The 72,089-nt window shown below is 43.0% G+C and overlaps 1 protein-coding gene across 7 annotated transcripts; it reads right to left on the reverse strand.

The window, feature by feature from the left end:
* Window positions 1-17,991: 17,991 nt before the first annotated feature.
* Window positions 17,992-45,227, reverse strand: si:dkey-43k4.5 (potassium voltage-gated channel subfamily S member 2). Of its 7 annotated transcripts, none has more exons than XM_043710848.1 (5): window positions 45,124-45,227; window positions 41,831-42,459; window positions 23,445-24,429; window positions 19,550-19,687; window positions 17,992-19,396 (listed from the first exon to the last, which is right to left on the reverse strand). In XM_043710848.1, exons 3-5 carry the CDS (start codon window positions 24,408-24,410, stop codon window positions 19,226-19,228), a joined length of 1,275 nt encoding a protein of 424 aa, XP_043566783.1. In that variant the 5' UTR covers window positions 24,411-24,429; window positions 41,831-42,459; window positions 45,124-45,227; the 3' UTR covers window positions 17,992-19,225. The 7 variants fall into 7 exon arrangements, with proteins under 7 accessions (XP_043566783.1, XP_043566780.1, XP_043566777.1 ...); XM_043710845.1 differs by lacking the exon at window positions 45,124-45,227 and adding exons at window positions 43,669-43,714; window positions 43,840-44,273 and having other exon boundaries at window positions 17,992-19,687; XM_043710842.1 differs by having other exon boundaries at window positions 17,992-19,687.
* Window positions 45,228-72,089: the final 26,862 nt, after the last annotated feature.

Raw genomic sequence — 72,089 nt, forward strand, 5'->3', positions numbered from 1 at the left:
CCAAGGAACAGGAGAATCGACGTTTCGGGAATGAGCCCTTCTTCAGGATATGGCTTACGGCCAGTTTTTGTTAGAAAACATTCTTTTGACACACTATGGAACATTTTGATACATCAAAAGGCATTATGCAAATGCACGTTGTTGTATGGATTTGACAGCAGCTGTCGTCCACCCATAATGTCTGAGAGAACGAGGAAACCCACAGTCTCACGGTACTGTGGCTTTAAAAAGTGTACTTTGTCCTGGTTATTTTTATGAAGAGAGGTTAAGAAAGAAGTGCTGAATGATCTACTCAGAGCCAATAAACAGCTTGTGGGACCTTGTTTTTTTTTTAAAGTTGGAACAATAGAAGCAGCCTATGAGACGATCTCTTTTACTGAACTTGCCTTTGCCAAGGGTGTGTTTATGGGATGTTACGATATTGGAACAGTTACTGTTTAATCATTAAATAATCTATTATTCTGTTAAGATTTCCAATGGAGTTATTATTCCAATTTGTTCTTTCATGTGTTGTATTTTAGCTGCAGTGTGCGAATGAAGGTGTGTTTTGCTTCAAGCCTGGTAGCTTGACCAATTGAATTATATCTTGAATGCAATGTCTGGCATTTGCCATTAAAATAAGAAAACATTAGGGTCTTGGCTGTCTTTGCAATATATATTTGAGGTGGTTTGGTTTGGTACATAACAACAGTACAGTCCACAGAGTCTGAAATTCACAGAGTCTGAAATCTACAGAGTCTGAAAGAACAATGAAACCCAAGCCTCCAGTGTTAATTTATATTTAGCATCTTCCTGCCTCCCAGCTACTGCCAACACTGCTGCTCCACTGATTGCAGAATATTGGAATAGTCAGATCCTGAAGTACTACTGGCTATATCTGGAATGTCTTTGACTTTTGCCATTCGCACTCAATGTAAATACATCATCCTTATGACACTTGCAGCCAATGTGTCACACCAGCACTTGTTTCAAGCAACTAATGAGGTGACTGAAAGCTCCACATAGGGAGATAAAGGAATTTAATATGAAAGATTTGACCATTGGTAAGGAATGACAAACAATTAGGGAGCCGTTTTAATAATATTTAAAAGGTATCTGGATGGGTACATGAATAGGAAGGATTTTGAGGGATATGGGCCAAATATTGGCAAATTGATTGTTTTGATTTATTGTCATGTGTACCTAGGTACAGTGAAAAGCTTTGTTTGCGGCCAGTTCAGGCAAATCATAGTGAGCAAGGACATACAGCTCATAGAGTGAAAAAAATACTTGGACAGAGTAAGGCACGCAGGACATATGCTAGACAAGATCAACATTAACAAGATCAGCATTATTTGAAGTTAGAGACAGGGAAGAAGCTGTTCCTGAATCTGCTGGTGCATTTGTTCAAGCTTCTGTATCTTCTGCCTGATGGAAGAGATTGTGGGAGAGCATTACTGGGGTGGGATGGGTCTTTGATGATGTTGGCAGCCTTTCCGCATCAATGAGAGGTGTAAATGGTTGGGAGGTTGGCATCTGTGATGGTCTGGGCTGTGCACACACCTTCTGTAGTTTCTTATGGTCCTGGGCAGAGCAGCTGGGACTAGATCAGTTTAGGATATCTGGTTAGGGTGGATGAATTGGATCGAAGGGTCTGTCTCTGTGCTGTATAACTCTCTAACTCTAATTCCTAATTCTCAATGGCTATTCATTCCCTTGGAAGTTAACATCATTAGAAAAGTGATACAGCCAAGATTTATTAGAGGAATTAAGGATAATGTTTGATTAAATAAAGAGGATCACAATCTCACCTAAAAGAATAGTCTGAGGATTGGGAAGGTTTAGAAACGAAGGCTGACCAGACAATTCCTAAATGCAGCAAAACTTGGACAACATTCACGTTTGGGCTGACAAGTGACAAATGACATTTCCTCCACTGAAGTGGCAGGCGTTGACCATCTCCAATAAGAGATAATCTGACTATTGTCTCTTGATATTCAATGGCATCACCATTGTTCAATCCATTGCTATCAACATTCTAGACAATGCCACTGATCAGAAACTGAGCTAGACTAGCCATGTAAATACCTGGCTATAACATCAGGTAAGAGGCTGGGAATCATGCAGTGAGCAACTCACCTCCGGACTCCAGAAAAGCTTGTCCAGAATCTACAAGGCAGAAGTCAGGAATGTGATGGAATACTTTCCACTTGAATGGATGAGTGCAGCTCCAACAACACTCAAGAAGCTTGACACCAGGCAGGACAAAGTAATCTGCTTGACTGACACCACAAACCACAGACATCCCTACTGTTGGGTTTTGGTGGTACAGAGAGTGAACATGCATCACCTACAAGATGAACTGCAGAACTTCACTAAGCCTCCTTAGATGGCACCTTCCAAACCCAGGGCCACCTTCATTTAGAAAGACAAGGGCAGCAGATACACAGGAACACTACCTCCTGCAAATTCCCTTCCAAGCCACTCTCCATCCTGACTTAGAAATATATCACCATTCCTTCAGAGTCGCTAGGTCCAAATCCTGGAATTCCCTCCCTCAGGGCATTGTGGGTCTACCTACAGCAGGTGGACTGCAGCGAGTCAAGAAGCAATTCATCCCCACCTTGTCAAGGGGCAACTAGGGATGGGCAATAATGCTATCCCAGCCATGACACCCTGCATGAGTGAAAACAAACCATAATAAAAATAAAGAAGAAGTATAAAGAATGTGAAAGTAAGCTAATAAGAAATATCTGAGGGGATACCATCTTACAGGAAATGCTACTAGATGAGAAATCCAGAAAATAGGAATTGAATTAATTAACAATTCTGCAATTGAGAACTAGATTCAGTATTAGTGACCATGAAACTATCATCAACTGCCATTTAAACCCATCATGGTCACTAAGTCACTTTAGGAATGGAGACCTGTTGGCACATATGACTCCAGACCAATAGCAATGTGGTTAATTCTTAGCTGCCCTCTAACATGGCTTCATAACGCCACATGTTCAAGAGCAATGGACGCAGGCGACATCTAAAAAATGCCAAAATGTCAGACCTTTTGCAAGTAAACAAAAAGGTAGACAGAAGGAAACATTGTTGTAGCTCCTTTCAAGGCAGAGGGAAGTGGAGTTATAATGAGGAATAAGAAAATATCAGAGTCGTTCAAACAGAAAGTACCTTTCATCATAGTGCAAGATGCAAAGAACGTACTGAAAATTATGGGGAACCTGGGATCTAATGAGAGTGAAGAACTGAAAGTGATTATTATTTAATAAGGGAAAAACACTGGAAAGACTGATGGTCTAGCATGACCAAATCTAATATGACTCTGTATTCTGAGGAAGGGTCATATCGGACTTGAGACATGATCTCTGTGTTTCTTGCTCACAGATGCTGCCAGACCTGCTGAGATTCTCCAGCAACCTTTGCTTTTGTTTCCAATATCCAGAATCCATAGTATTTTGTTTTGAAGCTTTGCCTTTTTGTCATTTCCATGCTTTCGGACCTTTCTGTGAGGCATCAATCTCCAAAGTAGTTGTCGCCCGAAGGTTGTGAAATTGTAAGTTTGATGTTTCCAAATAGCAATGGTTTCAGTGTTTTGAAGAGATAACTCATGTCATTTCTGTGTCATTGGAAAGGGAAGTCTTTTCTTTCAAAATATTTTCCTTAGTCATGAAGACTTTTGAGTGAATTTGGGAACATATAATAACAAGACGTAACTAGATATCTTCAAAGACCATCCTTGTTTTGAGGATTGCCATGGGTTTTATGCTGTCTATTTTCCCTGGATTGCATGTATCCCAGTCTTAGAATAAATAGGATTGAAATATTTGATATGTGACATCTTGGTGTGACATGTCTGACTGATCATTGAACACTAATCCTGCATTGTGCATCACTTACATCATTCATGCTGTTTGTGGCTAAGTTCTTGTTGTCCTCCCTTCTACTGCAATGTCATTAGTGATACAGATACCTCTTGGTGCAGTGGATATAACGCTGTCCATTTGAGCTTGAAAGAAATCCTGGCTAACATGTAGCCTGAAGGGATGTTGTTGAAAACATTACTCCAAATGAGGTATGGATAGCAGTGAACTCTTGGGATTCCTTTACAAGATGTACCGATCAATAACTATGTTTTATACCAAACTTTGAGAAGAACTTCACATCTGAAAATCTGTTCTAAAGTGATTATTTTGTAAGGGCACTGTTTCAAAGCTGTGTTTTGGCATCATAGATCAAGACTCTAGAAGTCATTCTTCTTTCTGATGCCTATTATTGAGCTACACCAGTCCGTGTGGTCCTATAATCTTTTAATGATTTCATCTCACTCCATGACAAAATTAAGATGAAGAACCATCCTAGACTCAAAATGCTGGCTCCCTTTCTCTCTCCAAAAGGCAAACCAATTGTTTTTGTTTCACAAGTTCTGTCCATAGTAGAATCAAGCACTGAGTAGGCAACATTAGCTTTAGCCATTGGAATTGTGTAGTTTTCAAATCTATTAATTGAGCAAATGATTTATAGTAGAGACTGACCCTAAACCACTGGAGATGATTTGGCCATTTCTTTGCTGACTGAAGAAGTTTACACACATTGGGCCAGTTTCAAATCTACAAAATAGATGGCATCACACTCTGGTTCATTTCTCATGGTAATGAACCATTTAAATAAGGAAATGAAAAAAGTCTTAAAACAAAACTTGACAGTTAGCTGTCATTTGTTATCTAATTGATGCATTCTCAATGGCAATGCTTGTGTTAATCAGAGTCTAATTTCCAATTAATCAGCAGTCTCTACTCATACAGTATTAATGTTGGTGTTATCTTTTATTAGTATTCTTGCAAATTGTCCTGATTAATGCAAAACAAAACTCTTTGAAATATGTATCTTTTCAGCAACACTCAAGCTCTGTTCTACCAAACAGCTACTTGGTCATAAGATATTCCACTCTCTTTGCAATAAATAGCAACATTCCATTTGCCTTCCAAATCACTTGCTGACATGGAATTAACTATGCGATTCATGTATCAGGACACCCAAATCCTTCTGTACCACTGAGTCTTGTAAGTGCTTTCCACTTAAAGAGTGCACTGCTTTAATACTCACCCTGCCAAATTCACATTTTCTTTTTCCCATCTGGAAGCGTTTAGAGGGATATGGGCCAAATGCTGGCAGATGGGACTAGATCAGTTTAGAATATCTGGCCGGAATGGATGAGTTGGAGCAAAAGGTCTATTTCCATGTTGTATAACTCTATGACAGATTGGTGCAACTTGAGGGCTGAAGGACCTGTACTGTGCTGTCACGTTCTATGTTCTATGACTCTATGATCTTAAAATTATCTATTTATGCCTACTTTTTGTTTCATGTTAGATAGCACATCCTCAATTCATGATATTTTACCGTTCACTTTGAGTTCTGATTTTGTGCAGTAATATTTGATGTGACACATGTCAAATGCCTTCTGGAAATTAAATATAAGTTCTCCTTTATATACATTACTTGTTATGTCCTTAAAAGAAAATCTACAGTAAGTTACTCAAACATGATTTCCCTTTCACAAAACCATAGAGAGTTTCCCTGGTTTCTTTGAGATTTTATGAGTGACCCCAATATCCTCATTAATAATAGATTCTAATGTTTGGCCGATGACAAATGCAAAGTTAGCTGGCCTGTAATTTCCTGCTTTTTGTCTCCCTCTTTCTTGAATACAGGAACCACATTCACTGCTTTTCAATCTGATTGGACTTTTCCAGAATCAAGGGAGTTTTGGAAAATCAAGACCAATGCATCAACTATTTCAGCAGCCACTTCTTCTAAGACTTGGGTAAAGTGGATCAGGACCCTTTCCCTGCTGACTGTAATTGCTTTAACTTCCTCCCTCTCTTTGCCCTCCCAATTCATGAATTATTTCTGGGATGCAAAATACATCCTTTAATGTGAGGATAGATTCAAAATAACTGTTTAATTCATCTGCCATTTTCTTATTTTTCATGATTAATTCCCCAGATAAACTCTCTAAAGGGCCAGTGTTCACTTTACCTTTTAGCAGAAACACTTACTGCTTTTATATCCTCAGCCAGCTTTCTCTCGTTTCTCCCTCATAAATATTTTTGTCATCCTTTTCTGTTCTTTATGTTCTGTCCAATTCTCTGTCTTCTCATTAATCTTTGCAAAATTGTGTTTGTTTCTTCTCAATTTGTTTAAGTTTTTTTGTTCACCATGGATGGTGTATCCTTCCCCTGGAACCTTTCTTGCTCACTGGAGTGTACCTTTTCTGAGTACACTGAAATATCTCTTCAAATGTCTGTCACTTCATCTCTGCTGACCTATCTCTTAACAAAATTTCCCAGTACACTTTCGACAGCTCTGTCCTCAATGGGCCTATAATTGGCGTTCGTTTAGGTTTAAAAGACTAGTCTTAGACCCACTCTGCTGTCCCTCAAACTGAATGAGACATTCCAAGATCAGAAGCAAGAATATATTAGCAGGTGTAAGGATTCTGATATCCTTGAAGACTAGTCGCTGAAGGTTAGCAGGCAGAGCAATTAACAAGGCAAATATTATGTTATTGCAAGTGTTTTGGTCTCATCGTACCTGAAATACTGCATATAGTTTTGGTCTCCTTATTTAAGGAAGGATATATTTAATTGCCTTAAAAATTTCACGAAATTGATTTCTGAAATGAAAGAGCTGTCCCTCACGATAAGATTGAGGAGAACCTTCTCTTGAGCTCTGGAGAAGAATGAAGAATCATCCCATAAAATGTTATGGAGTCATAGAGGCCTACAGCACAGAATAAGGCCCTTTGGCCCATTGAATAAGCACCTAACTATTCTAGCCCCTTTTTTAAGTACTAGGCTCACAGCCTTATATTCCTTGGCATCTCAAGGGCACATCAAAATACTTATTTAATATTATAAGGGTTTCTGCCTCCACCATCCTTACAGGCAGGTAGTTTACAGATACCCACCAACCTCTGCGTAAGATGTTCTTCTTTAGTTTCAATTCATTTTATTACTCCATATACCCAGGTACAGGCAAAAAAGTTTAGCTGCTAGCCACTAAAAGACAACCCTTTTTCATCAAATTAGATCACAATCCTTGGTACTGCAGACCAGGAAAGTATTGAACTGAGAGACTATTGAGGGAAAAATATAAAACACAAAAGAAATAACTTGCATTTAAGTGGAATCTTTCACAACATCAAGGATGCTCCAAAAGTGTTCTCCTATTAAATGATTCTGGAGCAGAGGAAATACAACAGAAGGTTTGTGGACAGCAAGCTCCTATAAAAACCAATGTCCTGTCAAGAGGGTTTGTTGGTTGATGGATGAATATCAGCCAAAGGAGATTGAGAGGATAGACACTGTTTCCCATAGTTGAAAAGCTGACACCTAAAGAGTATAGTCTCAGGGTTTGGTATCAACCACTTTGGATTGAAAATGTTACTGATTCTTTGGAATTCTCTACCTCAGGCAATGGCAACTGTTGAGTAAATTCAAGACCAGGATTGATAGTTTTTGGACACTAAGGGAATCGAGGGACATGTTGGGAGAGTAGAGCTGATGTGGAAAAAAGCCATGATACCATTGGATGTCAAAAGTCCAAATGGCTATTTCCAGCTCCTGTTTCTTCAGATCAACACTGGTTTAGTTAAGAGTTCTGAATTTGTTTTTCTAACCAAGAAGGCGATGTTCAGGATAAGTGAGAGATTTATTCTTTTCATTTCTCACCATGTAGTGTCAGCCATGGCTCAGATTGTACCATTCTTTCCCCTGAGACAGAAGGTCATAGCTTCAAGTCCCACTCTAGCAACTTGAATGTTTCCAAATTGTCAATTTGGTTTAAGAGCAAGTTATCAACCTTGGCTTTGTAACTGCTGAGTCAAAAGGTTGCGGGTTCAATCCACACTCCAGGGATTAGAGTAAATTATCCAGGCTATAGTCACAGTGCAGTGCTGAGAAAATGGATTGATCTGATAGTATATACAAGAGGAAGGTCTGAAGAAGCTCTACACAGTCTACCCCCCTCCGCCCAGCCCAGAATAACGCATGGGGCAATCTCCCTGCCACACTGATGAGTTAAACTTGGATGCACTAACCTTTAAAAGGTTTGTGTATGTATCATAGGTTTCCATTTGTGGGGAATTCTGTTTTTAATCCATGAACCTGTCAAAAATATTGTAAGTCCGAATTGTAAAATAGCTGTGATATAAAGGAGTGTTAACATCTTGCATTTATATAGCACCTTCAATGTAATAAAACAACCCAAAGGTCACACAGGAGCATAAAAGAAACAAAATTTGACCCCATTTGCCATGTTAAGAAGTATTAGAAGGAGCTTGCTTAGTGATGTTGTGATCAGCCCTGACAGTCGGCCAGAGATACAGTGATTGTTTATTTTGTTTTCAGCAGTGCATTTGTGCATAATGGAGCAATAGCTACTTTAGCTCCTACAACAAAAGAACTAGATGTGAGGTGATTAAAAAAGTAAAGTTGTTATATTCCCTCACTCTCATTAGAAACAGGGATGATTGGTGGTTGTTTACCTGAGGATCAGTTTTGCTGCAGATGACGGGAGAGGTTAAGAAGGTGTAACCTTTAACGTAACAGTAACCAGTGTGGGAATTGAACCCATGCTGTTAGCATTACTCTACATTGCAAACCAGCCACCTCAGCTAACTAACACCCCCTGTCGATATTCATCTTTCCCCCTCATCTGCAGTGTGCTGACTCTTAAAGTTGTGTCTCTCTCTAATGAGAAAGAGCAACCCCCTGACCCCAGTAAAATAGTCCTGAAGGATTCAGTAGATATTTATTCCAGTTTCTGACATTACAATCCGAGGCTCTGCTTGATTGGAAAGTACAGTATGCTTCCCTTAGCATGTCATTCTACAAGTGGCCCTGGTAAGATGGAAACTGAGACCTCGATACCATCAGGACCCTTGCATATAGTGATGATATCGTAAGCATATTTCTTAAAGGTGTATGCCCTACCTTCTGTGAGGCATAACACAATAAATGACATCACTTTTAAGTACAAAGAACAAAGAATAAAGAACAATACAGCACAGGAGCAGGCCCTTCGGCCCTCCAAGCCTGCACTGACAAATTTTGCCCTTCCATACTAAAACTGTCTTCACTTACAGAATCTGTATCTCTATATTCCCTTCCTATCCATGTATCCATCTTGGTGTTTCTTGTATGCTGGCATTGTGTCTGCCTCCACCACCTCCTTTGGCAGCGTGTTCCAGGCACTCACCGCCCTTTGAGTGAAAAACTCGTCTTGCACCCCCCACCAATTCACCTTGAACCTGTGTCCCCTAGTAACTGACTCCTCCATCCTGGGAAAAAGCCTCATACTTTCCACTCCATCCATGCCATTCACAGTCTTACAAACTTCTATCAGGTCGCCCCTCAACGTTCTGCATTCTAGTGAAAACAAACTCAGTCTATCCAACCTTTCTTCATAGCTAAAATCCCCACACCAGGCAACATCCTAGTAAACCTTTTCTGTACCCTCTCCAAAGCATCCACATCCACACAAAGCAGCAGTGCTTTAAAGGAAGAAAGAGTGGCAGAAAGATTTAGACAATAATTTCATGAGTTTACAATCTCTGGAGCTGAAGGCACTGACTATGGAATAATTGAGAATAGGGAATGAGCTGGAGGTCAGAATGAGATAAGTGCAAAGTTTTCACAAGGGTCGTAGTGATGGAGGAGATTATAGAGATTGGAAAGGGGTGAGACCATGGAGGGATTTGAAAGCAAGGGGCGAATTTTAAAATGGAGGTGTTGTCGGACAATGATCCCGTGTAGGTCAGCATACAGCGGGGTGGAGAGAGATTGGGACTTTGTGTCAGTTGGGATATATGCAACATTCCTTCTAGACTGCAGAGCTGCATGGCTCTGCAGCAACTCTGTGGGTCTGTGCAATGCTGATACATTGACTTCTGCTTGCAAAAGCACCTACTGGGAAGTAGCTTGGAAGCCAGTACAGTGGAAAGGGATAATCAGAGTGAATGTTGGCAGCAGAGCTTTGGAAGAGCTTACATTTACAGACAGGGAATGAGAGGAGGTCACTGTGAGGTAAGTCACAGGAAAAGGGGATTGCCACTTCCTCAAAAATCTCAATCACTTCACCATAACGTGATACATAGATTGAACCCACCCAACAAGATTTCATTTAAAAATACAGAAGATGCTGGAAATCAGAAACAAAAACAGAAATTGCTGGCAAAACTCAGCAGGTCTGGCAGTGTCTGTGGACAGAAAACACAATTAGTGTTTCAATTCCAGTGACCCTTCTTTACTGAATGTTAACTCTGCTTTCTCTCCACAGATGCTACCAGACCTGCTGAGTTTGCCCAGCAATTTCTGTTTTTGTATCAAGGTTTCATGTTCATTTTTCATGTTAATGAAAGAGTTCAAGCAATTCATTGGCTGGTATTCTTTTGTGAATAGGATTTAAAAATAAAACCCTCTGGAACAAATTGGATTAACAGCAAGGGATCCAGGATTCAGTCACACAACAACATGAAAATCAATTACTGTCAGACCATAGATGTGGGAATGAAAATAGGCCATTGAGACTGCTCTGCCATTTGATGTGATCATGGCTGATTTGATAACCCTCGACTGCACTTTCCTGCATTTTCCACATAACACTTGAATCCCTTACTGATTAAAAATCTGAAATCACAGGCTTTCACTTTAGACTTCACCTGATGAAGGGGCGGTGCTCTGAAAGCTTGTGATTGCAAATAAACCCATTGGACTATGATCTGGTGTTGTGTGACTTCTGACTTTGTCCACCCCAGTCCAACACCGGCACCTCCACATCATTAAAAATCTGTACATTTCTACCTTGAATGTTCTGAATGACCCAGCCTCGATGACCCATGCCATGAGTCACACATTTAAGATAGAGATTTCTTCTACCAGAGGATGGTGGATCTGTGGTATTCTTTCCACACAGGGCCATCGAGGCTGGGTCATTCAGAATATTCAAGGTAGAAATGTACAGATTTTTAATGATGTGGAGGTGCCAGTGTTGGACTGGGGTGGACAAAGTCAGAAGTCATACAACACAAGGTTATAATCCAAAGGGTTTATTTGAAATCACAAGTTTTCAGAGCACTGCCCCTTCATCAGGTGAAGTCTAAGGTGAAAGCTTGAGTTTGACAAAGAGTCATATTAGACTTGAAATGTTAACCCTGACTTTCTCTCCACAGATGCGATCAGACCTGCTGAGTTTCTTTTGCATTTTCTGTGTTTGTCTCAGATTCCCAGTGTCTGCTGCATTTTGCCTTTATTCCAGTAGTTGTGACTCCAACATGTTGGAGATTGTGTATCTGCTGGGTCTGCAACAGCTGGTGAGAGGCTGGGAGTTTTGCAGTGAGAAACTAACCTCTGTTCACCATTTACAACACACAAATCAGGAAAGTGATAGTAAAGTTTCCCTTAACAAATGACTGCAGTTCCAACAGCACCATCCATGACATAGCAGCCCATTTGTTTGGCACTCCATCCACTACCTTCAACGTCCATTCCTCCAAGCCCTGACACACAGTCACAGCAGTGCGTAAAATTTACAATTCATCCTGACTCCTTAGACAGCACCTTCTAAACCCACAATCATCTAGAAGGGTAAAGGCAGCAGATACATGGAAACACCACCACCTGCAGGATCCCCTCCAAGCCATTCACCACTGTGATTCAGAAATACATTGCCGTTCCTTCAGTGACGCTCGGTCAAAATCCTGGAAGTCCCTCTCTAATGGCACTGTGGGTCTGTCTACAGCACACAGACTGCAGCAGTTCAAGAGGGCAACTCAGCATCACCTTCTCAAGGGGAAATTGAGGCTGTCAGCCAATCCAGCAACTCCAACATCTCAAAAACAAAAGGATCACAGACTGAAGTGCTGTCCACCCTGGTGGAATAGCTTATGGACATCCCTGTTACTCTGACCTTGATTCTTTGTTCTTCCAATGAAATATTTGAGTGCATTTTTGTTCAGTGACAGACAGCAATAAATCCAGATATAGCACTGACGGCATTGTTTATTGGATACAATACTGATATACAATCCTGCATAGCATGCATAGATAATGTTAAATGCATGTAAATTCACTTGCAAGTACTAGGACAACTTTATTCTGAATATTATTGGTATTATTTATTCTGAATATTCATGTATCTCTATGGTGCTCCAATCGAGACGGAAACTATTAAATATCTATGAGTGTTATTCCCAGTGTATCTGTAAGGTGCATTAACTGCACATTTTTTTAAACATTTTTGGTTTGTTCTTCACAGCTTAATTTATTTCAACAGCTCTTGGCTTCAATTCAATCTTTAATTAATCTGAACATTTCCAACCCTTGGGAAGGTTTGATCACTCTTCTGTCTTTCATCCGCAGTTTCTCAAGGGTCAGGGGACCATACCGCTGAAGTTAAACCCCACTCTCCTGTTCAGAAGATTCCATGAGTGAACACTTGCTTTCTCAAAGTTAATCACCAGTTTCTAGGGATGGGCAATAAATACTGGCCTTGTCAGCAACGCACAAATCCCACAGAATGCACAGAAATGTGCCATTTTAAACTTGATCTCTCTGACCCCTGTCCCTTGTTCACCTTCATCAGATGAGAGCTGATAAAAAAAAGGGATTTATGCTACAGTTGTATAAATCTCTGGTTAGATCCATCTGGACTAATGTGTGCAGGCTAGACATTGCATCTCTGGAAAGATATATCAGTTTAAGAGGGCGTACAGCACAGACACATTAAAATGACACCAGAGTTAAATTCTGAGGTTGCATAGACGAGGCTTGTATTCCCTTGAGTTTGGAAGATTAGGGCAGATCTGAGTGAGATATTTAAGTAGATTAAATGATTTGACAGGATGGATAGAGCGAAACTATTTCTTATGTTTCGCACTCCAGAACACAGAGCTCAAACTGTGAACTTAGAGCCAAGCCATTCAATGGTGATATCGGCGAGCGTTTCTCTACATAGTGGAAGCCAATTGAAATTTCCAAACTGACATTGACAGATTTCAGGCAAGTGTATGAATGGATGTGGGAGCAACACATGTAAATGAATGAACATGCAGATCAACTGTGATCCAAGACAAGAGTGGAACATCTCAAAGGGCTGAATGGCCTCTTCCTGTCCTGTGTGACTCACTAGGTAACGAGTGAAGGGGAAAGCTCCATAGATTTCAAGGACAAAGGGTGAGAATCATGAAGATCCAATTGTGTCCTGTACAAGATTGTCTCCCCTTCAGGTCAGCAGTATTACACAAGCCATACTGTTCCACAAAGAGTACTCAATGTTTGGAGTTTAATTGCTTGACATCAGGTGTGGCTCTGTTGTTTCATGCATCTGTTCCTGAAAGCTGTTGGTTTAGTTCTGCTCCATCTACAATGAATGTAACAAATATATCTTGACATTTCAGTGCATTGCTGAGAGAGCTCTACACTGTCAGAGGGGCTGCCTTTTGTGTGGGACTTTAAACCATGACCAAGTCTGGCCTCCCATAACACTACTCAAATAAGAGCAAGTGAAGTCTGATTGGTTTCTGGATTAGTGGTGCTGGAAGAGCACAGCATTTCAGGCAGTATCCGAAGAGCAGTAAAATCGACGTTTCGGGCAAAAGCCCTTCTTGATGAAGGGCTTTTGCCCGAAACATTACTTTTACTGCTCCTCGGATGCTGCCTAAACTGCTATGCTCTTCCAACACCACTAATCCAGAAACTGGCTTCCAGCATCTGCAGTCATTGTTTTTACCTAGAAATCTGATTGGTGCCTGGGCCAATGGGGAAGTGATGACCTAGTGGTATTATCGCTGGACTGTTAAACCTGAGATCCAGGGAATGTTCTGGGGACCTGTGTTCAAATCCCACCACAGTAGATGGTGGAATTTGAATTCAATAAAAATCTGGACATAAGAGTTTAATGGTGACCATGTATTCATTGTTAATTGTTGGGAGGGGGTAGCGGGAGCAATCTGATTCACTAATGTCCTTTGGGGAAGGAAACTGACATCCTTACCTGGTCGGGCCTACATGTGACTCCAGACCCACAGCAATGTGGTTGACTCTTAACTGCCCTCTGGGCAATTAGGGATGGACAATAAATGCTGAGCTAGAAAGAGGCACCCTCATCCCATGAATAATTTTTTTTTTAAATCCTTCAAGCAATATCACTGAAACAGATGATATATAATCATTCCCACATTGCTGTTTGTGGGAGTTGATGTGAGCAAATTGATTGTCACATAGCCTACATTACAACAGTGACTACACATCAAAAATTGCTTTGGGGTAGTCTGTGAAAGGCTGCCAAATAAATCTAAATCTTCATTGGATTCTTTAAAACATTTTGTGTTTTCTTTCCAATAAAGTGTAAAATGATAGCATATGCAAGAAATGTTGGCCCAGCTACCAACATTCACAGCCCCATGACAGAATAAAGAAAGATGACACATTCCCAAAGGAAATGAACCAGTCTAGGCAGCAAGGGTTCTGAGGGGGGCGGAGAGGAAGGGGTCAGGCATAACATAGTTTCATACTCAGATAAACACTCCCTTATAGTCACCCACAATAGTAGGAGCTGGATGTCTTCAGTCGCTAGGTGAGTTTTAACAGCTCTTTTATCAGACAACTTTCTAGTTTTCTTGCTACATCTTACGGTAAGAGGAAATCTTCACCTCAGCTCCAATGTCACCAGGACGTGGATCTGGAGGAGAGACAAAGGAGGGACACATTCTCATGTCTCTAGGTGACATCAACTAATTGGAGTCACACAGAGACAGTTTTGTTCTATTTGTCCAGGCACTATCAGAGCCCAATGGAGAATGCCCCAGACTCATTTTCCTAACCCAACAGCTATCAATAATCTGATGAAGACACAATTGTTCCCTGTAGCATTGTCCATTTTGGCTCCATTTACAACGTGTGTGCCTGTGCATGTGTGTCTGTGTATGTCTGTGTACGTCTGTGTACGTGTCTGTGTGTCTGTATATTTGTATTTCTGTGTATGTGTATCAGTGTGTCAGTGTGTATGTGTCTGTGTCTGTATTTCTGTGTGTGTGTCTATTTGTGTGTGTGTGTGTATCTGTGTGTGTGTGTGTATATCAGTGTGTGTGTGTCCATGTATGTGTGTGACTGTGTATGTGTCTGTGTCTGTGTGTGTCTGTGTACATCTGTCTGTATGTGTGTGTGTGTGTCTGTCTGTCTGTGTATGTGACTATGCATCCGTGTGTGTGTGTCTGTCTGTGTCTGTGACTGGTCAGGGTTGGGGACAGAAGACAGTTGAAAGGAGATTTGATCGAAGCATTCAAAATAATGAGGGGTCTAGACTGAGTAGGTTAGGAGAAACTGTTACCAATGGTGGAAAGATTGTGAAGCAAAGGACATCAGCTGAAGATGAGGGACAAATGATAGTGACACAAAGAAACTTTTTTAATGCATTGACTGGCCACAGTCTAGAATGGGGTGCCTAAGAAAATACTAGAGCCAGATTCAATTGCAATTTCAGTAGGAATTAGACAAACACCAGAAGAGAAAAACTAACATTGTAAGGAAACATTTAGGGGACTGGGACCACTTAAATATTCTTACAGAGAACTAGCAGAGACTTGAAGGGTAGAATGGGCTTTCTTCTGTGCTGTAACCATTCTATGATGTTCTCTATATGTACATAAATATGCATATGGATGTGTTGTTGGAATTAAATAGCCTGTAACTGAGATTCTAATCACCTATATTAATAGTTAAATATAATAGTATTGTTATATTGTAGAATATTGTTTCAAGAAGGAGGTAGATATAGCTCCTGTGGTTAAAGGGATCAAGAGATACAGTGAGGGGGAGGGAGGGTGAAGTTAGGGTAGTGAGCTCAGTGATCAGCAATGATCATATTGAATGGTCCAACAGGCTGGAAAGGTCAAATTCTATCTTCTATGTTACCATGTTATTTAATTTTGGAATAGCACAATCTGAAGGGAGGTCTTGAGGCACAGTGGGTAAGCGTTCCTGTCTTTAAATCAGAGACTCTGGGTTCAAGACCTTCTCCAGGACGTGATGGTCACAGAGGCTGCTGAAGATCATCCTAAAAATCTTCCCAACACACACACATCGAAGACAGGCAGTAGGAACTGTAAGGACTCTTGATCAGCTGTATCATGGAGAGAAAATTGGTGACTCTACCATCACTATCTAGATTATAACGTGCATGTAAAAATGTACATTCCCCAGAAACTCAGCTTAACTTAGGGGATAGGGCGGCTCTATTGGCTGGCAGGCTGGCAGGAATATGGAATGCTGGGGCTGGATTCAGGATCTGCTGCTTGCCTCCACGGTGGAGAGCATGATGGGTTGAATAGGATCTTGACTCAGGCAGAGAACTGGACAGAACAACAGTCCAATAATTTCTGCTGCACTCAGTCAGTTCAGCAATGACTGAGTGATCTTCGTTGTCTGACAAGAATGATATGGATATCAGGGAGGAATAGAATCAATTGTGTCATATCAATAGCAATCAGCAGCTTTAACCTCATTATTATTTCAAGACTCTGCTCACGATGGTTTTAAATCATTTTCATTGATCTGATAGTTTGCAATAACTTTTACAAGGGAAAAAGAAACAGCAAAGGTCATTATGGTAATTGGAAGATTTTATACCTTCTGACACTGAAAGCTGGCTACTTATAAGCTTGGCATCCAATCAGAAAATTGGATTCTTCTCTGGTATTGATAACTTGATGGAACGGTTTAATTTTTCACACCAGATGGGTAAATGTGTCTTGCTGAGGGAGGAGGTTTCAGATATGCAGATCGCATTCAAGTACCAGCTGCCAAAATATGAATCACAGAATGATAGAGCACAGAACAGGGCCATTTGGACCATCGAGTCTGTGACAACACTTTGAGAAAGCTAGCCAATTAGACTTCATTGAAAATATATCACCGTTCCTTTGATGTTACTGGGCCAAATCCTGGAATTGATGAAGAGCTTTTGCCCAATTTTCCTGCTCTTCGGATGCTGCCTGACCTGCTCTGCTTTTCCAGCGCCACTCTAATCTTGACTCTAATCTCCAGCATCTGCAGTATGCACTTCTGCCAAATCCGGGAATTCCCTCCCAACAGCATTGTGGGTGTCCCTACATCCAAGTCCGGAGTGGTTCAAGTCGGCAGCTCACCATCACCTTTTCCAGGGTGACTCAGGAAGGGGGCAATATTAGCCAACAATATTGTTGTCTGATGAATACATTTCAAAAATTCCTGATCCTTGCATTCAAACTTTGGCCCTCCTCCAGATCCACAACCTTCTGAGATTGCTAAGCAGCTATTGGGTTAGGGTTACGGATTTCCAATTCTAGCTTTTAGCACATCCTTATTTCCTTCATTGGCTTCCAACATCTATAAACATCCACTCCCTCCACCACCAACACTCAGCAGCAGCAATGTGTACTATCTACAAGAAGCACTGCAGAAATTCACCAAAGATCCTTAGACATCCCAAACGCATGACTACTTTCATCTCGAATGAAAAGGGCAGCAGAACTGGTAAATGAAATTATCTGGGATCTGACTAACAGTCAAGGTGGTGTGATGGGAATGTGTTTATTCACAGAGTCCAAGTGAATGTGGCAACATGCAATTGTGTGTTCTATTCTGGAGCGAGAGATAGCAGCTGCACCGCAGAAATTCACTCAGGCTCCTTACACAGCACCTTCCAAACCCACGACCACTTCCATCTCAAAGGATTAGGGTAGAAGGTATATGGGAGCACCACCAGCAGCAAGTTCCTGTACAAACCACTCGCCATCAACTTGGAAATATATTGTTGTTCCTTCAGTGTCGCTGGATCAAAATCCTGGAATTCCCACTCTAATGGCATTGTGGGTCTATGGACTGCAGAAGTTTGAAAAGGCAGCTCACCACCAACTTCTTGAGGGCAACTAGGGATATGCAGTAAATGCTGCCCCAGCCAGCAACACCCACATCCCACCAAGGAAATTTTTAAAATCCCAAGTTCTGGAATTTCATCTCTGGACTACTCTATCTCTCCAGATTGCTCCTCATTTAAGATGCTCCTTAAAAAATGACCTTAAAATGCTACCTGTCCTCATCTCCCAGGTTATGTGGCTTGATATCAAATTCACAGAATCACAGAGGTGTTCAGGACATGAGGCCACTCAGCCCATCCTGCCTGCCCTGGCCTGTTAAATTATGCCAATCTGAAGTGCTTTACATAGCTCAACTGGGTTAAAGGTGCAATTTAAAAGCAAATTTCTGTTCCTATTGTTGGGGCACGTTTAGATTTTAGACTGTAAGGGATAAACGCACCCTCCATATTAACAGCAACTTGGAGGCTATTGTCAACAGGACCTCTGTAACCTTCTGTATAAACAAGAGACAATGTTCATGAAAATATTCCAGGAGATTCTTGGGGAGAAGATAGTGTAGGTCAGTCACTGGTAAAGGAAGAGACGGCAGCATTGAGGGTGAGATTGATTATTCACACTCTGACTGGGTGAAGCACACCAGAGGGGAATTTGTTTTATTTGCTGTGTCTGAAAGAAGATTGGAGTGAGGATAATGAGATGCTAACTTTATAAAGATAATTAATTTTTATGAATGCTCCAGAGCTTTCTTTCAGTCGGGTAACTGAGGCAGATCTCTCCCTGTGTTACTCAAATCAAATGACCATAAACTCAGTTCCCAGCAGTTAATCACTGAAAATTCGAGACAACATAAATTGTTTAGGACTGGTCAGCTCTGAATCCAAGTTATTGAAATGAGGATTTCCACATAACCACACGACTACTCACTCAGATCTCCCTGTTGAAAACTATCGTGATGGGGTTGCAGTTTAGTTATTGCAATGTGCAGTTAGTAATGGACAATAAATATTTCATGGCTACATTTGTGAGGGAAAGACTGGGTTAGGGTAGGGGTTTAGCATCTTGGCACAGGTTGACCCAAGGTAGTGCCAAACAGCAAGAACCAGATGATTGTATCATTTATTGCACCAGGCCCTCTAGAGTATGGCTGACTTTGGGTCACATTTACAGTTTCCTCTGGAGAGATTGAGGGCTGTGGTTGAGGCAAGCGAGTTTATTTCTTTTTTGACAACAGTCCTTATTCATTCAGAATCCTCCTTGGAAAAGACCTGCAATCTAATATAGATTCTATAAAACCTTTGCCCTGTCCTTTGGACAGTCTTACTTCGCAATTGGTGCTTTGTTCTCCAGTCTGTCGGAGTCCCGAGATCCATGGTCGTGTGCCGGTCCCTGTTCCTCCTCCACCTCCGACATTTCCCCCTCTGTCCCTCCATCGTCCCCCGTCTCACTTCCCTTCAGGCGACTGCTCCTCACCGCCTCTTCCAGCGCCTTCTGCTGTCGGTAGAAGTGGGAGAACTTATTGAAGATGATGGTGATGGGTAGTGCCACCACTAAGATGCCCCCTAGGATGCAGCCCGAAGCAGCCAGCTTGCCCGCCACGGTGATGGGTACTACATCCCCGTAGCCCACCGTGGTCATGCTCACCGTCCCCCACCACCAACAGGCTGGAATGGTGTCCAGTCCGACGTCTTCATCCTTCTCAGCTGTATATGCCATCCCAGAGAAGACACAGACTCCTACGCCCAGGTACAGCAGGAGGATCCCGACCTCTCGGTAGCTGTGCTTTAAAGGAGAAACAATGAACAATCAGTACCACAGAATAATCACAACAAGCTATAAATCCTACCCTTGGATGTGGCTGGGGTAAGGTGATTTGGAGGATGTGAAATATGAGGTGCCTCAATCATTAAGTTCTCACACTTGTGTCCAAATGCCTCCATCACTTCCTCTATCCCTACCTTTGTCACCTTATAGAACACTACAAGATCTCTCTGTTCCTCTAATTCTGGTAACCCCTGAGTTTAATTACTTCACTAGTTATAGCTATGCCTTCAGTACCAAGCCCTTAATCTCAGGGAGTCCCCTTTAAGATTTTTGGATATCCGCTTCTCTGCCCCTCTTCAGAACCTAACCCTTTGGTCAATCCTTCCCAATTTGGATTCATGTCATACTTTGAGCACATTCCTGTGAAGCATCATGAAATGTTTTGCTGTTTTGAAGGTGTTACACAAATGTTGATGGTTTTATACAAGTCCTAACTTGCAGAGGAGTGTAAGGGGCAAAGTTCACATCAGACCAGTCATAAATACAGGCTGATATTCCAGTCTGGGATTTGAAAGTGATTGTAACCTGAGTGAAGCAGTATACTGTGCATTGCAGCTGAGCAATATGCCCTTTATAAATGACAGTAAATGATTTTACTTGCACGAGCAGATTGTCCTGTGTGATTGTACAAGGGCAGTGGTGTCTCATTGTATAACGATCCACACCAAATGATGCATGTGCTCCTGAGAGGAACCTGCGGATTTGCATGTACATCTCTTCACATACAAATTAGGAACAGCAGGAGGCCATTCGGCCCCTCAGGCCTGCTCCACCATTTTGTAAGATCATGGCTAATCTTATTGTGGTCTCAACATTACTTTCCTGACTGCTACCTTTGACACCCTTATTAGTGAAGAATCTATCTACCTCTGCATTAGCAATGACACTGCCTACACCACACTTGATGAAGCAAAGTCCACAGACTGGATAGGCTAGGATGTTTTTACACTGGAGCATAGGAGATTGAGAGATGACCTTACCCAGGTTAATAAGATCTTGGGGGTCGAGATAACGTGAATGGCTGGTGTCTTTTCCCCAGGGTGGGGGATTTCAGGACTACAAGGCATATTTTTAAGGTGAGACGATAAAGATTTAAAAAAGACATGAGGAGCAATTTTTTTATACAGAGAAGGGTTCATGAGTAGAACAAAGTTCTCAAGGAAGTGGTGGATGCAGGTACTGTTACAATGTTTAAAAGACATTTGGATAAGTACATGAATAGAAATGTTTGGAGGGATATGGACCAAGCCCAGGCAAGTGGGGCTAGTTTAGTTTGGGATTCTAGTCAGCATGGAGTGGTTGGACCGAAGGGTCTATTTCCGTGCTCTGTGACTCTCCCAGTCATGATCATATTGAATGGCAGAGCAGGCTCAAATAGCTGAATCCCTGTTCCTATTTTTTGTGTTTCTATGACAGGAAGAGTTCAACTTTAGCTTTGTCACAGACATCAATGACCTTGATAAAAGTGTAGTGTTACAGCATGTGGGGCAGGAATCTGATTGAAGAGATACACACTTGGAGTTTCAGAAAAGATGGAGATGCATCTAAATGTAAAACTTTAATATTATCTATAGTGACTGTTGTCCAGCATTTTCTCTCCAAAACCCTTTATCTGTTTGATTAGATTCCAGCCAGTAATGGACTCCTGAGTATATTAATCAGGATCGAATGCATCAACTCCTCAATTAGATTTCTGAAATTCTTTCTCATTATCCTCTAGTGAGGAGTCTTTTAACATCAATATAATTGGTGCTATTTTGCTAGAATGCCTTTAGCCAGAGTAATAATGTTAAATTGGATTGATGATACTAATGCAAATATCTTCAGATGGAAAATACACAAATTAATAACTTTGTGATTTCTAATCATAGAATCCCTATAATGTGGAAACAGACCACTTGGCCCATCAAGTCCACACTGACTTTCTGAAGAGTTTGCCACTCTCCTCACCTTCCTATCCTATAACCCTGCATTTCCCATGACTAATCCACCTAGACCTCACATCCCGGGACACTATGGGTAATTTAGCATGGCCAACCCACCTAAACCTACACATCTTTGGACTGTGGAAGGAAACCCACACAGACATGGGGAGAATGTGCAAACTCCACACAGACAGTCAGCCAAGGCTGGAATCGAACGCACTGTGAGATAGTAGTGCTAACCACTGAGACATTGTACCACCTCGAATGCGATGTTTCTATCATTCAGCGTATCCAGGTTTACATCAGAGTTTCCCAAAGTAGTTGAAAGCTGATATTTTGGTGGTGAGTCCTGGAGCAGCAATGGACTTATGACAGCTCAGCTCTGTCTCTACCTGAACCCGCTCTCTTACAGGAACACCCCCTCCAGCCCTACAGTCCCCCATTTTCACTCAGAGATTGCAATAATTTTCAAACCTCGAAATGGGATCACAGAGGAGAAAGGTTTAGGGAACACTGGCTTATGTTATTTGGTTTCTTTCTGGTGCTACATGGTTCAATAAGCCAGACTTCAATTGCTCCTTTATACAAACAGGCAGAGATAATAAGACAGAAATATAATTTTTATATCATTTTATAAGTTTTTAATTCATTCATGGGATGTGGGTGTCACTGGTTAGGGCAAGCATTAATGGCCCATCCCTAATTGCCTGGAGGACAGTATGTCATAGAGTCATAGACAGTCATGTACAGCATGGAAACAGATCCTTCAGCCCAACTCATCCATGCTGACCAAATATCCTAAACTAATCTAGTCCCATTTGCAGCATTTGGCCCATATTCCTCTGAACCCTTCCTATTCATATACCCATCCAGATCCTTTCCTTACCTGATCTGGCCTACATATGATTCCAGACCCACAATAATGCAGTTGCCTCTTAAATGCCCTCTGGGCAATTGGGTCTGGGCAATAAATGCTGGCCTCGCCCCCATCTTGTGTACGAAGGAAAAGAAAGGTAGGTCACCCACGTTGCTGTAGGCTTGAAGTCATGAGTAAGGATTTCCTTCCCTAAGGGATAAGAGTGAACCAGGTGGGTTCTTACAATGATCAACAATATTAAATTAGCATTTTATTCCAAATCTTTCTGAAATTCAAACTTCACCATCTATCCATGGTGGGTTTCAAACCCAGTCCCCAGAGCATGCCACTAGGGGAATTACTAGTTTAGTAACATTATCAGTACACCATCACCTGCCCTGAATGCACTTAATCACAGAAGAGAATTCAAAAAGGAAAACTGACTTCACTGTCAGCAGTTGCAATTTATTTTAAAATGTCAAACGATTAAAAAACAGGAAAATAAATTGCTGGAGAAACACAGAAGGTCTGGAAACATCTATGGTGAGCAAAACACATGGCTCCCTGCTGCCTCCGAGTGCCAAGTGCCTGGGTTCAATTCCAACCTTGTGTGGTTGTCTGTGTGAAGTTTGTATGTTCATCCCTGTGCTTGAGTGGCTGTGCTCCAGTTTCCTCCCACTGTTCAAAGATGTGCAGGTTCAATGGATTGGCCATGCTAAATAAAGGGTTATGGGTGGGATGCTCTTCGGAGGGCTGAATGGCCACTTTCTCTACAAAACAAAGCTTTCCAGTCCTTGGATCTGGAAACATGAACTCTGTTTCTCTCTCTACAGATGCTACCAGACCTGCTGAATTGCTCCAGCTGCTTCTACTTAAGATTTCCAGCACCTGCAGTACATTGTTTTATAAACGATTAGGAGATTTCCAGTCTAACCTTTAAAGTTGCTCCCAATGACCGCAGTCCTGTTGAGTGGCGTGCTAACTTGAGCACCCTAAAGATCCTCATCAACCTCAGGACTTGGACCACCTTCCCCAGGTTTTCCAGATCTGTTGTTCGTCCGAAGATCAGATGAACCAGCAGGGTGAAGTAAAACGGTAAGATGGAGATTATGTCGATCATGTTGAGCGGGTGAAAGCAAAACCTCTTAAAGTTGGGGCTCAGGAGCAGGCGGGAACAGACCTCCATGGTGAACCAGGCTATGCAGAACTGCTCCACGATCTGTAACCTGGGATCGTCAATCTCGTTGTCGTACTGGTCTAGAATCTGGTACTCGGGCATGCTGTGGATGCACATGGTGGCAATGGAGCCCAGAACCACACTGATGGAGAGGAAGCTGAAAAGCCGACTTGGGATGGAGTAGCCTGGATTCTCCAGGGTTAGCCACAGCTGCTTCCTGCAATTCCCGTACTTTAAGCCCCGGAATATCAGCAAGTCCCGGTTGAAGTCCGAGATCTCATCTGGAGAGGTGTCGATGCTGCTCACGTCACTCTCGTCATCCCAGTTTTTCCGCCTGCTCTCGGTTTTGCGCTCGTGATAACGGTACCTACAGCAAGAATCCAGGAAGAACTCATTGATGCCCCAGTACTCAATCTCCTGCGAAAAGGAAAAAACGCAGAGCTCATCCATCATGTGCAGCTTCCCGGTCTGGTAAAAGTTTAACACGTACGGGAAAAGCCCAGGGTGTCTGTCGAAGTAGAACTCCTTCTTTGACACGTCGTAATCGTCACATATCTGGAGGATGGACTCTTCTGAGTCACAGGTCAATAGCTGTCCGAGTCTGGTGTTGGGGAACCGGGACAGGGTGCTGGATTGGAGCTTTCTCTTCAGGCCTCCCACATTCACATTAATCGCCTGATCTTCAAATTTCGGATCCCAGGAGCGGAATGTCTCGTTAACCATGGTAACCTCTCGAGCAGATCTGTATTGCAATGGGAATGAGGGAATTTAAAAAGTACTGTATTATTATAAAACAATAGCATGATTGGAAAAGGCCATGAAATGGCATAGAATTAACAGCATAGAATGAGGCCATTTGGCCCTGTGGATTCCTGCTGGTCAAAGTCACAAGTTACTGAATACCAGGTTATAGTCCAACAGGTTTATTTGAAATCACAAGCTTTTGGAGTGCTGCTCCTTTGACAAGTGGGAACACCTTAACTATATCTACACTAGAGAGTAATTCTTGAAGAGGGTCTGCAATGCCTGAGATTTTAAAGTCCTAATAATACCAACATGCTTAATCATTGCTAAGATAAAACATTATTGTTTGATATACAGTGCAGAAATGATTAACTTCTCTTTTGCAGCTTCCCAATCAGTGCTCTGCTGGTTGATGGCACCTCACTTAAACATGAGACAACGGAGAGATGATTGAACAAGGGGTGAATGAGAAAGGTGAAGAGACATTTATTTTCAGATTAGCTTTGAGGGGCAGGATAAAAATCTTTCCTCAGAAGATGGGGTTAGAATTAATTCATGAAGCCTTCTTTTGGGCATCATTAGCTCAGTAGGCTGGACGGCTGGTTTGTGAGGTTGGGTAACATCAACAAAGTGTGCCCAATTTCCTTACTGGGTGAAATCACTGTCAAATCACTCTGCCTTGTCAACCTCACCCCTTGCCTGAGGTGCAGTGACCCCCAGATACACTCACTCTGACGAGAGAGCAGCCTGTGAGATTACCTTTCATTCACCCCTTACCCCTTGAGAAGGGGTAAGACCATAAAAAATGTGAACAGGAGTAGGCTGTTCGCCCCTTGAGCCTGCTCTACCACTCAATAGGATTATGGCTGATCCAAAATTCCTCATGTTTACTTTCCTGGCCTTTCCAATAACCCTTCATTCCCTTCCTGATCCAGAATCTCTCTGTCTCAGCCTTAAATATACACAAGGATCTGCCCCCACAGCTCTCTGTGGCAAGAAGTTCCAAAGACTCACAATCCTCTGAAAGAAGAAATTCCTCCTCATCTCAGTCTTACATTGGTGCCCTGACAATGCCCTCTGGTCCCAGACTCTCCCGTGAGAGTAAACATCCCCTCAGCATTTACCCTTAACAACCCGATACGTTTCAATGAGATCACCTCTCATTCTTCTCAACACTAGTGAGCAGAGTCCCAGCCTGTTTAAACTTTGCTCATAACACAATCTCTCCACACCAAAGATCATACTAACCTTTTCCGAACTGCCTCCAGTGAAATATCTTTTCTTAAAATAAGGGACCAAACCTGCTCACAGTACTCCAGCTGTGGTCTCCCCAGCACCTTGTACAGTTACAGTAAGACTTACCTACTCTCATACCCCAAGCCTCTTGAAATAAAGGCTGACATTTCATTAGCCCTTCCTGATTACCTGCTGCCCCTGTGTGCTAGCTTTCCGTATTTCATGCACAAGTCCTCCTAAGTCCCTTTATGCTTCAGCTATCTGCAGTTTTTCTTCATTTATATCATATTCTGTCCTTTTGTTCTCCCATTCAAAATGGACCACTTCACATTTTCTACCCTATACACCATTTGCCAACTTTTTTACCACTTACTTAACCTATCAATATCTCTCTGTAAACTTGATTTGGAGATGCTGGTGTTAGACTGGGGTGGACAAAATTAAAAATCACACAACACCAGGTTATAGTCCAACAGGTTAATTGGAAGCACTAGCTTTCAGAGCAATGCTCCTTCATCAGGTGGTTGTAGAGGACACAATTAACTCTGTAAACTGTGTGTATGCCTTTTGCCTTTCTACCTTTTTTTTATGTTGACTGTGAACTTGGCTACAGTATATTCATTTCCTTCCTTCAAGTCTATAATACATTGTGGTGAGCTGCCTTCTTGAACTAGGCAAAAGCGAGGATTGCAGATGCTGGAAATCAGAGTCTAGATTAGAGTGGCGCTGGAAAAGCACAGCAGGTCAGGCAGCATCCGAGGAGCAGGACAACCGACGTTTCAGGCAAAAGCCCTTCATCAGTAATGGAAGCAGGGAGCCTCCAATGGAGAGATAAATGAGGATGCAGTGGGGCTAGGGAGAAGGGAGCAAAGAGTACAATAAGTGGATGGGTTCACCAGTTTCCTCATTTCCTCTCCCCCCACCATACCCCAGTTCCAACCTTCCAGCTCCGCACCACCCTCATGACCTGTCCTACCTGCCAATCTCCCTTCCCACCTATCCGGTCCACCCTCCTCTCTGACCTATCACCTTCATTTCCACCCCATCCACCCATTGTTCTCTTTGCTACCCTCCCCCATCCTCCTCTCTGACCTATCACCTTTATCCCCACCCCATCCACTTATTGTACTCTTTGCTCCCTTCTCACCAGCCCCACTGTCTCCCCCCCACCCCACCCCCCATTTATCTCTCCACCCTGGAGGCTCCCTGCCTCCATTTCTGATGAAGGGCTTTTGCCCGAAACATTGATTTGATAAGTAAGGGAGAGGTCATCAGGACCTAGGGGTAACAATGATGTAGAGAATGTGGAGTATTCAGATCACTTGTGATCTTATTGGACAGTGGTGTAGGTACGAGGAGCTGAGTGATCTATGATTGCACCTAATTTGTGTGTTCATATAAGTCGGAGATAATATATTAATGCTGATCTTCAGAAAGTAAAGGCTTGATAACTTGTAGGAACCCTTATTACGTCTGCTTTCCGATGAATTCTTGACTTTTGTCAGCTGGGGATGAAAGATGTTGAACAGGTTGGAAACAGTTTCTTAGCTGTTGGGAGGGAACAACTGAGAGACCCTTTGAAGTCTGATTTCCCTAACAAGGTGTCCTGACAACAACACCTAAGTCAGGAGTTACACAGAAGATCAAGGAGAAACCTTGGAATGCAATAACAATGAGCTGCAGCCTTACTGCTGAGCAAGGTTGTTGTGTTTTTCGGGATTAAAGATGTTTTTGCACTCTGAGTAAACAGAGGACCGACAATCTACCCACATTTTGTAAGGAAAGTAAGACTTCCATTTACATAGCACCTTCCATGATCTCAGCGCATTCCAAAATACTTTACAGCAAATAAAAGTATAATGTAAAGCATAGTCCTCATTGTAAGGTAGGAAACGTGGCAGCCAATTTGTAGGCAGCAAGATTCCACACACAGCGATGTTGTAACAATCAGATAACTGGTGTAAGTGATGTTGGTTGAGAGACAGACATTAATCAACAGAAGTAGTTGGTGCATATCAATTGTCTTTGAGAACATGCAGTGATGCTGGGCTGGTGAACTGAGACTGAGGAAGTCAATAAACTCTCTCCACACAGAAATGCTGTGTGTCTTAGTTTCTATCTCACCAGCAGTATTGGGATTCTGTGCATCACTCCCTCAGCACTCATTCAATGATAATGGTGCTATCCAGTGAACTAAGCTGGTTTATCACTGTGATGGCCAGATCATAAGGGAGGTAGGGTACATGTTGCACAAGGGATGCAGTAGGTTTGTACTGAACACCAATGTATTGTTTTAATTCAGATAACACTGATTTGGATGAAAAATATATTGCAATAAGTTATCCTGATTCAAAACACCCCTCCTTTTATAATGAATTATTTACCTTCTGCCCTTTATTTTAAATGCACTTCAAATGCAAAACAAACAGACAATTTAAATATCCTGACATCCCACCACAGTTTGGTGCTACTGTTGTGTTTTATGAAGGAGTCTAAGGTCTGGAATTGTGGAGAGAGACTCCCACATGACCTGCTCCTGTCCCAACATTTTCAGAGCCAACATTTTAGCATATGTAAGGCAGGTTTCTCTTCAGAACCCCACCTGGACCAGGGATTTCAATTTAGAAGAAATAGGGGCTACAAGAATGCATAAGACTTTCTCTTAAAAGAAAATATTTCTCACTCATTGCATTATTGGAAAAGGGGATTTGAATTTTAGAACTTTCTTGTGGCCTTTCACAGCATTGAATGGCAAAAGTCATAGACTTTCAGAGGTCTACAGCATATAAAAAGACCCTTCGGCCCATCACATTCACATCAGTCCAAAACAACCACCTAACTACTCTAACCCCATTTTCTAGCAAAAGAGGCATAAATCAGTCAAGTGGTCACAAAAATAAGAACATGGGGCAGGAGTAGGCTTCTCAGCCCCTCAAGCCTCTTCAGCCATTTGATAAAATCAGAGCTGATCTGCTTGTTTCAATCAATCTACTCCATCCATTAAAACCCAAATTTGGGAGAGGATGTCTTTTTTAAATACTTATGTGCTGCGGTCAAAAGTTTGGGGGAGTTGGTAAAGGGAAGAAGATTACAAACTGGACTTTGATGGTCCAATTTGCCAGGGGGAGATGTGTCACAAAGAACTGAGTTGGTTCCTGTGTGAGATTGACCTCAAATCGATAAGTCCAGCCTGATTGCCTCAATCATCTAAACTATAGGTCGTGGCCTTCATGTTAGACCTCTTGCTGCAGGGTGGGGAAGTTGTGGATTCAAGTCCCATCTCATGGACTTGAGTGTGAAATCAAGTCTACTCCACACATTGGCTCAGTGATTAGCACTGCTACCTCACGGTGCTCGGGACGTGGGTTCAATTCTAACCTCAGACCCCTGTTGTCTGCATGGGTTTTGTCTGGGTGCTCCGGTTTCCCCCGACAGTCCAAAAAAGGGTGCAGGTTAGATGGATTGGCCGTGCTGAAAAGCCTCTAGTGTCCAGGAATGTGTAGGCTAGCTGGATTAGCCCTGGGAAATGCAGGGTTACAGGGATAGGGTGGGTTGGGGTGGGATACTCTATGGAATCTTGTTGTGCACTTGATGGGCCAAATGGCTTGCTTCCACACTGTAGGGATTGTATGCTTCACTTGGATGAAGAGTGAGAGTGTGGCACTGATACAGCTGTTGCCTTTTGGATAAAATGGAAAGCTGAGGCTGTATCAGGTAGGTGCAAATGATCCCTCAAATTTGTAGAAAGGGATAGGTATGTTCCTCCCTGGTGCCCTGGCCAACATTTACCTTCCTGTCACTGATAAGTATGGTCATCCTCTCACCTCCTATTGAGGGATCTTCCCGTCTCTAGATTGGCTGCTCTACTTCCCACATTACAAAGGCTATTAAACCACAAATGATTCCAATCTACATCATTGGTTGTAAAGCGTGCCTGAGATTGCGGAATATGCTTTTTCTTAAGAGTGGGGCAGATTAAAAGATGGACATTCAGCCTGTTATCTTAGACTGCCTCCTTTAAAGGAATAGGTAAAAACAATGACTGCAGATGCTGGAAACCAGAGTTTAGATTAGAGTGGTGCTGGAAAAGCACAGCAGTTCAGGCAGCATCCGAGGAACAGTAAAATCGATCTTTCGGGCAAACGTCTTTCATCAAGAATACAGGCAGCGTGCCTGAAGAGTGGAAAGATAAAATCGATGAGACGTTGGGGACCAGGGAAACAGAAGTCTTGGAGGAGGTAGAGGACGTGGGTGGTGTCTCGAACATTAACTGCCTCAACCTGTCTATGTGGGGAGTTCCTGGACTAGGGGGGATAGGACAGTGTCGAGGTAGGTAGAGATGAGTTCAGTGGGGCAGGAGCATGCTGAGACAATGGGTCGGCCAGGGTGGTCAGGCTTGTGGATCTTGGGAAGGAGGTAGAACCGGGCAGTGTGGTGTTCCCGGACTATGAGGTTGGAAGCTGTGGGTGGGAGATCTCCTGAGGTGATGTGGTTCTGTATGGTCCGGGAGATGATGATTTGGTGATGGGGGGGTGGGGTCATGGTTGAGGGGGCGGTAGGAAGAGGTGTCCTCGAGTTGGCGTCTGGCTTCAGCGGTGTAGAGGTCAGTGCGCCAGACTACCACTGCGCCCCCTTTATCTGCTGGCTTGATGGTGAGGTCGGGATTGGAGCAGAGGGATTGGAGGGCTGCGCATTGTGAGGGTGAGAGGTTGGAGTGGGGGAGGAGGGTAGACAGGTTGAGGCAGTTAATGTCCCAGCGGCAGTTGGAAATTAAGAGGTCGAGGGCTGATAATAGGCCAGCGCAGGGTGTCCAGGTGGATGCAGTGTATTGGAGGTGGGCGAAGGGGTCCTCGGAAGGTGGGCAGGAGTCCTGATTGTAAAAGTAAGCTTGGAGGCAGAAGAAGTGTTCGACGTCACGGCATGTATTAAATTCATTGATGCGTGGGCTGAGGGGGATGAAGGTGAGTCCTTTGCTGAGAACTGATCGTTCGTTCTCAGTCAGGGGGAGGTCTAGAGGGATGCTCCTTAGAAGAAATGTCCAATTAGTCCCCATCCTTGCTCAATAAGATGAAAAGTTACTCCATGAAGAATGTGCCCAGTTACTGGTGAATGTACTTTGACCACACTCTCAGTCAGTGCATACAGGATCACAGCAACTGAGGTGATAGCCTATTGGTATTAGGACTGGCCTATTAATCCAGAGATGAGACAGTGTGGTGCTGGAAAAGCACAGCAGGTCATGCAGCATCCGAGGAGCAGGAGAATCGACGTTTTGGACAGGAGCCCTTCATCAGGAATCCAGAGACCGCACTAATGTTCTGGGACCTGGGTTTGAATCCTGCCATGACAGACGGTGGCATTTAAATTCAATGAAAATCTGGAAGTAAGATTCTACTGATGACCATTAAACCATTGCTGGTCTAATTACCTAATGCCCTTGGAAGGAAATTTGCCATCCTTACCTGGTCTGGCCTACATGTGACTCCTGAACCTTAGCAATGTGGTTGACTCTCAACTGCCCTCTGGGCAATTAGGAATGGGCAATTAGTGATGTCCTCATTCCATGAACGAATGAATTAAAAAACACATTTCACTCTTGTTTCCTCTGCTTCTGTTGCCAATCACCTTAACTCTGTATCCATCAGTTACTGATCCTGCTGCTCTGGAAACACTCTCTCCTTATTTAGTCTTTTTGAAAAGCATTCATAATTTTGAACCCCTCCATCAATTGAGCCTTCTCCGGTCTAAGGAGAGTTATCCCAATGCAAATAAATACAAGACTTTTTTTTATTATTGTAGACATCATCTTTGTAGTAGATATGAAAGGATGGTCAGAGAGATGTCAGTTCATGTTTCTTGTCATTTTGCTTGGGAAATACAAAACAGCAGATCCGGGAAACCACTTCAAGTCGAATATATGTCAAAAGGCATTCAGACCTGAAGGTGTTCTGCACATCAAAGAGGTTTAGACCAGTGTTAAAAGCTGCAATGCCAAAATAGGTTCATCAGTGAGCAGAGAACTGGCATATGCATCCTTTCCACCATCCTCCCCCATTCTTCACCCCCAACCCAGTACATGGAGGTAACTTTGAATTACATAGAACTACAAAGAAATTGACATGACAAAACAGGCCATTCGGCCCAGCTGTTTCTTGTCTGTACTTATGTTCCACTGGAGCCTCTTCTCATCCCTTTTCCTCTCACTCTATCATCATATCCTTCTGTTCCCTTCTCCCTCATATACATATAGAGCTTTCCTGGAGAATTTTCACCTCAGCCATTTAGTGATGGCATTTTCATCACTATCTGGGCAAAAACATTTCTCCAGGATTCCTTCTTGGATAAATTAGTGACTATCCTACATTTATAACTTTTTGTTTTCAGTCCCAAAAGTGGAAACTGTTTCTCTACATTCACTCATGAATCACAGAAGCAAATCATACAGAAGAGACCCTTTGGTCCATTGAGTCTGCACCAGCTAAAAACCCCACCAGTCCCACTTTTCAACATTTGACCCATAGGTAGAATGTTATGAGATTTCAAATCCATCAAAGCCTTTCACAGTTAATAGGTTGGGCTATTTTCCCTGGAGCATTGGAGGCTGAGGGGTGGGGTGAAAACCAAGGTCTTTACCCTGGGGTGGGGGAGTCCAAAACTAGAGGGAATAGCTTTAAGGTGAGAGGGGAAAGAGTTTGAAAGGATCTGGGGGTGACTTTTTCACGCAAAGGGCAGTGTATGTATGGAATGAGCTGCCAGAGGATGTGGTGGAGGCTGGTACAATTACAACATTTAAAAGGCATCTGGTGGGTGTATGAATAGGAAGGGTTCAGAGGGATATGGGCCAAATGTTGACAAATGGGACTAGATAAATTTAGGATATTTGGTCAGAATGGATGATTTGGACTGAAGGGTCTGTTTCTGTGCTGTATATCTCTATGACTCTCTGGGTCTATCAATTAGTCATCACTTTTCCAGGGAAATCTTCCCTAATAGTTATAAACCTCTGAGCTCTGTTATCATCGCCGTTATTCTGTGCACAAGAACAAAAGATAATTACAGAATATGAAGGCTATTTAATGTATTTTATTGCAGCAACTGTAACTGCTCTGAAAATGATTCCCTGTTGAATATTTGGGCCTCGCTGGAGGAGCGAAGATACTTTGTTTTGTTGCCCTTACCCCCTCAGTTCTGATTACAGTCAAGAAATCCTTAGAGCAGAACAACTAAGAGGATTGAGAGAATCAAAATCATGAAGGGTTTTGATAAGAGCAAACAAGGAGAGTGTTTCCGCTGTCAGAAATCTCAGCCACATGAGGATGCAGACTTAAGCTGATCGGAGAAAGAAGCACAGGCAACATGGAGAAACAGTTTTTTTCTGAAGAAGTGGTTATGATCTGAAACATGCTGCTTGAAAGGCTGGAAGCTGCAGATTCAATAGAATCATAGAGTCATAGAGATGGACAGCACAGGAATAGACCCTTCGGTCCAAGTCGTCCATGCCACCAGATATCCCAACTTAATCTAGTCCCATTTACCACCATTTTGCCCATATCCCTCTAAACCCTTCCTATTCAAATACCCATCCAGATGCCTTTTAAATATTGTAATTGTACTGGCCTTCACCACTTCCTCTGGCAGCTCATTTCATGTACATAGCACCCTCTGTGTGAACAAAATTGCCCCAGAGGTCCCTTTTAAATCTTTCCTCTCTCACCCTAAACTTATGCCCTCTAGTTCTGGACTCCCCCAACCCAAGAAAAAGACTTTGTCTACCACCACCCTCTGTCTTCTACCTTCTAGCCAGTTCTGTATCCAAATTGTTAGTTCCCCCTGTATTCCATGAGGTCTAACCAATCTCTCATGGGGAACCTTGTCGAATGCCTTACTGAAGTCTATATAGATCACATCTACTGCTCTCCTCTCATTAATCCTCTTTGTTACTTCTTCAAAAAACTCAATCAAGTTTGTGAGACATGATTTCCCACGCACAAAGCCATGTTGACTATCCCTAATCAGTCCTTGCCTTTCCAAATACATGTACATCCTGTCCCTCAGGATTCCCTCCAACAACTTGCCCACCACCGATGTCAGGTTCACTGGTCTATAGTTCCCTGGCTTTTCTTTACGACCTTTCTTAAATAGTGGTACCACCTTAGCCTATCTTCAGTCTTCTGGCATCTCCCCTGTGATTATCGATGATACAAACATCTCAGTGGCTTTTCAGACTGGAGGCCTGTGACCAGTGGTGTCCCACAAGAATTGGTGCTGGGTCCACTACTTTTCATCATAAGAGGTATAGTTAGTAAATTTGCAGATGACACCAAAATTGGAGATGTAGTGGACAGCGAAGAAAGTTACCTCAGAATACATGGGATCTTGATCAGATGGGCCAATGGGCTGAGGAGTGACTGATGGAGTTTAATTTAGATAAATGCGAGATGATGCATTTTGGAAAAGCAAATCAGAGCAGGAGTTATACTCTTAATGGTAAGAGGCTGGTATAATTACAGCATTTAAAAGGCATCTGGATGGATATATGAATAGGAAGGGTTTAGAGGAATGTGGCCAAATGCTGGATTAGGTTAGGTTAGGGGTGGCATGGTTGCTCAGTGGTTAGCACTGCTGCCTCACAACACCAGGGACCCCGGTTCGATTCCATCCTCGGGCAACTGTCTGTGTGAAGTTTGCATATTCTCCCCGTGTGTCCGTGGGTTTCCTCCGGGTGCTCCGGTTTCCTCCCACAGTTCAAAGATGTGCAGGTTAGGTGAATTGGCCATGCTAAATTGCCCCTAGTGTTTAGGGATGTGTAGTTTAGGTGCATTAGTCAGGGGCAAATGTAGAGGAGTGGGTTTGGGTGGAGTGCTCTTCGGAGGGTCGGTGTGGACTTGAAGGGCTGAAGGGCCTTCCACACTGTAGGAATTCTAATTCTAATATCTGGTTGGCATGGACAAGTTAGACTGAAGGGTCTGTTTCCATGCTGTACATCTCTATGACTCTATTTACTCTATCCGTGTCCCTCATGATTTTATAAACCTCTATGAGGTCACCCCTCAGCATCCGATGCTCCAGGGAAAACAGCCCCAGCTTATTCAGCCTCTCCCTGTAGCTCAGATCCTCCAATCCTGGCAACATCCTTGTAAACCTTTTCTGAACTCTTTCAAGTTTCACAACATCTTTCTTATAGGAGGGAGACCAGAACTGCACACAATATTCTAAAAGTGGCCTAACCAATGTCCTGTAAAGCCACAACATGACCTCCCAAATCCTGTACTCAATACTCTGACCACTAAAGAAAAGCATAGCAAACATCTTCACTCTCCTATTAACTTTAATGCAAAACAGGTACAGTCAGTTCTGCTGTAATGCAGTAGTTCCATTCTCGTGCAATCCCGTGTTATAAGAAAATCGCATAATAGCAGCACCATTTAAACTAATGGGGCCAGAATCGCATTATAGCCAATGCATGTTTAAAAATTTGGTGCTTTAGAAACAGTATCCCAAATGCGTCAATTGTGTTATAGCGAATTCATGTTAACGAAACATGCATTATAGCAGAATGACCTGTGTCAGGTTTTGTTTCAGGATGTGCTTGGTGTGGACTGGTTGGACCAAAGGGTCTGTTTCCATGCTGTATGACTCTATGATTCTATCTGGGCACAACATTTGCAGGGCAGGAGGAAACAGCAGAAACATAGTACTCTCGGATGGTTCTTTCAAAGAGATGGCACAGGCACGATGGGCTGAATGACTTCCTTCTGTTCCGTGTGGTTCTATTAGCAATTATTCAATTGCCAACAATGCAACATATGACCTTGACTCGTTCACAATATTGCAACAGCTCACACTATTGTATGTTTCAGATCAAACGAAACACAGGAACTAACATTCATCATAACCTCTTAATCTTATTGAGATACCTGACAAGGCCGACAGTATTAAGACATCACCAAGTTGAAGGGACATATGAAAAATTATGCAACTCAGTTGGAGGTCAATTTGACTGATCACAGCTGCACTTTTTCTATGAAGGAGCCAATAATTAATATCACAAATATTAATTCTATCCAAGAATTCATCTAATTTCCTTTTGAAATCTAATGTTGAATCTGCTTTTACTATCGTTTAGGCAGTGCATTCCAAATCACAACAACTCACTGTGTTAATAACTTCTCCCCATCTCTCCTCTTGCCAATTATCTTAAATCTATATTCTTTGTTTACTTACCATCCTATCATTGGAAGCAATTTCTTCCTTGTTAGTCCGTAACAATTGGGTGGATCAATTAGGTTGCATCAAAACTTATTGAATGCCAATATCATTGTTTTATTTCATTTGTGATTTGTTATAAATCACAGAAGTGTTACAAACAGAAGGAGGCCATTTGGCCCATCATGTCTGCACTGGGTGTCCAAATAAGCACTTATTTTAGCAGATTAGCCATGGGAAATGCAAGGTTACAGGGATGGGGTCAGGGATAGTCTGGTGGGATGCTCTTCCAAGGGTTGAATGGCCTGTAGGGATTCCAAGGGATTCTATGATAGTGCCATTTTTCTGTTTTCTCCCTATAACCCTGCACTTTCTTCTTTTTAAAATAACTGTCAAACTCTTTTATTAAAGTCTTGATTAAACCTGCCTCCATTATACTCTTTGGCAGTACTTCCCAAACTCTAGCTGCTTGCCACACAAAAACATTATTCCTCGAGTTACTTTTGCTAAATCTTTTATCAATTACTTTACATTGATGCCCTCTCATACTACAATTTTTCATGAATGGGAATAATGTTTCCAGATCTACTCTGTCGAGGCACCCCTTGGTTTGGAGTACCTCCATCAGATCTCCCTTCAACCTTCTCTTCTCCAGGGGTACAATCCTAACTTAGAATCATGGAGCTGCACAGCATGGAACCAGACTCTTCAGTCCAACTTGTCCATGCAGACCAGATAACCTTCTCCACTCTTGTCTCATAACTCATCTCTACCACAACTCCATTGCAAAGGGAGGCAATGGCCCAGATGCATTATCACTAGACTATTCATCCAGAAACCCAGGTAATACTTTGGGGATCCTTCTGTAATAATGAGTTTCACAAATTCACCACCCTCTGACTGAAGAAATTATTCCTCATCTCAGTTCTAAAAGATTGTATCTTTATTCTGAGGCTGTGCCCTGGGGTCCTAATGACTCTTGTTGTGGAAACATCTTCACCACGTCCACTCTATCCAGGCCTGTCAGTATCTTGTAAGTTTCAATCAGGTGCCACCTCATCCTTCTAAACTCCATTGAGTACAGACCCAGAGTCTTCACCCACTCATCATATGACAAACCCTTTATCTCCAGGATCAGTCTTGTAAACCTCATCTGGATCCCCTTCACCACCAGCATATCATTCCTTACATATTGAGCTCAAAACGACTCACAACATTCCAATTGCAGTCTGACCACAGCCTGACACAGCCTTAGCAGAACTTCACAAAAGACGTAACCAGCTATCATGAACTTACATACAGACGAAGAAGGACACCACTTCGACTGGGACAACACATCCATCCTGGGACAGGCAAAACACAGACATGCATGGAAATTCCTAGAGGGCCTGGAATTCAAACCGGAATTCCATCAATAAATTTTGACCCCATTTACCAACCTTTGAGAAAAAGAAGTGGAAATGATATCACCCATCTTAACAGACCAAGACACATTAGTAGAAAGCAGGATAGAACATCAGCATTTCACTGGAGGCTCACTGATGATGCCACCTAGCATGGTGATGAAATGTCTGAGAACAAACCTACCAGCTCATCGAGCAAGCTTATAACCACAACCACATCTCTACTCTTGTATTCTAGTCCTCTTGAAATGAATGCTAACATTATATTTACCTTCTTAACTGCCAACTGAACCTGTATGTTAACCTTAAGAGAATCCTGAAATAGAATTCTCAAGTCCCTTTGTACTTCAGATTTTTGAAGCCTTTCCCTATTTAGAAAATAGTCTATGCCTCTATTCTTCTTAACAAAGTGCATCACCTCACAGTTTCCCAAATTGTACTTGATCCCTCACGCACAAATGCACCAGATCCCTCTCTCCCTCCACAGCTTTTAGAGTTGTCGTCTTTATTTCATATTGCCTCTCCATTTCTTACAACCAAAACAAATTATCTCATATATCCTCACATTGAACTTCATCTACCACTTATTCAACAACTCCACCATCTTGTAACATCCTTCTGAAGTCCTACACTACTCTCCTCAGAGATGACAATGTTTCCAAGTTTTGTCTTCTTCTTAAATGTTGAAATTGTGTCCTGTGCACCTAGGTCTCGATCATGAATATATATTAGCAAAAGCAACACTGACTCTTCTAGAATTCCACTAAAAGCCTTCCTCCAGCCCGAAGGCCATCCATTTACCATTACACCCTGTTTTCTATCACTCAGTCAATTTCATATTCAAATTATTTTATTCCATGTCCTCTAAGCTTACTATCCAGTTTGGTGTGTGATACTGTGTCAAATGCCTTCTGAAAGTTCATGTACACATCAACAATGCTGCCTTTATCAACCTTCTTTTGTAATCTTTTCAAGAAACTCCAGCAAGATAGATCAATATGATTTTGCCTGAGGAAATCCACGATGGCTTTCTTTAATAACCCATGTTATTCCATGAGTATATTACTTTTGTCCTGACTTTATCAGTGGTGGTGTTCTGACTGGTCTGTAATTGCTGGGTTTTACTTCAGAATCTATTTTGAACAAAGGTATAATGTTGGAACATCTCTAGTCTCTGCCACCACCCTGAATCTATGGAAGACTGAAACATTTTGGTAGTTTCCTCACAATTTTCACTCTTACTTCTCTAAGTATTCCTGGATGGATCTCACTGGTTCTGGTTCCTTGTCCACTTCAAGTGGACCCTATCCGATACTGCTTTCTTATCAGTTGCAATCCTTTGAGTGTCTGAATTTCCTCCTCTTTCACTGTGATCAGAGCAGAAATTTGGCAAAGTGGCAAAGTATTCATGTGGTACCTCAGCTATGCACCCCCCCCCCCAAGTAAAGGTTTCCTTTATGATCACTAATCAGCCTTGTCGTCCTTTTACAACTGCTTTACTGTTTACATCATAATCGATTTTGGAATTCCCTTTTATGTTAGCTGCCAGTCTGTTCTCATAATCACTCCTCGCTTTCTCTCCTCCATTGTGTCATGCATTAATGAAGGCTTATATTGTACTGATGTCAATCAAATGAATCATACGCAACAGGAGGCCATTCAGCCCATCATGTCTGTGAACTGCTTTGGAAGTGCAATTCACACTCCTGCTTTCCCCTCATTGCTGTTACCTGAATTCATTTTGAATGTTAACTATTGAATCTGCTATCTTCCACAGTACATTCAGATTAACAACTCAATCCTTTAAATAAAAAGCAGGAGAGGGCATTGGAGTCAGGAAAGCATTCCGTAGTTTTGTTGTTTGGGAATCAAATAAGTGAAACATATCAACAAATGACCAGACTGTGGTAGAGACATCAATAGGATTTGTTCTGTTCTCACCTAACGCTCAGACATAAATCCAGCAAGACCTGATCAGCTACGGTAATTCTGGCTAATGCTTTACTTTACCCACAGCGTCTGGATTCACAAACAATCTGAAGCATGGAGAATCACTGCGGTTCACTCTTTATTGACAACCATCAGAGGGACCAAGTACTTATTCATATATCACTTTAAAAGCTTAAACAAGTAATGGCTGCTTGTCATAATCCCTGAGCATAGAAGTATTGCAGTTAATTAGTGGTGGCTAATTATATTGTTTAGGGGATTGATGGGGAGAAACCTCTGGGACAATAGCATGACTGAGCTGATTTTGCACCACAGCTGATATGATTAGTTGGTTGGATGATTTATTCATTGATTTCAGTTTTGTAAATTTTAGCTCACCCTTTTGGCACAGTTTTTTTTGCAAGATAAATAATGAAGGCCATTCTCAATATTCAGATGGTAGTGGCCAGGAAAATAAGAAGCTTCAATCCATTTTAGCTGCTTCCTCCCAATCCCCTTGCTTTGTTTACAGCCAGCCCCAATGCTTCACCACTGTTATTCCTTCCCCCAGCTCCCCAATTTGCCAGGGTCCAACTCAGAAGGCTTAGTGATTGTTTGAAGGGGGAGGGGGGGGGGTGCGAGAGAAGGATCGGAGAAGGAGGAGAGGAGATGGAAGGGGGTGGAAAGAGGGGAGAGGGAGGTAAAGAAGGCAGGGTAAGAGAAGTGAGGGAATGAAAAAAGGATCAATGGGGGAATGAAGGAGAAAGAGGGGAAACGAAGGGAGAAGGAAGATATGAAAGGAAGAGAGGGCAAGACGGAGGTTGAAGATAGGAGGAAAAGGGAGGGGAAGGGAGGACAGGAGGGGACAGAAAGGAGGGGAGAGAGAGTGGAGTGAGAATAGGGAGAGAATGGGGGTGAAGGGTAGTGAAGGAGGGTGGAAGGAAGGAAAGGGCAGAAAAGTGGGGGAATGAGAGAAAAGTTGAAAGAGAAATGAAGTGGAAGAAAGAGAAAGGAGGGGAGAGATGGTGAGAAGTGAAAAGGGAGCCCCCTCTCATCAGATTAATCAGTCAGACCCTGAGACTGAATGTAGCTGGAAAACGCCAAACCTGAAAGTGCAGAGATGGGTGATCTTCACAGCCTGAAAGCAATCCTTCCCGCAGCTGATCCCATAATGACAGGGACTGAGATCCCACACGGTTAGTGAAACAACTCCCCAGAGGCCGGTATCCTGTCACCAAATCCCCCTTTGTTTACACACGGAGAGCCCTTGACACTGACCCAGCTCCCTCAGAGCCAGCTCACAGAGTGATCAGGACCCCTGACACTCCTGTTTATATCTGTCAGCCAGGGCTCCCTGATTGGATCAGATTAACAGCACCAATCTGGGAACTCATACTCAATGCTATCCATCTGGCTGACTTTGTTGCAACCGCTGGAAACTGGGAACTGAGATCTCCTGCATTAGTTCAGTTCAAATCTAATCGGCAATCTCTCCCCAGTTTGCATCTCTAATCTGTCACTTTGGAAGCTTCCAATGTGTTTTCTTTTCCAACTATTATTCACTCCCCCCAACCCCACCGTCTCCAAATCGTCAACTTTCCAAATTTAACGGAGTGAAGGCTTTAGCTTCTTTGCTCTTTGCACCGGGTAGGAGGGAGAGTAAGGGCTGTAAGGGGGGGGGGGGATTGATATTCACACCGAACTGCCCCCCACCCCTCAACGCTGCCCCTTATCCCTGGCACTGCCCGAGTCTAGGGAATAGATTAGAGTGGTGCTGGAAAAGCACAGCAGGTCAGGCATAATCCGAGGAGCAGGAAAATCGACGTTTCGGGCAAAAACCTTTAATCAGGAATAGAGGCAGAGAGCCTGCAGGATGGAGAGATCCGGCATCTGCAGTCCTTGTTTTGACCTAGTCTCGGGAACAGCACAGTGTCATTCTCAGAGAAATGATGGGAGATCTGTCAATGGAAACCGCCACTTCTGACCCCAGTTTAAGTGAAACGCTCTCATGTCACCCTCGGTTCATGTAAATCCCATTGACTCCTCACCTAGACTCGGGCAGGGCCAGGGATAAGGAGCAGAGTTGGGGTTGGGGGGCACGTCGGTGAATATCAACTCCCCCCCTCACCACTCACCCCCCCCCCCCACCCAACAGCCCTTACTCTCCCTCCTACCCGGTGCAAAGACCGAAACAGCTACAGCCTTCACTCCGTTTTTCCTCAAACTTGGCATTACATCTTTACCTCTCTCTCTCTATATATATATTGTCCTCTCGCCCTTTCCCACATTCCCGTCTGCTCTTTAAGATCCTCCTCTGATCCTGTTCCGTTTTGGGGGGTGGCGGTTGTTAGAAAAATCGAGGAAAACACTAATAAAGTCTCGCACTCGCCGTTTGCAACAGGGGAAATAAGATGTGTGTTTTGGAAACGAAAGGTAAAGGCAGTGGAAGCAAAGTTAAGATTAAACTGCTTCCAAGAAAAGAAAGTTTTTTTAACAATACAATGATCATAAATTCCCCCTTGTGACTAACAATCACAAGCGCAATATATATAAAAAATGAACAAAGTCAAAATGGGTAAGATGGTCACCTCAAATGCAAGGAGGAAGTTTAGATGTTTTTTTTACCGTAACAGTTGCTGGTTATCAGTCTCTCCCTCTCTCTCTCTCTGAATTAACCGAATATTCTGTCCAACATTGCAAATAATGAAAATGTCTTTATCTCTCTTGGACTTTCTGGTGCTGTGCAATATTTCCTGTGTCCCTCAGGAATGTTTAATCCCGGTTTTTATTTCCTTTATCCTACGCCCGTCCCGTACGCCCCTGGCTGCATTATAACAATCCCGACTGCGGGAAGTTTCTCTTCGGTCAGTGCAAACAGCAAGTGTTGATCCGCGCGCTGGAACTCCTCGTCTCTGTTCGTTCTGCTGATTTCCCTCTGACAGCAGGTTGAGAGTTTTCCTTTCTGTTATGTTTAATCCTGGTTTGAGGGATTTCCTGGCCGAGGTTAGTCCCAGTGCTGATTCCCAGCCTCTGGGCTGGTCTGGGTTGGGATGTGTGTGTGTGTGTGTGTGATTCCCGAGTCTCAAGTCCAGCTCACAGCTCCCACTGTCTCTCCGATAGTACAGCCGCCGCCCGTCCTGAATTCAGGATCTCACTTGTGAATGGGGCACTAGGAATCTTCACTCCCAGGAGTTGGACATGTGGGAATTTCCCATAAGTCATCGCGACAACAGGGACCACACAACCAGAGATATCTAAAACAAAAAGCCCGGATCAAAATTTAGAAACCTGGGATTCAGCTGTAATCTTTACTCCTCACCTTTATACACGAGTATACAATAACTTGTAGATTGCGCCTCAAATATCATACCCAAAATAGATAAAGAATGGTCCATGGATATTTATCTTCAAATATATACATTATAAAACCAAATATATTCAAATACATCTAGAACGATTTTTTTTCAAATCCACGCATGAGTTCATATATATTCAAAACATTATATATTTAAAACAATATATATTTAAACCTACTTGAAGCCAAACGAAATGAAATAATGTATGTTCAAATCTACCTATTTTATGTATAGTTAAATATTTTAAGTATAGTTCAAATTTTAATCTATTTTATCCATACTTATTCAAAACGATTTATATTCAAATCCATATATTAAGTGATGTACATATATTTAAATCTATACATATTTAAAACGATTTAAATGCAAATATGATATATTGAATCCATATATGAACCTATGCATATTCAAATCTATTCATATTAAGTCTATATATCATTAAAATCTATATATGTAGATTTCAAATATATTTGAATCCCTTTCTATAATACATCCACACATACTCAAATCCATATATATTCAAAACTATATACACTGAATCCATACATATATTTAAATTCATGTTTACAGGTGGCAGCATGTTATTATATAATACTTGTTTCAGTATTATGTCTATATTGAATACATCTATAGATTATTCAATCAGCTGCCGATTGGGTCAAACTGATTTGGAGTGAAGTGCAGAACCGAGAGATGTGAATGCAGTGGATTTCTGACTGAGCTCTAAACCCAATGATTTTAAACCCAGGGCAGTCTTTCCAGTGACAGGAGCTTTTTGCCTGGTGCACAGGCAGAGGTGGCGGGTCGCCTGCCCTTGGAAAGGGAATAACAGCAACTACTCCTTTGGAGAGGTGAGGTAGCGACAGGCTTCCTCTGGACAGTCTGAGAAAAGGCCTCCTGTGGCGCAGTGGTAGTGTCCCTACCTCTGAGTCGGAAGGTCTGACTTCAAGTCCCGCCTGTTGTAGAGATGTGCACTAACAGAGATGAACATATATCATGTAACAACATCGCTGAACAGGTTGGTGAGGGAACATCAGAGACTCTCCTCCGACTCTGTCTGCGCCGCATTTAGACAAATTCATCCGTCGTAATTTAGGCGGAACGAACCTGTCTCTGAGCGAGATCCCAGCAACTTGTAAAGGTGGCTCACGGTCTACGAAGAATCAAAGTGAATTCATTTCTCTCTCTCTCTCTCTCACACACACACACAGATGGCCATGTCGGGGTCAGAGAGAGGCCGGGGGTTGAAAACCGAGAGAATGAAATTGAAATCCTCACCTTATCCCGAGAAATTCGGGCTACCAGTGGATCCGGGTTGGATAGGATAGGGGACGGTTGGAGTTGTCCCATGAAATGGCGTGTTGGGAAAGTTTATTAAACAGCCAACGCCAGGCAATTCCTAGAAGCTGGAATCTTCCCCAGGGAGCAGTAGCCAGACAGGGAGGGAGGTCGGTAACTAATGGGGAGGGAAGGGGGTTGAAGTATCTGCCTCAGATGCAAACGGAATGAGGATTAATCGAACTGGACTGGTGGAAGACGAGAGGGAATCTCCCAGAGTGGCGTGCAGCTTCTCAAATAGCGCTGCAGAAAAGGTCAGGAGGAATCGTGACTGTGGGATTGTGACAATATCGATAGCACGGTTAATTCACTGGGCTCTCGGTTCGGGTCACTGAGGGGGACAGGGGCTTGAGGAAGGCGACCTTGTGTGGGACAAGTCAGTACTCTCACCCCCCCCCCCCCCCCCAGAAAGTGGAACTCCTAAAATCTGCCTGGATTCCCAGACATCATCTACAGCCACATCGCTGCCTCCTCCATCCTCGTCTGTTCAATGACGGTGGAAAAGGAAGTCTCGCTCAATCTGATTCGATTCATATCTCTGGTTTTAGTTTAAATTATGTTTTCTTATGTATCAGCCAATTAACAGAGATAGAGAGAAACAGACAGGGACAGAGGTGCATAGACACAGACAGATGCAGGTACACACAGATTGGGATAGAAACAGATAGAAATGGAGACACAGAAAAAGAGACGGGCAGAGAGACATCACAGAGACGGAAATAGGGACAGAAGCACAGAAAATTAGAGGCAGAGAGAGAGAGGCAGGGACTTAGACACAGAGAGAAATACACACAGAGCCATACATAGAGACAGAGACAAGAGACAGGGACAAATGCGGGGATAGAAATAGAGACGGAAATAAAGAGAGAAATAGAGACAGAGCAATAGAGCAATAAAAACAGAGATAATTGAGAGAAGTGGAAAGACACAGCGACAAAGAGACAGAAATAGGGAGAGAAAGAGATGGGGGGGAAAGAGAGACGGGAACCGAGCGGGCAAAAAGAAACGGAGAGACAGAAAGGCAGAAAGAGAGGGGCACAGGTACATGCAGACAGCGCAAGATAGCTAGCTAGAGGGTGAGTGACAGAGGGAGACCCCCACACACAGAGACAGATGGTGCATTTACTGCAGGAGTGAGCTACAGGAAAAATCCACTTAAAGGGATCATCAACAAAATCACTTCTGCTAATGAAAGAAGAGAATAAGATGTTTGTCATCCATCACCCTGTGTTAATCCGCCTGCGAAGGTGTGTGAAGCTGAGGGCGTTTTCCTTCTCTCCTTCTCCCCATTCCCTTTATCTTTGTTCTCTCGCGCTCTCTTTTTGTTCTGTTCTTTGGAGCTTGGGGAGTCTCTCCTGACGTCACATGGAATGTGGCGCTGGTCACGTGGCGGCGGGGAATCCCCGGCAGGGAACCCCCCCCCTTTTGTGTATCCAAGGCTGCAGCTACACCGCCCTCAATTCTCTCCGTCTCTATGCTGGAACATCAACTCAGACCATCATTCCCCAGCTGATAGGCTCAATTCAATGTCAGTATGCCAAGCACTTTACTAAAATAAAACAGGAATGTGGCAGGAACTAATGATCAGTCATGCTGTTTTTGCATAAATTTGTATTTATGAATTTATTTATTCATAAATATCTATAAGTAGGGATCAAAGATCCAAAACTGACAGACTTTGTTGAAAAGAGTGGAATTTTGACCATTCTCCATTACAGCTTCAATACAGTTACAACAAATAGCCACTTTCTAATCATGAAAGGAAACGATTTACATCCCCATCAAAGGCATTCGTCATATTTTGGCAGAAAGACATTAGCTTGCAGCCTTTTCCCACCAGTAATGGGGCTGTTCACACGCTCACACTAACACCCAGCAGATCTCTGTGTGTTGTGTGTGCAGGATGTCACGATTTCTCCTTACTGTAATTTTAAAGATATTTTAAAGCATTTCCCCACACAGTGACTCAGAGAGGGGCGGGCAGCTCAGTCAGAGGGCGGTGAGTACCACAGACTTAGGACATAGGAGAAGGAGCAGGAGTAGGCTGTGTGGCCTTCAGCCTGTTACACCATTCGATGAGATCATGGCTGATCTATGGCCTAACTCTATATACCTGCCTTTGGCCCATATTTCTTAATACCTTTGCTTAACAAAAATTTATCTATCTCAGATTTACAGTTAACAACTGACCTAACATCCACTGCTGTTTGTGGGTGAGAGTTCCAAACATTTACCATGCTTTGTGTATCAAAGTGTTTTCTAACATCTCTCTTGAACAGTCTTGCCCTATTTCTCGGAGTAATCCCCCTAGTTTTGTCATCCTCAACCAGTGGAAATAGTTTGTCTTTATCTACTCAGCAAACTTCTTGAAGACTTTACCCTTAAACTTCTAATGTCCTAAATTCTAGAACTTTAATCGCTGAATTCAATCTAATGTACAAGTGAAAAGTTTGGGGAGCTGCTGACTAAATGAAGAAATTACTCAGCAAGTGAAGAAATAGAACCTGTCATGAGTTGATGACCTTTCAAACAGGGTTCTAATGTTAATTCTGTTGCTTTGTACATAGATGTGAGCTTTGCTGAGCATTGCCAGTGTTTAGATCTCTGGCCTCAGCAGCACATTGCCATGGTCCTAAGTGGGTGCTGTAATGGGGAGCTTAACCTCCTTCCCTTTCGGGGGGTAGTTGGTACCTTATTCAAAAGACATTTGGTGTTATCCTGGGTGCCCTGGCCAATATTTACCCTCAATTCACAGAATGAGAGGAATTCTTATAGGGCCATTCAGCCCATCATGTCTGTACAGCCTCTCAGAATGAGCATCATGACTTAATGCTCTTTGTTTCTATTTGAGTGATTGCCTGATACGTTCTTCTGTTTGAGTAAATGCCTGATACTTGGCACACTCTCCTCATTCCTGAAGAAGGGCTCAGTTTATCTTAGCCTGCTTGGCACACTCTCCTCATTCCTGAAGAAGGGCTCATGCCCGAAACGTCGATTCTCCTGCTCCTTGGATGCTGCCTGACCTGCTGCGCTTTTCCAGCAACACATTTTCAGCTCTGATCTCCAGCATCTGCAGTCCTCACTTTCTCCTAAATGCCTGATACCCTCTTAAATATTTCAATTGAACCTGCCTCCTCCACTGAATCCCCGAACCACTTGTTATGTGAAAAGTTTTCTCTCAGTACTGTACTGGAGTGTCAACCTTGATTATTCTACTTATACCTTGCAGCGAACCCATCTGACTAGGAGGTGATAATGCAACCAACTGAATAGGTCATGACTTGATTAATTGAGTTTTGCATAAAATGGAGAAAATAACATAGTTATATTTATATACTTCCAGATGATTCCAAGAGTTTAGCAACCAATGGGGGAATGATAGCATGGTGTAATCTACCTGTCCCAACATGCTATAAGCAATTCTGAGGAAAGTAAACTTCAAATCAGGACCTTCTGGTTCAGAGGCAGGGACACTACAACTGCACCAGAAGAACCCTATTATCCTTTCTACACTGATTCTATTATCAATGGTGGAGTTTTGACCACTCTAGATCTTAACAAGAAGTGAGACTTATCTTACATTACAATGTGTAATTTATTGCACACTGATGATCGGTACTATTACAGATAACTAGTGGTAATATCACTGGGTTAGTAATCTTGAGGCCTAGGCAAATGCTCTGGGGACCTGAGCATATGGTGGAATTGGAATTAAACTAGTAAATTCAGAATAAACAATGAAGGTGACCATGTAACTATCATTGATTGTTGCAAAAGCTAAAGTCTTTTTGGGAAGGAAATCTGCCATCCTAACCTGGTCCAGCCTACATGTGACTCCAGACCCACCTCAATGTGATTGACTCTTAGCTGCTCTCTGAAGTGGTGGTGGAGGGTTGTTTTTCAGACTGGAGGCCTGTGCCAGTGGAGTGCCACAAGGATCGGTCCACTACTTTTCATCATTTATATAAATGATTTGGATGCGAGCATAAGAGGTACAGTTAGTAAGTTTGCAGATGACACCAAAATTAGAGGTGTAGCGGACAGCGAAGGAGGTTACCTCAGATTACAACAGGATCTTGATCAGTTGGGCCAATGGGCTGAGAAGTGGCAGGTAGAGATAATTTAGATAAATGCGAGGTGCTGAATCTTGGGAAAGCAAATCTTAGTAGGACTTATACACTTAATGGTAAGGTCCGAGGGAGTGTTGCTGAACAAAGAGACTTTGGAGTGCAGGTTCATAGCTCCTTGAAAGTGGAGCCGCAGGTAGATAGGATAGTGAAGAAGGCATTTGGTATGCTTTTCCTTTATTGATCAGAGTATTGAGTACAGGAGTTGGGAGGTCATGTTGCGGCTGTACAGGACATTGGTTAGGTCACTGGTGGAATATTGCATGCAATTCTAGTCTCCTTCCAATCGGAAAGATGTTGTGAAACTTGAAAGGGTTCAGAAAAGATTTACAAGGATGTTGCCAAGGTTGGAGGATTTGGATAGGTTGGGGCTGTTTTCCCTGGAACGTTGGAGGCTGAGAGGTTTATAAAATCATGAGGGGCATGGATAGGATAAATAGACAAAGTCTTTTTCCTGGCGTGGGGGAATCCAGAACTAGAGGGCATAGATTTAGGGTGAGAGGGGAAAGATATAAAAGAGACCTAAGAGACAAACTTTTCATACAGAGTGATACATGTATGGAATGAACTGCCAAAGGAAGTGGTGGAGACCAGTACAATTGCAACATTTAAAAGGCACCTGGATGGGTATATGAATAGGAAGGGTTTGGAGAGATGCTGGCAGCTGGGACTAGATTGGGTTGGGATATCTGGTCGGCATGGACGAGTTGGATCGAAGGGTCTGTTTCCATGCTGTACGTCTCTATGACTATGGCTGTAAGTGGTCAAGACAATTAGGAGTGGGCAACACAGCCTGACCTTGCTAGCGATGCCCAAACTCCATGAAAGAATGAGAAAATGGATTGCCTTTGACTCTCATTATGTTGATAGATACAGAAACATCAAAAGAAACAGTGACTAGCTAATTGTTTTTTGTTGCTGGGTTTGAGTAAACACTGGAAAGGGAACAATGGAATCCCTTCTGCTCATGTGAGCTCTGTTTAAAGTCACTACTTAAAAAAGATAACATCTCTAACAGAGCTGCACCCTTTCAACACAAGCTTTGCATATGTTTATGAATACTGTAATTTAACACAAAATCTTAATGGAAGGGAATTGTAATGGAAGTTTGTGCAATGGACTTCAATGTAAAAGGGCTAGATACTTTGGAATTTAAGTTTTCTGTGAAGATTTGCAGCTCGAGTTGTGGTTGAGTTGTTTTTCAGTTCGCCAATCTAGTTGATTTTTCTGCAAGTGTTTTGTCTCCCGACTGGGTGACATCTTCAGTGCTGTGTAACATTCGGATGAAGTGCTGGAATTGTGACCTGCCCAGAATTTACATGGTTCGGTCTGTCTAGGCAGGTAGTTGTATTTCTGGTGTTGTGCTGTAGTGGTTTGTAAATGGGGTCTATTTCAATATGTTTGTTTATGGAACCAATGGATCAATACCAGACCTCCAGGAAATTCCTGAGCTTTGGAATTATGAAAGGTGGACATGAAAGAGCTTTGTACATTGGAATGCTCTACAACTGGAATGAAAGAATAAATCTCTGTTCTGGTAGTGGCATCACTGGAAAGGCCCGCATTCGTTGCCTATTTATAATTGCTCTTGAATTGTTGGTTTGCTTGGCCAGTTAGAGTTATGTTCACTCTCATTTGTCCTTCCATTATGCAAACCTCCAAGATCTTCTGGAAATAGAAGTCAAAGTACCCACAGACTAATCAGTATTCAAGGGAATATTGGCTAAGAGACAACCACATGGTATGGGTCTGGAGTCACATGAAGGCCAGACCAGGTAAAGATGATGAATTTTCTTCCCTAAAGGTAGTGAATGAAACTTTTTATTTAGAGCAGCTGACAGTAGTTGCCACAGCTGTTATCACTGAGACCACCTACTGAAGACTGCAGGTGCTGGAGATCAGAATCAAAATGTGTGGCGCTGGAAAAGCACAGCAGATCAGGCAGCATCCGAGGAGCAGGAAAGTCAATGTTTTGAGCATAAAATGTCATAGCATGCAAACCTAGGGGCCAATGCTGGTAATGAGATTAGAATGAATTTTTTTCGATGATGGGTGCAGACACAATTGTCTGAAGGGCCTTTTTCCATGCTGTAAAAACTCTCTGAATATTATTTCCATTGTATGTTGCCCTGGGCTTATGCTCAAAATGTCAATTCTCCTGCTCCTTGGATGCTGCCTGACTGGCTGTGCTTTTCCAGCACCACATTTTTTGTCATTGAGACGAACTGTCAATTCCTGATACATCGATTCCACCAAATGCAGGGTGAGTTTGAACCCAATCCCTTAGAGCATTAGTTAGGCCCTGTTTCAGTGGCATTGCCTTTGCACCACTGTCTGTCATTGCACATGGGAGAGCCAGGCCATGGGAATGTATGTGATGCATTGGGATTGTGTGCAGTCAAAGTGAATGCAAAGTCATTTTCTACATTAGAATTCTGTGCAGAATGGGAACAAATGTAATGAGGTTTGCTCTACTGCGATTCTGCCTTTATGGGGTACCTGGTTTTTGTGGAGTTAAAAGCTGCAGAATGATGGGAAATAAATATACCAGGTTGGATCATTTCATTTTAATTTCTTTTGAATGTGCTTCAGTGACAAACAAATGATTCCATTTCATCTCAGTTCCAATTGATGTATTTTAGTAATAATAGCTCATTGTTATCTTCCATATATAATCACTTGCAATTTCTGAGTGCCTTCAGTTATCAGGCAACATACAACGGAAATAATATTCATAAAGTTGTAGAGTTTTTACAGCATGGAAAAAGGCCCTTCGGACAATTGTATCTGCACCTATCATCAAAAACACCTATTCTAATCTCATTCCCAGCATTGGCCCCTAGCCTTGCATGCTATGACATTTCATTCTAATAGTCCTGAAATGAAAACCAAAGTAGAGAATGTAGATAGTGATCCCATGATCTCATGCTTCAAAGGAAAATACTTCTTTTCTAATAATGGAATTTTATCATCTCTGAAATGATCCTCAGATACATGTAGGAACAAATTACTGCAGATGCTGGAGTCTGTACAGAAAACAAAAATGCTGGAAATTACAATGGGTCAGGCAGCATCCGTGGAGAGAGAACAAGCTTACGTTTCTAGTTTAGATGACCCTTCATCAGAGCCTTTCTCATATACATGAACGTCCTTCTGTAAGAAATTGATGTCAATGATTTTTTCAAGTTTGATGTGAATTATATCATTTACTTTGAAAGATCAGAGATTATTTTAAAAGCAATCTTATTCCAAACTTCACAAATGGATGTACATGAGGAAGACATTCATTGCTTTTAGACTGGGCTGTGCTGAAAGTACAGGTAGCTCCTCAATGCAGTTCAGTGAGATTGCAATGAGTCAAATCTCATGGGATCTGCCCATTGTTTTGTGTCAACTGGAGCTTCCAGCCAATCAATGAGGCCCCTACATAAATATTCTATCTACAAACTTATTCTATGTCAAAACAGTCCCAAATGAAGACACCATAAAGTAGAAAATACATTTTAAAATGCTGTTCTTCTCAATTTTTTCACATCTTTCAATGGCCTGACGTTGTCCATAATAGACAGAGAGCAATGCTGGGAGTTAGCTCTGGAAAAGTTAAGTAATCTTTTTCTGCTTAGTGTGATTGAATTTAAATATCACCAGCTTCCATGGAGAGATTTGAAACCTTTGTCCTCAGACCATAGTCTAGGCCTCCAGATTACGAACAACGACATTACCATCTGTCCCATTAAGGACAGGCATTGAATACTGGTCCAGCAAGTGATGCTTGCATTCCATGAAATAATTTTATAAAAGAACAGGCAGCAGATAAAAGGATTTATGACAGAGAGGGTCCGCATGAGTGAGAGTTAAATACTGTGTTTACTTTTTAATATTTTATATTTTGATCAGTTCCAGAAAAAGGGACTTTATGTTGCTCTTCTCAGTTCTAACAAAGCATTTTAACCCAATAAGTGAATCCATCATTCTTCTATTTATACCTTGGCCTCACATATTCTATTAAGCGATGGTGCGTTTGCAAAGATGCCATAAAAAATGTATTACAAATGGTGCTTCTAGTGCATTCCCAAAGAGACTGCAGTCAGTTCGGATCAGCATAATGCAAGCTCTTGCAATGCCTCAGGAGGCTGCCCAGCTACAGTTCATGTGGCTGTTAGCATTCAATTAAGAGCATTGTTGCACAGGGCTGGTTTACTATCTGCAGAAGTTGTTATCACCTGGTACAATGCCCCTGTTCTTTTAGGAAGGTAATTCCCATATCAGAAGGTAAGACTTGCGTTTATATTGAACTTTTCACAATGTCTACAGTGCTTTACAACCAATCATGTACTTTTCGTTACGCAGTAATTTAGGAAACAACTGCCAATTTGCACACAGCAAGTTCCCACAAACGTTGTGTTAATGATCTGTTTTTGTGATGGTGATTGAGGGATTCATATTAGCTGACAAGCCATTCATCGATCCCCTGCTTTTCTTTGAATAATCCCATGGGATCTTTAACAATGCACTTGACAGAATCCCAATTTGACATCTCATGTAAAAGACAGCACCTTCACCAGTGCAGCACTCTCTCAGAATGATACTGGAGCGTCAGCCTGCATTTGTCTGGGGTTGAATTTTCATTCTGGGGATAGGCTCTGACATCCACAATAGCTTTGAGGTTCAATCTCACATGGCACAGTCCAGATAAAAACATGGACATACGCATTAAAAGCAGAAGTAGGCCATTTGGCCCTTTGAAACTGCTCTGCCACTTATGTCTGGATCTGAATCATTCCACATTCCTGCCTACAGTTTGTAGTGATTGCAACGAAGTCAGCCAGGTGGACCTCAAAGAATATGAGTTCCCTGATTGGGGCTGTTAATCTGGTGCAATCAGGGAGTTCTGGCTGACAGGTACAAAACAGGAATGTCAGACATTCTGTTCACTCTGAGAGCTGGCTCTGAGGGAGCTGGATCAGTGTCAAGGACTCTCCACGAGTAAATAAAGGGTGACTTGGTGATGAGATACTAGTCTCTGTGGAGTTATTTCAGTGGAGATGAGAGCAGGATTAATGATGTGACCAGGCAAAAGCAACTACTAGCTGAAGCCCAACTGGACTTCAAATGGCTTTATCATTGGCAAGTGGATCATATGAGTTGCAGGGTACGCCGATGGAAGTGGATACCTTTGATAGTCCGACTGAGCTTGGGGAACACCACTTGAGTGAAGGCAGTCACATAGCCTCACTCAGGACATATCCTGAACAGAGGGACTCTAAGTCAGCCCACTGGAAAACCCCAAAACAAAGCCAAGCCAAATTTCTTCAGGATCTGGGCCAGCAAGCCACTGTAGTTGCTGCTGGTATTTAGATGTGAGAGAGCAAAATAGTCCCACTAGACCTAAATTGAATAAGAGAATTCACAGGCCGATATCCAGGAGAATGCACACCCTGGAAAGCCCACCTACATCTGGTTTGGAACAGTTACATTGCTTAGCAACATCCAAATCAGAACCAATCAAAATAAACATCTTGTTTAACGGTCACTGATTCTAATGGAATTTGATACTTGTACAGCCATTTCAGTGATCGCAGAACCAGTCTTTAACAAAATTCACTCTGGACCTCAACTCTTAACTTTGGGCAAGACCTCAGCAAGACTGAACCTACACTGGGGAACCTTTACATATTAAGGGTACCACTTCGGTTCCGGTCGTTTGGGAGAAGCAGCTGGTTCAGTTAGAACTGATTGTAATAAAAGGCTTGGGCCCAAGCTAGCTGGGGCAAAATTGCTAGAAAAAGATTAGCTCAACATTTTTCAATGAAAAGATGGCTGTCTGAGTGAAGTCCTGATTAAATATCCTGAAAGTTTTTTCAGGAAGGTCTAGGGACGATCAAAGGAGCCAAGACTACCTCGCATGTTGACTAGGAAGCAATTCCACGATTCTGCAAGGTCCGCCCGGTGCCATTTTGCCTTATGGGCAAACGTAGAGGCAGAAATCAGAAGGCTGGAAAACGAAGGCATCATCAAACCAATCCAGTTTGTGGAATGGGCAGCACTGGTCAGATCAATTGCGAAGCTCGATGGGTCGGTTTGCCTTTATGGGGATTTTAAACAAAACAATAAACCACTTTTCACTTCTGGATAAATACTCAATTCCTCGCGCAGAGGACTTTTACACAAGGCTGGCAGAGGGACTGTCCTTCATGAAGCTGGACATGAGTAATGTGTGCTTGCAATTGCGGTTAGATGAGGATTCCCAGACATATGCTACAATTAACATCCATAAGGACTTGTACCAATATACGAGACTGCCATTTGGGGTGTTGTCAGCCAATGCAATTGTTCAGTGGATGATGGAAAACATTTTGCAAGGTCTACCCCAAGTCGCCATTTATCTAGATGATGTGCTAATAACAGGGAAAACAGATAAAACACATTTAGAGACCTTGGATATAGTCTTTAGATGTTTTTTCCCAGGTGGACGTATGCAGTAGAAGGGAAAAATGCATGTTCCAGGCATCCCAAGTGACTTATTTGGCCGACAGAGTCAACAAGACTGGGGTATACCCATTGGAAGATAAAGTGAGTGTGATCCAAAGGTGCCTCAGCTTCTATGTCATTACTGGAGCTCAGGGCTTTCCCTGGGCTAGTGATCTATTAGAGGAGTTCAGAGATAACCTGGCCTCCAACTTGGCATCTTTGTATCAACTCTTAAAAAAGGGTCAGCCTTGGAAATATTTGTTTAACCAAGCCATAATTTTCAGGGAAGTGAAGAAACAGCTGTCATTCTCTCAGGTGTTGGCACAATATGATCCCAACGAGATCTGGTATTGACATGTGATGCTGCCCCAAACGTCATCGTGGTGGTGTTAGCTCCCGTGGCCCAAAGGAGAGGAATGCCCAATATTTTATGTATCTAGGACTCCCAGACAGAAAAAGAAGGTTTGGGGGTTATATATGGAGCTGAAAAATGTGTTGTTGGAAAAGCGCAACAGGTCAGGCAGCATCCAAGGAGCAGGAGAATTGACGTTTCGGGCATAAGCCCTTCTTCAGGAATTATGCCCGAAATGTCGATTCTCCTGCTCCTTGGATGCTGCCTGCCCTGCTGCGCTTTTCCAGCAACACATTTTTCAGCTCTGATCTCCAGCATCTGCAGTCCTCACTTTCTCCGGGTTATATATGGAGTCAGATGTAAATTTGTAATAATGATAGCCCACAAACCCCGCTAAGTCTGTTTAAAGAGGACAAGGCAATGCTACCCACAGCTTCAGGCCGAATTCAGTGGTGGGCTCTAATACTAAGTGTCTGTAATTACAAGGCAGCTCACTGCTACCTTCTTAAGGGCAGATAGGGATGGGCTATCAATGCTGGCCAGCCAGCCAGCGATGCCCAAGTCCCACAAATGAATATTTAAAAACAGAATAAACAAGTTGGAACACTGTCTGGGAGGCCAAGTAGCAAATGCAGGTAGCAAATACACCACCAGTGGTACCATGGAAGAGTCCATGATGATTTTACAGTTTTTGAATAGACTTCTAGTCACAGCTGACAATATCAGACTTTAGATGCAGAAAGATCCAGTCCTGGTAAAACTGAAATAGCTGGTAAATCAAAGTGCCATCACAACCAGAATTGAAACCTTTTTGGTCCTGGAGAGACCAAATCACAGTAGAGGGTGGTTTATTATTATGGGTTGTAAGAGTGAATATCCCCAGCAAAGGTTGCTTCTGAAACTCCATCAGGGCCATCCAGAGGTGTCTAAAATGAAGATGTTGGCAAGACATTATGTCTGGTGGCCAGGATTGGATGCAGACATGGCCACGTGTGTGGGACAGTGCCCAGAGTGCCAACAAGTACAAAAATGACTGCCAGAGGCTCCCCCACATTTGTGGGAATGGTTGGATAAACCCTAGACTTGGTTACATATTGGCTACACAGATCCTTTCATAGGCTCAATGTTCTTAGTCATTGTGGTCGGACATGCATACAGTTCAATTGTCAAACATGGAGATAGAAAAACTGCACACATCTTTTGCAGTATAGGGACTCCTGGAAGTGCTGTCACAGATAACAGGCCACCATTTCCCAGTAGGGAAATTGAGTATTTCCTAAGTTCGAATGGTTTTCATCATTGAGCATATTCAAGACAGCCCTCTGTGGCATTTCTCACTGTTAGTGACATCAGAAGATATGAGGATAGCACAGGAAAATGGGGATGACAATGTGACACTATGCTTCATGCTGATCACCTATCAATGGCCAATAAAAGGCTGGGGAGAAGGCCAAGCATTAGTCAGGGATAGGTTGAAGACTGGAGAGACAATGGAACATTCTCAAACACTCTCAGATTGACAGCCGAGGGAACCACTAACCTGAAAATGATCAGACAGAGCGAAGATGAGACCTGGTCACTGTTGCCCAGCTGTGATCCTGGAGGTTATCACTACGCAGGATAGCTAATGGCCACATGTGGGACCTGGTGTTGACTATGGTTGCAGGAGAGTCCTGTACATGATCTATATGACATACATCCCCTCCCTTTCTGGACTTGGGACAGCCATGTTGACATGGACCCAGTCCAGACTGACGTGGGATATGTATACGCCATCAGGAAATCTCAGTTCATTTGGGAGCAATGATCACTACCCTAAGAAGGGTAAGGCAGCAGATACATTGGGCTACTACCACCTACCTACAAGTTCCATTCAAAGGCACACACCAACTCCCTCCCTAACAGTTCAATGGGTGTACTTACACCCTTCTGGATAGCAGCTGAACACCACCTTCTCAAGGGCAATTGGGGATGGGCAACAAATGCTGGCCCAGCCAGAGAGGCCTCTTAATTACACTACATTGACATAAATTGCCTTTATGTCAGTGCAGGACCCAGCCTGGATGAGGATGGCTCAGGATCAAGATTGTGGTGTTCCATCAATATGACAGATGTTGGTGCCAAACTGTCACATCCAGACCCTGACTTGTTTTGATAACTTAGCCCTATGTCTTCAGAGTTGAACTTGAACCCACCAAGTTCTGACTTTGAGGCAAAGGAGTTATCAATTGAGCCAGAGCTGGCATTGACTACGTTAGAGATTTGATGTTTTTTAACATACAGGGGGCCCCTGATTTATGAATGTCTGACTTACAAACTCTCATACTTATGAACATAATCTCAAAGAGGAATGGAATTTTAAAGATCCAACATATGACTATTTCCTTTACTTACAAGTAGGACCCTTACATTATCCAGCTTTGTGTTCTGACTTACGTACAAATGGACTTACGAATAGACACTAGAATGGAATGCGTTCACAACCCGAGGACTGCTAGTACTTCATTGAGGGCAGATGGGCCATTGGTGTGCCATCCTGTCTGAAAGATGAAAATCGCATAACAGCAGGTTACAGTCCAATGCGTTTATTTGGAAGCACTAGTTTTCGGAGCGTTGCTCCTTCATCTTGTAGTTGTGGAGTATCTCTCATGCACGCACACACACATATAAGTCAATGGGGTAAAGTTGTATTTGCAAAGTTATATTTTCAGACACATTCTGTTTTGCTCAAAGAACGCTCAACCCGTAGGCAGTCAATACATGTAATATTTTCTAAATTCAACTTTGGAAGTAGAACCAGTCTGACTCAATATTGGGATACAGACAGACTCTAACCTCACACCTTTAGTGCATTGTCAGAGCTGAGATGTCACCTTTTGTTATAAAACCGTAAGTTATCTTGAGAAGGTGATTTAAAAGAAGTTCTGGGATTTACATATTAATGAATTGAAATCTGCAACCCATTCTAAAAGATGAAAGACTTTAAAACAATCCAGGTTTGTTCAATATATCATTTCAGTTGCATGACACTGTAATCTTTTGCTATAAATTCTGTGTCTTATGACCTTATACTCCACAACCACCTGATGAAGGAGCAGTGCTCCGAAAGCTAGTGCTTCCAAATAAACCTGTTGTGTGGTTTTTAATTTTGTCCATTCCAGTCTAACACCGGCTCCTCCACATCATGGCATTCATTTGAAGAGGCATTGAAGAGTACGCTGGTGATTTCCTTAATGGTGGCCCAGGTTATTTCTGTCTGGCTCCAAGCCCTGGCAGGTGTTTGGAAGCCCTGCTATAAATGAGCTTCATAACTCACAGCAGAAAGATCATCATTCAGTGCTGCTGTGAGAGGTCCTTAGATTAACTGCGACAATTTAATGGTTTTGATAGAGAGCCAAGATAAGGAGGAAGCCTCCTTCGCACCTGCTTATCAGCATAACCTTAGGAAGAATGACAATTGGACCTGATGGCAAAGTGCTGACAAAATTGAAAACCCATGACAGATATAAGTTATCAAAAGAATTGGAGCTTGGATTTAAATATTCAGTACTCTTTTTCTCAAGGATATGTTGAATGGATTTTGGTTTTCGCCTGAGGCTAGCAGCTCCTCTTCAACCCCTCTCCCACTCAAAAAGATTGAGTACTTGTTCCCAGGACCCTGTCTACACTGATCCTGTAGTCTGCAGAAAGGTGTTTGTATGTGGTTCCTGAGCACTGTTCCCCATTTGGCCCGTGTCATGTTCTACACATCATTACTCTGCTGCTTTAAGAATACTGTGGAGAGTTGCTTCCTGTCTGGCTGTTGGATCAAAGCTTTGATTAATTACACAAGCAGAGAGCTGATTCAAGTCAGTCACAGTGAAGGTAAATGATCTGCAGTGTTTCAAACCACTCCATAGCCCTGACGCGGTCTACCTCTGCAACCTTTTACAATGACATAAGCTTCTAGAAACTTGTCATTGCACTGTCTCTGAGTCCTTCTTCACTGAGTACCACTCTCACTTTTAAGTCAAAACATTCTGAACTTAAGTCTAAGGGCAGAGACTTGAGTACACACCCTGACTGTCACTATTTTCTAATCATTACACATCTCTGAAACAAGTGGGACATGAACCCAGACCTCCTGGCTCAGAGTTCACTGTGCCATGAGAGCCCTCCTGACTGTCATTCTATCATCCCTCTCTTAGTGGTGCGGTTCATGAGGGGATTATTAGTTGGGGCACGGTTGGTTTTGGTGGCTAGTTCGCAATTCAGCATTTGCCAGTGGCATGAGTTCAATTCCTGCACCAGCCGAAGTTACCCTGAAGGACTGTCCTTATTAACATCTCACCTTGCCTGAGGTATGGTGACCCTCAGGTTAAACGACCACCAGTCATCTCTCTCAGTAAGGGCAGAGCAGTCCAGTGGTCTGGTAGAGCTCTGGCAATTTCACCTTTTCCTTCATTAGCTGCCGAGAATGGGTGGACACTCTTAAAAGCAAGATGTGACTAGTGACGTCTTAGAAAAATCTCAACTATTCAGCATATTTCAATTTAAACGTTTATTTATTTAGCAATCAAATGCTATTGCAGCCAAAATGACAAACTGAGGTAAACTTTGCAACCTTTCATTTTATACTAAATACAAGAACACCAAACGTAATAGAGTAGGGTCTTTCTGTTAACAAGGTTCAATGTCTAATAGTGTAACAATAATTCGAGTTTCTCTATTATGTAGGTGAGATATGGCATTGGTCTATTTATAAATCTTGTTCTTCTACTTAGTTTCTCTGAATTGTGTATCTGGGAGACACGGTGTGGCCAGTCTGCTGGTAGTAAATCAAGTTGGAAATTTGTTGGAAATGACAGAGTTGAATTTGTTTGTTCTTGAGAGTCTCCAGAACATAATGGTGTAAGGTGCCCAAGTGACCCAGGGTACTTAAAGGGCAAAAAAGACTTTGCAAGCCCCTTCATATCACCTACAATGGCATTCCGTAGCTGCTTTGTGATTCCTCTGCACCATACCAGTGTCCCGTATTGCAAAGGAGGGAGGATAAAAGATGTGAAAATGCTTACAAGATCAACGATTGAGGGGGAATGCTATTTCAGCTCCAGCAGCAAGTTCAAACAGCTGTTAGCTCATCCAACAATACATCTGTCGTGTATATCCCAATTTAGAACTGAATGCGTGAAGATATCCAACAGTTTTGATGGAGTTTTAGGAGAATAATAAATTCTAGTCAGCTGGTAATAAAACTTGAAAAATATTGCTGAGAAAAGGCGCATTTTGTTCAAGCTTTGCATCTAACATTCATCAGGACAATTTGCAAGAATACCAATGTAAAGAGGAGCATTTTATACTTTACATATTTATATGTTATTTATTTATGTATCATATATTATATTTTGTGAGAGAGTGTTTATTGCTTGGCAAGTGGACTCCAATTGCCAGTGGTGTTGCCCTGAAGGATGTCATTCTTGCAGATATCTTGATAGAAAATTATGATGCTGAATTGCGTTGTCAATCAGTGATGGTCTAGATGACAGGATAAAAGCTACTTGTACAAGATTATGTAATGTTGTGGTTCTGTTCGCCGAGCTGGAAGTTTTTGTTGCAAACGTTTCATCCCCTGTCTAGATGACATCTTCAGTGCTTGGGAGCCTCCTGTGAAGCGCTTCTGTGGTGTTTCCTCCGGCATTTATAGTGGCCTGTCCCTGCCGCTTCCGGTTGTCAGTTTCAGCTGTCCACTGTAGTGGCCGGTATATTGGGTCCAGGTCAATGTGTTTGTTGATGGAGTTGTGGATGAGTGACATTCTTCTAGGAATTCCCTGGCTGTTCTTTGTTTCGCTTGCCCTATAATGGTAATGTTGTCCCAGTCAAATTCATGTTGCTTGTCGTCTGCGTGTGTGGCTACTAGGGATAGCTGGTCGTGTCGTTTCGTGGCTAGTTGATGTTCGTGGATGCGGATCGTTAGCTGTCTTCCTGTTTGTCCTATATAGTGTTTTGTGCAGTCCTTGCATGGGATTTTGTACACTACATTATGTAATTGTCACCAGCAATCACTCACTAACAGGTATGATTGCCTACCCACGAAATTCCGTGTCATTGGTCATGCATTCTGTGGGTCCTTGTGTGGTTGATGAGCCTGATCCCACAGTTACATCTCCAACCACATTTGCTTCTGGGAGTTGGAAGTAGTCCTTGGCATTCTTTGCCAACAATGATATAACGAGGAAAGATGTGCATTTATTCGATCTCTTTCACTATCACTGGCCTACCAAAGCACTTTTACAACCAATAAGATACTTTCAAAAAGTATACACTGCTATAAAGTAGGCATTTGCTAATGTTCACTGAGGTTACTGGCAATAACTCCCAAAGCTTTCCTTGAAATAGTGCCATCAGACCGTTTTGCATTGAACTGAGAGGTCAGGTGGGACCTTAGTTTTTCAGTGCCTCATCCAAAAATTCACACTTCTGACAGTACAGCTTTCTTTCAGTGCTAACCTAATAGTGGACAAAAACTATAGGTATGTGGAATTAGGTCACAGATCAGCAATTATTGCATTGAATAGTGAGGACGGGCTTGTTGGTCTGAATAGTCTACTCCTGCTCCCACGTTCCTACATGTAGACCACAAAAGGAGGTATAAGATTCTTAAGTGGTGTATCAAACGTAGTTATGCAGTCAATTACAGACTATGAGTGAAGGTATAAGATGATAGCAAACAATGAGTTGTGTTGGATGTAGGTTTGCTCGCTGAGCTGGAAGCTTCATTTCCAGATGTTTTGTTACCTGACTAGGTAACATCTTCAGTGGACCTCATGCAAAGCAATGTTAAAAATTCCTGCTTTCTATTTATATGTTTGGGTTTCTTTGGGTTGATGATGCCATTTCCTGTGGTGATGTTATTTCCTGTGGTGAAGTCACTTCCTGTTCCTTTTCTTAAGGGGTGATAAATGGAGTCTAACTCGATGTGTTTGTTGATAGAGTTCCGGTTGGAATGCCATGCTTCTAGGAATTCTTGTGCATGTCTTTGTTTGGCTTGTCCTAGGACGGATGTGTTGTCCCAGTTGAAGTGGTGTCCTTCCTCATCCGTATGTGAGGATACTAGTGAGAGAGGGTCATTTTGAAGCTCCTTGGATGCTGCCTGAACTGCTGTGCTCTTCCAGCACCACTAATCCAGAATCTGGTTTCCAGCATCGGCAGTCATTGTTTTTAACTAGTTGATTTTAACCCTACTGCGAATCCTCTTGCAAGGATGCCTGCCTTGAAGAAGTTTTACTCTATGCTACTTTCTCCCCACCCCCACCCTCCTCTAGCTTATCTCTCCACGCTTCAGGCTCACTGCCTTTATTCCTGATGAAGGGGTTTTGCCCGAAACGTCGATTTCGAAGCTCCTTGGATGCTGCCTGAACTGCTGTGCTCTTCCAGCACCACTAATCGAGAATCTGGTTTCCAGCATCTGCAATCATTGTTTTTACCTCATGTCTTTTTGTGGCTAGTTGGTGTTCATGTATCCTGGTGGCTAGTTTTCTGTCTGTTTGTCCAATGTAGTGTTTGTTACAGTCCTTGCATGGTATTTTGTAAATGACTTTAGTTTTACTCATTGTCTGTATAGAGTCTTTAAAGTTCATTAGCTGCTGTTTTAGTGTGTTGGTGGGTTTGTGGGCTACCATGATGCCAACATCACCACAGGAAATGACATCACCAACCCTAAGAAACCCAAACATATAAATAGAAAGCAGGAATTTTCAGCAGTGCTTTGTCTGAGGCCCACTGAAGATGTTACCTAGTCAGGTAACAAAACATCTGGAAATGAACCTTTCAGCGAGCAAACCTACATCCAAAACCTCACCCTGAGCTACAAAACTTCTCAAAACTCGCCAATGAGTTGTGTCACTGGGTTTTATAATCCTTCTCTCATGAGTGGTGATAATAAATAGTACATCTCAAGTCTGGTGATGTGAAGGTGCAGGAAGAATGTCTTCGAGAGGATTTCTAAGCTATTTGTTCACAGGATATGGGCATTGCTGGTTACACCAATATTCACTGCTCATCTCTAATTGTTCTGGAGAAGGTGGTAGCGAGCTGCCTTCTTGAACCGCTGCAGTCCCTTCAGGGCATAGGGACACTACAGAGCTGTTAGGAAGAGAGTTCCAGAACTGTGACAGAGTGAAGGATGGTGTGTAGCACAGAGAAGAATTTGCAGGTGGGGTTCCCATACATCTGTTGCCCCTGTCCTTTGGCTGGTGAGGTCTTGGGTTTAGAAGGTGCTGTCAGAGGAGGTTTGGTGAAATACTGTAGTGCATCTTGTAAATGGTACTCACTGATGCTACTGTGCCCCAATTAGTGGATGGAGTTAATGGATGGGATGTCAATCAAGTGGGCCATTTTGCTCTGGTTTTAAGTTTCTTGAGTAGCATTGACACTGCACCATCCAGGCAAGTGGGGATTATTCCATTACATACCTGACTTGTGCCTTGTAGATGATGGACAGGCTTTGGAGACAAGAGATGAGTTACTTGCAGCATTATTCTGAACCTGCTCTTGAAGGCACAGTACTTATTTAACTGGCCCAGTTCAATTTCTGGGCAACAATATTGATAATGGAGTTTTCAAAGATTGTAATGTCTTTGAAGGACACTGGGTGATAGTTGGATTCTCTCTTATTAAAGATGCAATTTCCTGGGATTTGGTGCAAATGTTACTTGCCCAAGCCTGGATATTGTCCAGCCAGTGTTACATATGGATATGGGTTGTTGCAGGACCATGAATTGTGTTGGACATTGTGAAATCATCACTAAACATCCTCATTTCTGAAGCCAGAATCAAATCAGCTATTGATGACATTCATAGAATCTCTACAGTGTGGAAACAGGCCCTTCAGCCCAACAAGTCCACTCCAACCCTCTGAAGAGTAACCCACCTAGACCCATTAATCCTACCCTAGATTTACCCCTGACCAATGTACCTAACCTACACATCCCTAAACACTATGGGCAATTCAGCATTGCCAATTCATCTAAACTGCTCACCTTTGGACTATAGGAGGAAACCCACACAGACACAGGGAGAATGTGCAAACTCCACACAGACAGTCGCCCAAGGCTAGAATCAAATCTGGATCCCTGGCACTGTCAGGCAGCAGTGCTAACCACTGAGCCACCATACCATCCATTGGTTTAGTGATGTCTCAAAGGATGTCTCGAAGTGCTTTCCAACGTTTGAACCATTGCAATATTGGGAATTCAAGAGAACACAGCAAGCTCCCATCATCAACTGTGCAATAGTGACACTGCTTTTGTGGCATTAATTGAAAGAAAATTATTGGCCAGGACACTGGAGAGATTGCCCCTCCCTCCTCAATAAAATAGTGCCATTGGGCCTATTACATTCACCTGAGAGGGTGATGAGGCTTGGGTTTAATAACTTATTGGAGAGATGGCACCTTCAACAGTGGAGCAGTCCCTCAGTGTTGTGCCTGCAGTGTCAGCCTGGACTAGTGATGAAACCCAGAGGCTAAATCAAAGCTCCTGCCGTTGCTGAGGTGGATGTGAAAGGTCCCATTGTACAAGTCAACTGAGGACAACGGAAGTCATCACAGTATCCTGATCAAAATTAATTCCTCAGCCAACATGAACACACATGCACACATGCATACAGACACACACACACACACTTTCTCATACACACACTCTCTCTTTCACACACAGGCACATTTTTTCTCTCTCTCTCTCTCTCTCACTGATACACACACACTCTCTCACAGGCACACTTTCTCTCTCTCTCTCTCTCTCACGCACACACACACAGGCACACTCTCACACACTCTCTTTCTCACTCATACACACACACACAGAGGTACAGACACACACACACACACACAAAGAGCAGGAGAAGGCTCGTTTGTCCCTCAAGCCTCCTCTGCCACTCAGTAAGTCAATAGCTGATCTGGCTTCAGCTGCACTTTCCTGCCTGCCCTTGATAATCTTCGACTTTCTTGTTAATCAAGATTTGACCTACCTCATCCTTAAAATTATTCAATGACCCTGCCTCCATTCCTCTCTGGGTAAGAGAGTTCCACACACTCATGACTCTCTGAGACAAAAGGTTTCTCTTGATCTCTGGCTTAAACAGCAGCCAGTTTATTTTTAAACAGCGTCTCTTACTTTTGGTCTCATTAGGGGAAACATCTTCTCAGCATTCCCCTGTCAAGTCCACTCAGGATCTTATATGGTTCAATACGATCACCTTCTATTCTTTTAAACTCTGCTGGGGACAGGTCTAACCTCCCCAGCCCTTCCTAATAAGATAACCCCATCATCCCAGGAATAAGTCAAGTCTAGAACGAGACGTCATGGTCATTGTTTTAGGATAAGGGACAACAGATTTAAGACAGGAATGAGGACGAATTACGTCTCTCAAGGGGTCATGGTTCGGTGGAAGTCACGTACCCCAGTGGACAATAGCACACTGAGAGATAGATTTTTAATTAGTAATGGGTTATGAGGAGCAGGGCAGGAAAGTGGAGTTGAGGCCGAGATGAGATCAGCAATGATCGGATTAAATGGTGGAGCAGGTTCGAGGGGCTGAATGGCCTACCCTTAGACATTATGTTCTTCATTCTTGTAAAGTGTCTCATGAAGCATCTCTGAACTGTTTCTAATTCATTATACCTTTTTTTAAATAAACTGTACTCAGTGCACTAAATGTGGTCTCACCAATACAACTGTAGCAAGCATCCCGAAGTGTGTATATTTTAATTCCCTTGCAATAAACAACAACAATCCACTTACCTTGCTAAGCACTTGCCGTATGTCACTAGAAATTGGTTGTCTGTTCATTAACACATTGATGCTTGTGGGAGTTAACTGTGCACAAACTGCTTTGTTTCCAACGTGACAAAAGTGACTGCATTTCATCATTGGCTGCAAGTGCTTTGGGGGTGTCCTGAGGTGAGAGAAAGGCACTATATAAATGCAAGTGGTGAGACACAATTGCAATGCCTGGTCCAGTAGAGAATGCTTTCCTGTGTTTTCAGGCAATGCAACTGAAACTTTATCCTGGATACAACAGTAGTACAATTGACCCTTCCTCGCCGTGTGGAAAGGAAATGGTTCACAAACTCGATGCTAACAATACTCACCTCATCTATCACAAAATCAAAAAAAAATTAAAAAGCGAGAGAAAGAAGAAAGAGAGAGAGAGAGAGAGAATCCTTGGGTACTTACTGATTGAGACAACCATAGATGTTAAAGTACGGTGGATCCAGGTCTTGCTAATTACTGATTTCGATTCTGCTGTTAGGAATCTGAACGGAGCACCAAAACTGAACAGGAAAGGCAGAATTAAAGCAAGGTAGAATTATTAAGAAACCAGCCAGCGTTCTTTGCAGAGACAGATTCACTGCGCTCGCTCAGTACTGGGCTAGTTTGACTTTCTAAATATATACATATATCAGCTTGAATTACAGGCTGCATCTCAGCTAATCTACAGGGAAGAGGGTTACGGGAAGTGGACCTAGTTATACGTGAGAGGGAAAGACAAATGGTGTCAGGCTTTTGAGGAGAGGCAAAACAGCAGGAATATTATACCAAAGTCGAAATTCCGGGGGTCCTGATCCCATCAACAATTTTCATTCCTCCAGCTTCGCTTTTGGGCTCTGCACTGGAACAGATATCAGGCAAAATCTTCCAGCGAGCTGCACAGGACTATATGAAGAGCTGTGATTGGCTGGTTGTGAGGAGAGTTTCATGTGGGGTTGTTGGGGTGAGAGGGGTAAAAAGGGGAATTCCAGGGTTTAGGATGCTGTAAATCCAAACTGGGGGCAGAAAATGCTGTAAATGTCTGTGGAACACTGGAAGAAAGTGGAGATGTGACAATTTTTCAGCAGGTTCTGAGCCAGGGAACAGGTTACAGTGTAGGGAGAGGAGATTATCCCTGATGAAGACAGTTGGTATGCTGCAAACATTAGTAACCCTCATGAGATAAACCCTGCCCATCAGGACGCAAGGGACTGCTGGGGGGACTCTTGTGCCACAGTAGTAGTGTCCTTACCCCTGAGGGAGGAGACCCAGGTTCAAGTCCCACCTGCTGCAGAGATGTGGAATTAGAGTATAAGAAAATAGCCACATAGGATTGTCATTGGGAGGAGGTAACCCAATGTAGGAGTTTGTTGTTAAACTGTAATGTGTACTCAGCCTGACATTTCACTGGAGACTCTGGTAACTAAGATGAAATTTAACTAAGTATTATGTAATAAACTGAGTCTCTCCTGCCTAACACTTCATGTGGGCAGCATTTAGTATCAGTAATTTAGTGATCGAGGTAATCTTGCACTTAGTTCTCTTTAATTATTGCCCCATTGAAGCACAGAATCTTCTTGTAGGACACAACAGATTAAAAGTAGGAAGGTTGTTTCCCCTGAGTAACGGTGGAGCTAGAACCAGTCTCAAAAACAAGGGATGACCATTTCGGACTGGGATAAGGAAAGATTCCTTTATTCAAAGAGTGTCCCTTCTGTGGAATTTGCCACCACTGAAAGTTATGGAAACTGGGTCATTGAGTATATTTAAGAAAGAGATTGATAGATTTTTTAGACATTAAAGGGATCAAGGGGTTTTGTATGGAAGCTGGAATATGGCGTTGAGGATAGAGGATCAGGCATGATCGTAGTGAATGGTGGAGCTGGTTTGAAGGGCTGAATGGCCTACTGTTGTCCTAGTTTCTATTGTTTCTGTGTTACCTCAGAGTAAATGGTGGTATCTTGATTAAAGACAGTCTGTTTCCAATTGGGGGAAGGGATGTGACAAATAAGGGGTTTGCCCTAGGACAGCCAATATCCGTCCTTCCTTGAGACCCCCTGGACACCTCTTCTCCAACCTGAGAGGTAACACCCCCTCCCCAACAGTCTAGAAAGCACACCAACACCTCTACTTTGTCAGGAGGCAAAGGAAATTCAGCATGTCCACAATGAATTGTACCAATATATATTTATGCACCATTGAAAACGTTGTTTCTGGATGCATCACAGTGTGATATAGCAACTGCTCTTCCCAAGACTGTAAGAAGTTACAGTGAGTTGTGAACACAGTCCAATCCATCACGCAAACCATCCTTCCATCCATTGGCTCTGTCTACACTTCCCGCTGCCTGGGGAAACCAGTCAACATAATCAAAGACCCCTCCCGCCCTAGTTATACTCTCTTCCACGCTCTTCCATGGGGCAGAAGATACAAAAGTTTGAAAACACATATCAACAGATTCAAGAACAGCTTCTTCTCTGCTGTTATCAGACTAATGAATGGACCTCCCATATATTAGAGTTGATCTTTCTCTGCACCTTCTCTATAGCTGTAATGCTATACTCTGAATTCTGGTCTATTACTCTGATGTACTCATGTAAGGTATGATTTGTCTGGTTAACACGCAATACAGTACTTTTCACTGTATCTCGGTACACGTGACAATAATAAATCAAATCAAAAACATCACAGACTCCGGGGACCATCATTACTTCCAACTGTCATGGCCTCCTCTTTGATGCTGCTGGCCACTCATTGATTGGGACTTCCAGCTCCGTTGCCACTCCCTGCTACTTCCCCTCCCCCCGGGGTCTTGTGTTTCAATGTCCCTTTCCTGGAAGAAGCAGCAAGGGTCTCTCCCCAGCTCTCCAGCCAGCGGGCGAGACCCCTGTCATCACAACAAACGTCCCCCTGGATTTCTCTTCCATACGGTTTGCGTTCTGACGGAAAGGTCATGGGCCCTTGTTCGAAGCTACCACAACAACAAAGAAAAATCAGAGTTGTGGGAAGTTGGGAAGTTGATTTGCAGATGTCTTGTCCTCTGTCAAGGTGACATCCTCAGTGCTTTGGAGCCTCCTGTGAAGCGTTGCTGTATTGTCTCTTCTGGAATTTATTTGGTTCAGTTCCTGCTGCTTCCGGTTACTGGTTCCGGTTGCTCATTTTAGAGGCCGGTGTATTGGGTCGAGGTCTATGTGCTTATTGATGAGTGCCATGCCTCTAAAAATTCTTCCGCGTTGGGACCCTCCAACCACATGGGATCAATGTGGATTTCACTAGTTTCCCCATCTCCCCCCCCTCCCCCCCCCGACCCCACCTTATCCCAGATCCAACCCTCTGACTCGGCACCGCCCTCTTGAACTGTCCTACCTGGCCATCTTCCTTCCCTCCTAATGGTTCAACCCTATCACCATAACCCCCCCCCCCCATCTTCATCTACCTATCGCCTTCCAAGCTACCTTCCCGCCAGCCCAACCCCCACCCTATTTATCTCTCAGCTCCCTTGGGCACCTTCCACATTCCTGATGAAGGGCTTATGCCTGAAACATCGACTCTCCTGCTCCTCGGATGCTGCCTGACCTGCTGTGCTTTTTCAGTGCTACACGTTTTGAGTCTGATCTCCAGCATCTGCAATCCTCACTTTCTTAGAGTCATAGAGTCATCGAGATGTACAGCATGGAGACAGTCCCTTTGGTCCAACCCGTCCATGCCGATCAGATATCCCAACCTATTCTAGTCCCATTTGCCAGCACCCAGCTCATATACCCCTAAACCCTTCCTATTCATATACCCACCCAAATGCCTTTTAAATGTTGCAATTATACCAGCCTCCACCACTTCCTGTGGCAGCTCATTCCTTACACGTACCACCCTCTATGTGAGAAAGCTGCCCCTTAGGTCCCTTTTAAATCTTTCCATTCTCACCCTAAACCTATGCCCTCTTGTTCTGGATTCCCCTACCCCAGGGAAGAGACCTTGTCTGTTTATTCTATCCATGCACTTCATGATTTTATAAACCTCTATAATATCATGCCTCAACCTCAGATGCTCCAGGAAACAGCCCCAGCCTGTTCAGCCTCTCCCTATAGCTCAAATCCTCGAACCCTGGCAACATTCTTGTAAATCTTTTCTGAACCCATTCAAGTTTCACAACATCCTTCCAATACAATTGCACGCAAAATTCCAACAGTGGCCAAACCGATGTTCTGTACAGCCATAACATGACCTCCCAACTCCTATACTCAATGCTCGACCAATAAAGAAAAGCATATCAAACACCTTCTTCACTATCCTATCTACTAGCGACTCTACTTTCAAGGAGCTATGAACCTGCACTCCAAGGTCTCTTTGTTCAGCAACACTTCCTTCTTCAATCAAGAAAACACACTGGATTATCAACACCATGCTCACAGGGATCAGATTTACGCAAAAGGAGGAAACCAACAACCAACTCCCATTCCTGGATGTGATGCTGGAAAGAACACAGAACGGTGAATGCACCACAAGAGTGTAAAGGAAGCGACACACTCTGACCAGGTCCTGCACTCCAACAGCAACCACCCAAACACACACAGGAGAAGCTGCATTAGGAGTCTATTGAAAAGGGCTACAACACACTGCAGCACTCCCAATCTGCAAAGGGAAGAAGAACACCTCGACAGAGTATTCACTAAGAACGGATAGCCCCAGAATTCCATCCACAGATGCCTAACAGACAGACAACGTGATGAGGACATGCCACGACCTAACTCGCTAACCACGCTACCTCACATAAAAACCATCTTGGCACTGACAGCCAGATGTCGCCGCCCACTTGGATCCATGACAGCCCATAAACTGACAGACACGCTCAGACAACAACTCACTAGGACAAAAGACCCGATACATCACATGCAAGACTGATGTAATTTACAAGATTCCATGCAAAGACTGCACGAAACACTATATGGGACAAACAGGCAGACAACTAACAATCCACATCCATGAACACTAACTCACCACTAAATGCCACGACCAGCTGTCCCTAGTAGCCTCACACACAGAGGAGCACAAGTTTGACCAGGACTGCACAATGATCATAGGACAAACTAAACAGAGGACAGCCAGAGAATTTCTAGAAGTATGGCACTCATCCACAGACTCGATCAACAAGCACATAGACCTTGATCCAATCTACTGGCCACTACAATGAGCAACCGGAACCAGTAACCGGAAGCAGCAGGAACTGAACCAAATCAGTTCCAGAAGACACAATACAGCAGCGCTTCACAGGAGGCTCCAAAGCACTGAGGATGTCACCGAGAGAGGGGATGAAACGTCTGCAAATCAACATCCCAGCAAACATACCCACAGCAACAGCAACTGGCACCCAAGCTATAAATGTTTATGCACAGCTTGAATAGAGAAAAATGTTTACCTCTGCCTACCTTATAAATTACTTCCTAAAGCCCAAAAAGCTCTGAACCATGTATTAACCTTATTTATTTTAGGGAATAAAAGCCTAGTTTTCATAATGTGTGGCAATGAGATTTGAACTCAAAACCTAGGAGTATTAATTTGGAACTCTGGAATCCTCCTATAGTGACATTCCCAGGCAACCTCCAATCATATGAGGAACTGGTCTTTGGTGGGTGGCACTCACCAGCTGGTCTCTTAATCACAATGGCAGTCTGATGAGGGTTGCCAACTCTGGTTGCATGAATTCTTGGAGGTTTTACCACATGACCTCTGACCACGGGAGACTCACGGGTTCAAGGGTGAACTTTACTCAACTCACAATGATGGCTCGAGGCTGTTGAGTGGATCAGAGAAGCTGTTCCCTGTTGTAAAAGCAACAAGAATGAAAGGGAGACAATGGGCCCCTCTTGACGGAGAGCAAGGTGAACAAAGGGAGGTGATGGCCCAGTGGGATTTTCACTGGGCTATCAATCTTGGGATGCTGTTGAGGAGCTGGGTTCAAATCCTGTGATGGCAGAAGGTGAAATTCAGTACCTGAGATGTTAACTCTACTTTCACTACCAGACCTGCTGAGCCTTTCCAGTATCTGCAATCTTAATGATGACCATAAATCTGTTGTGATTGTCAGAAAAATCCCATCTGGATGGCTAATGTCCTTTAGGGAAGGAAACTGCCATCCTTACCTGATTTGGCCTACATCGGACTCTGGACTCATAGCAAGGTGGTTGACTCTTAACTGTCCAGTGAGCAATAAATGCCGGTCCACTTAGTGATGTCTCATCACATCAATGAATAAGAAAAAGGACACACACAACCCAGCTGTGGGGGTGAGTGGGTTGTTGTGGATGGTAATGGAAGAAAGGTTGAGGACAAGCATTGTAGCCTGAAGGTTGCGGAATTCAATATTGTGTCTTTGAGGCTGTGCAGTGGCCAAGCAGAAACTGAGGTTATTTCCCAAGTTTGTGATGTGGCTTGCTGGAGCATTGCAGCGAGCACAGG

Source organism: Chiloscyllium plagiosum, chromosome 20 (genome assembly GCF_004010195.1).
Source record: "Chiloscyllium plagiosum isolate BGI_BamShark_2017 chromosome 20, ASM401019v2, whole genome shotgun sequence".
NCBI lineage: Eukaryota > Metazoa > Chordata > Chondrichthyes > Orectolobiformes > Hemiscylliidae > Chiloscyllium > Chiloscyllium plagiosum.

Excerpts from the sequence above, each read along its gene's own strand:
- si:dkey-43k4.5 (XM_043710842.1), bottom strand. The coding sequence starts at position 24,410 with ATGGTTAACGAGACATTCCGCTCCTGGGATCCGAAATTTGAAGATCAG. Across the intron at positions 19,688-23,444 it reads CATTGGGAGCAACTTTAAAG|CACAGCTACCGAGAGGTCGG; the intron begins GTTAGACTGGAA and ends TCTCCTTTAAAG.